Source organism: Grammomys surdaster, unplaced genomic scaffold (assembly GCF_004785775.1).
Source record: "Grammomys surdaster isolate TR1022 unplaced genomic scaffold, NIH_TR_1.0 1100, whole genome shotgun sequence".
NCBI lineage: Eukaryota > Metazoa > Chordata > Mammalia > Rodentia > Muridae > Grammomys > Grammomys surdaster.
The window spans coordinates 512,829-574,517 of record NW_021605519.1 but is presented as its reverse complement, the minus strand read 5'-3'; the positions used below and the strand labels follow the sequence as shown (position 1 = coordinate 574,517).

General features: G+C 44.0%; 3 protein-coding genes and 1 pseudogene across 4 annotated transcripts in view; 1 reads left to right on the top strand and 3 right to left on the bottom strand.

Annotated features, from left to right (window-relative positions):
- Window positions 1-9,331: 9,331 nt before the first annotated feature.
- Parl (presenilin associated rhomboid like) lies at window positions 9,332-34,220 on the bottom strand. The gene is made up of 10 exons (XM_028783411.1): window positions 34,067-34,220; window positions 28,673-28,868; window positions 28,138-28,278; window positions 23,978-24,026; window positions 19,571-19,666; window positions 18,329-18,478; window positions 17,159-17,229; window positions 12,588-12,689; window positions 12,386-12,483; window positions 9,332-9,598 (listed from the first exon to the last, which is right to left on the bottom strand). The coding sequence occupies exons 1-10, from the start codon at window positions 34,183-34,185 to the stop codon at window positions 9,487-9,489; spliced, it is 1,134 nt and encodes a 377-aa protein (XP_028639244.1). The 5' UTR covers window positions 34,186-34,220; the 3' UTR covers window positions 9,332-9,486.
- Window positions 34,221-36,353: 2,133 nt separating this feature from the next.
- LOC114634805 lies at window positions 36,354-37,214 on the top strand (annotated as a pseudogene).
- Window positions 37,215-38,728: 1,514 nt separating this feature from the next.
- On the bottom strand, window positions 38,729-44,184 carry LOC114634791 (cytochrome P450 2J2-like). The gene is made up of 5 exons (XM_028783388.1): window positions 44,020-44,184; window positions 43,030-43,171; window positions 42,156-42,343; window positions 39,033-39,174; window positions 38,729-38,934 (listed from the first exon to the last, which is right to left on the bottom strand). Exons 1-5 carry the CDS (start codon window positions 44,182-44,184, stop codon window positions 38,729-38,731), a joined length of 843 nt encoding a protein of 280 aa, XP_028639221.1.
- A 15,120-nt stretch (window positions 44,185-59,304) lies between these two features.
- Window positions 59,305-61,689, bottom strand: part of Abcc5 (ATP binding cassette subfamily C member 5) — a 104,741-nt gene continuing 102,356 nt past the window's right edge. For both annotated transcript variants that reach the window (XM_028783383.1, XM_028783384.1), the window contains 2 exons: window positions 61,438-61,602; window positions 59,305-60,697 (listed from right to left, as the gene is read on the bottom strand). In XM_028783383.1, coding sequence (XP_028639216.1) covers window positions 60,596-60,697; window positions 61,438-61,602 — 267 coding nt within the window. In that variant the 3' untranslated portion in view covers window positions 59,305-60,595. The remainder of the gene's footprint in view (window positions 60,698-61,437; window positions 61,603-61,689) is intronic.

Below are 61,689 nucleotides of genomic sequence, written 5' to 3'. Positions count from 1 at the left end.
AAGCCAAGCCACTTAAACCACCCAAGAGATGTCACAAAGAAGGTATCATATATTGGGATGCCTGAAATGAATAAGGCATTCCATTCAAGAAAACACAATGAAACTCCATCTCCTCCCCACATCCCCGCCAAATATCATAAATTGCATAAACCTTTGAACTCATTTACTTGATTCACTCACAGTTATTCAGGCAGCATGTCAGTTCTGAAATGTTACTTTGCTTTAGCCGTTCCTCCGTTCTTTGCAATATCTATGACATTTTCACTAGGTTAAGCAAGTGGCAAAGAACTTAGACTTTCCTTTTCACACAGAGACTTTGTTTTACAGGTTCATATCTGCTCATAGAAACTGTTATTTTCCTCATTATTTTAGATTTCAATATGTTTATTGATTTCAATTTTGTAAACTCTGTGAAATGACAGAGGATCTTGTTTTTGCCTTGTGTTTTTACAGAAGACACTAATCCAAATTATGATTGATAAGTATCAAGAAGTATTTGAAGACTATGACAGTACAATATCCAATGATAATCAAAAGAAGTGTCATAACATAAAGTTGTCACTAAATACTGTTGGTAAGTGATCTGTTAAAGAAAAAAAGAAGCCATTGATAGCTTGAGTGGGAAAACCTCAAATGCTAATACTGAAGAATTAAAGGTTTCATCTGCTCCTTTTCAGGAGAAAGTTCCTTCATTTAAGAGAAGATTCAATTAGTCATCAAATGAATGGAAGGGTGATATCATTCTCTGATTTCATAGAATTGTAAATATCACAGCAACATTAGGGCCTATAATGATGTTAGAGTATCAGAAAAATTTTTGAACAGCATTTTAATGAAATTATGTATGCATAATACTATATATACATATGTATACATACAGACAAAAACACATGAAGCATACACACATGCACACATATCTATACAAACACACCCAGCTTTCCCTTTCCTCCCAGCCCTTCCCTCACAGAGGTCCTCCCTTCACTCCCTCCTCCCCCTCTCCTCTAAGAGGGAGGCCCCTGCCTCTCCAAGTCAGTAAAGGGTTAGGCACACCTTCCACCACTAAGGCTAAACACTATGGCCCAGTTAGGGGAAAGAGATTCACAGACAAGCAACAGATTTAGGCACAGCCCCCGCTCCAGTAGTTGGGGAACCTACATGAAGTCCAAGTTGCATATCTCCTGTGTATGTGCAGAGAGTCTGTGTCTCAATCTCCCACACTGTCTCTTCAAGGCTGGGCACTGCCTAGACCATTCCGCCATCCATGAGGGCCCACTAAGAGAATGAGACTCTAGTTCTTATAGATTAATCAAAGGCTTTATATGTTTGATAATGATTAATAACAAGATGCCCATACAAAGAGAGCTGTATCCCAATAAGCTAACCTAATTATAAGTTTATAAGTTGTTCCCCACGAGTGTTCTCCATACCTGTGTGGTTCTCCATCCTCCTACATCTCTGCCCTCTCTAGCTCCTCCTCTTCCTCTTCCTCTTCCTCTGCTAACTCCTCCCACCTTAGCTCCTCCTACATGGAATGGTGAGCCTCCAAAACTTCTTTTATTGTTCAGGATTGTTTTAGCTATCTTGTGTTTTTATCTTTCCATATGAAGTTGAGAATTGTTCTGTCAAGGTCTATAAAAATTGTGTTAAAATTTTGATGGTGATTACACTGAATCTGTAGATTGCTTTTGATAGGATGGACATTTTTACTATGTTAATCCTACCAATCCATGAACATAGGAAATCATTCCAGCTTCTAATATCTTCTTTAATTTCTTCCTTCAGGGACTTGAAGTTCTTGCCATATAAATCTTTCACTTGCTTGGTTAGAGTTGCACCTATTATTGAAAATGTTTTCCATCCTTTTACTCTGAGGTAGTGTCTGTCTTTGTCACTGAGGTGCATTTCCTGTATGCAGCAAAATTCTGGATCCTGTTTATGTATCCAGTCCATTAGCCTATGTCTTTTTATTGGAGATTGAGTCCATTGATGTTAAGACATATTAAGGAAAAATTATTGTTGCTTCCTGTTATTTTTGTTGTTAGAGGTGGAATTATGTTTGTGTAGCTATCTCCTTTTTTGTTTTGTTTTGTGTTCTTTTAGGGTCTGTATGATATCAATCCAGGATCTTCTGGCTTTTATAGTCTGTGGTGAGAAGTCTGGTGTAATTCTTATAGGTCTGCCTTTATATGTTACTTGACCTTTTTCCCTCACTGCTTTTAGTATTTTTTTCTTTGTTTTGTGCATTTGATGTTTTGATTATTTTGTGATGGGAGGAATTTCTTTTCTGGTCTAGTCTATTTGGAGTTCTGTAGGCCTCTTGTATATTCATGGACATTTCTTTCTTTGGGTTAGGAAAGTTTTCCTCTATAATTTTGTTGAAGATATTTACTGGCCCTTTAAGTTGGGAATCTTCACTCTCATCTATACCTATTATCCTTAGGTTTGGTCTTCTCATTGTGTCCTGGATTTCCTGGATGTTTTGTGTTAAGAACTTTTTTCCATTTTGCGATTTCTTTGACAGTTGTGTCAATGTTTTCCATGGTATCTTCTGCACATAAGAGTCTCTCTTCTATCTCTTGTGTTCTGTTGGTGATGCTTGTGTCTATGACTCCTGATCTTTTCTATCTCCAGGGTAGTCTCCCTTTGAGATTTCTTTATTGTTTCTATTTCCATTTTTAGATCCTGGGTGGTTCTGTTCAATTCCTTCACCTGTTTGGTTGTGTTTTCTTACAATTCTTTAAGGGATTTTTGTGTTTCCTCTTTAAGGGCTTCTACCTGTTTACCTGTGTTCTCCTGTACTTCTTTAAGGGAGTTACTTATGTCCTTCTTAAAATCCTCTATCATCATCATGAGAAGTGAGTTTAAATCTGAATCCTGCTTTTCCTGTGTGATGGGGTGTCCAGGGCTTGCTATGGTGAGAGAACTGGGTTCTGATGATGCCAAGTAACTTTGGTTTCTGTTGCTTGTGTTCTTGAGCTTGCCTTTCACCATCTGGTTAACTCTAGTGTTACCTGTGCTCACTGTGGTCTGACTGGAGTCTGTCTTTCTAGTTATCTTGCTTGTGTCAGAACTCCTCAGAGTCCAAATGTCTCTGTGAACCTGTGATCCTAAGCTCCTGGGTGGAAGAACTCCTGGGACTCAGGCTGCCTCTGGGATCCTGAAATCCTGCTGCTCTGAGTGCAGTGGTTCCTCTAGGATGGCTCAGGATAAGGTGTCTCCACAGGAGCAGACGAGCTAGGTGTCTGTCCCAGCCAAAAGGACCAGACACAGGGTAGAAGGGCCATAATAATTTTTTATTTCTATTAGACTGGAAAGATGGTTAAGAGCATCAGCTGCTCTTCCAGAGGTCCTGAGTTCAATTCCCAGCAACCACATGGTGGCTTATAACCATCCTCTTTTGGTGTGTCTGAAGACAGCAACAGTGTAGTCACATGTATAAATAAAAATCTTTTTTAAAATTGATTTTTAAATCAGTTTTTAAATTTAATTTTGTTTTTTAATTTATTCACTTTGCATCCCACTCACTGCCCCCATCCTGGTAACCCCCTCCCACAATCTTTCCTCCATCCTCCCTCCCCTTCTCCTCAATGGGTACTCCCCCAGTATCTCCCCAACCCTGGCATTTCAAGTCTCTGCAAGACTATGTACTTTTCCCATTGATGCCAGACAAGGCAGACCAGCTAGAAGAACATATACCATGTACAGGCAACAGCTTTTGGGATAGCCCCCATTCCAGTTGTTTGGGACCCACATGAAAACCAAGCTTCACATCTGCTACATATGTCTGGGGAGGCCTAGGTCCAACCTATGTATGTTCTTTGGTTCATACTCTGAAAGCCCCAAAGGTACAGGTTAGTTGACTCTGTTGGTCTTTCAGGGCCCTCAATCATTCCTCCTATTCTTCTATAAGAGTTCCCAAGCTTCGTCCATTGTTTGGCTCTGGGTGTCTGTTATGTCTGAGTCAGATGCTGGATGGAGCTTCTCAGAGGACAACTTGCTCCTGTCTTGCAAGCATTAACAGAGTCTCAGAGTGTTAGGTATTGGTACTGGCTCATGAGATGGGTCTCAAGTTGGGCCAGTTATTGGTTGGCCCTTTCCTCAGTCTCTCCTCCATTTCCAGTGCCTGCATTTCTTGTACACAGGATCTAAAACAGTTTTAACTGGACAAACAAAAAACTCTATATTCATTCAATAGACATCTTTTCATTAATGTTGCTGTGCTAAAATGCCTTTACCAAAAGCAACTTATGGAATAAAATGTCTATTTTACCTTACTATTGTATGTTATAGTCCATGACTGCTGGGTAGCTATTAATTCTACCTGGCAAGAATAAGACCACAGCTATGATATTTGAGCCAAATTTGAAGCAAGCTTTAATAAATCCTGGCCAGGACTATGGATACTGGATAGGTATCGGGATTCCCAGATTATGGTGCTTTAAACTACATTAATCAGGGGCTAATAAAGGCAAAACCCACAAGGCTAAGTACTTTCCACTGACATCCAGTCAGGGTTAGCATACACCTGATGTACTTCCTGCCTTCATACCTCCCCACTACTTGTGATTGAACATATATTGGGCTGTTGGGCAACAATGCTTGTTTATAGAATCAAAAATTCTGAGGGAGAGAGCAGGCTTCTTGCTTTCTCGAAATAAAAACACTCTTTACAATTGCTTATGTGAATGGATGTCTCTGTACAGTGCTTTTGGACTTAGAAAAGAAACAGGAATCTGTAGGGGGAGCTAAGGTGGGAAGAGTTAGGAGAAAGAGGAGGAGTAAGGAGGAGAGAAAGAAAAGGAAGAGGAGGAGCTAGGAGGAGAGGAGAGAACTAGAGAGAGGAGATGGAGGCGAATGTTCACGTGTCTGTAGCAGTCAAAGATAGTTGGTATATCTAGGTTGGGTATTGGGTTACACTTCTGATTGTATGGGTATCTTGTTACTGATCATTGTCAAATGTATAAGCCTTTGATTGATCTATAAGAATTAGAGTCTCATTCTCTTACTGGGCCCGCATGGATGGCAGAATGGTCTGGGCAATGTCCAGCCTTGCAGAGACAGTATGGAAGACTGGCAGAGCCATCTCTCACGCTGGCATCTAGTGGTTGGCAGGGCTGGTGTTTCTGGCGGGCAGGTTCTAGCTGCAGCGCTTACGTGGCCTCAGGCTGAGAAACATGGTGGCTGGGCTAGGCAGAGCCACTGCAGCTTAGATAGTCAGCCTGAGCCAGAGGCCGTTTTAAATAATTACAACAGGAATCTAAAAAATATTACTTAAATATATAAAGCTAAAACAAAAACTAACAAAACAGAATAGGACAAACAACCAAACAAGAAAAAGAGCCCAAGTGAAAGCACAAGAAGCAGACAGATGCAGACACATACATTGGGGAAACATGGTCTGACTGAACATTATGAAACAAAGAACCTCCAAATAGTTGAGTTTATTTTTTGTTGATCTACTGCTAGGCACGAGGTCTACTCTTAAGTATAGTTTGTTTCCCCAGTGAGATATCCTTGGAGAAAAACAAATTTTTCATTTGCAAATGGTTACCATTAGAGATAGCTGCTGGGTCAGACATGGGAGATGTGTACACTTCCTTCAGCTCTCGAACCCATTTGTACAGACCCGTGCAGGCCCTGTGCATGCTGCCTCAGCTTCTATGAGTTCACTGTGCACCAGCCTTGCTGTGTCTAGAAGGCCTTGATTCCTTGGTGTCTCCCATTCCCTCTGGCTCTTACATTCTTTGTCTCATCTTCCATAGATTTCCATAAGCCCAGAGGGAAGGGCTTTGATGTAGACATACCTTTTAAGGCTGACTATCCAAGGTCTCTCACGCTCTGCTTATTATCTGGTTATGGGTCTCTCTGTATTTATTCCAATCTGCTGCAGGAAGAAGCTTCTCTGATGAAGGCTGAGCAAGGAACAGATCTATGAGTAGAGTAGTATGCTGTTAAGAGTCGTTTTATATGCCAGGCAGTGGTGGCGCACGCCTTTAATCTCAGCACTTGGGAGGCAGAGGCAGGCGGATTTCTGAGTTCCGAGGCCAGCCTGGTCTACAGAGTGATTTCCAGGAAAGCCAGGGCTATACAGAGAAACTCTATCTCGAAAAAAAAAAAAAAAAAAAAAAAAAAAAAGACGAGTCGTCTTATGGCTGTGTTCCTTTAGAAGAACAGTAGTATACTGTTTTCCCTTATGTTTCTGGCCTATCTCGTCTCAGGTTCTCGACACCCAAGCAGAATTGTATATGAACTCCATCTTGTGGAATGGGCCAAATCAGATATTGGTTGGTTGCTCCCATAAGCTTTGTGCCACTTGTTCACTAGTCTTGCAGTCAGGTTACCAGCAGGGTTTGTAGCTTTGTTGGTGTTTACTCCTTTGGAAGTATAAAGAGCACCTACTAGTACCATGGACACTAGTCCACAGGTGTAAATGTTCTAGGTAGACATTAGTTCAACTTCTACTTAGTTCTGTAAGTGCTGTCTTCAGTAATAGGGCCTTATTGTAATTTTGTGGAGAGCAACCAATAGCAGTGGCAATACCCATGGTTGTTTAGGAATTCCCACAGGACCTGTTTGGCCAAGAACCCAATTAGATGTAGCCCATTACCTCTATTGGAAGCTTCATTTGGTAATGACAGATATGCAGGTAAGGCTCTATCTCTCCCATTATTCAGAAATTTCACTTAGATCACCTTCATATATGATCGTATTTTAGAAAGCTTCTATTGTATTTGATTTCTATACAATCTATCAAATGGCTCTTAGTTCTAGCTCTCCGTCTAAACATTTGCTCCCTTGATGCCTCTTTCTTCCCCCTTTTTGCTTAATCCTTCTGTTCCTGTCCCCCCAACATATATACACACACAAGTACACACACAGACACACACACACACACACATACACACACACATACACACCCCTCATCCATCTGTAGCTTTTATATTTCCCCTTCCTAGGGAAATCCCTTCCTTATCTTAGTCCCTTATTCTCTACTTAGCCTCTGTAATTTTATTGGTTGCAGCTTTTGTATCAATGACTTAACAGCTAACACCTACATAGAAACAAATATCACATCTGTTTGGTCTGAGTTACCTCACATTGATTTTGTTTCATTTACCTGTGAATTTAGTGATTTCATCTTTTAACAGCTGACTAATATTCCACTGTAAGTGTATCATACTTTTTTTATCCATTCATACATTGACAGACATCTAGGTTGTTTCAGGTTCCTGGCTTTTATAAATAGAGCATCAAAATGAACACGGTTGAGAAAGTGTCTTTTGAAGTAGAATGCAGAGTCCTTTGGATAAATGCTCAAGAATGGGGTAGCTGGACCTTGAGGTCAGTTGGTCTCCTCCATCTTTCTGAGGAGCTACCACACTGATTTCTATAGTGGCTGTACAACTTTGAAAATACACCAGCAGTGGTAGGATCACTCTACCTCCAGATTCTGTCATTTGTTTTATTCATCTTGATCATTCTGGTTTGTATAAGGTGAAATCTCTTTTTGTTTTGTTTTGTTTTGTTGAGACAGGGTTTCTCTGTGTAGTCCTGGCTGTCCTGGAACTCACTCTGTAGACCAGGCTAGCCTCGAACTCAGAAATCCACCTGCCTCTGCCTCCCAAGTGCTGGGATTAAAGGTGTGAGCCACCACTGCCCAGCATAACTACCCTTTTCTTTACTGACTAGGAATTTAACATTAAATTGTATTTTAAATATGTAATTTTGCTATTGTAAAGCAAATATAAATGCTACATGCCAAAACAATTCTAAAATAGCTTAATTTTAGAAGCACAGAAAGATTCTGCCTTAAAACATCTCTCAGTGCACTTATCACTGCTGAGCTACAAATGCCTCCCTCAGGTTTATAGATGGAAGAGCTGTCCCCAAGGGTCTTCTGTTTAAATGAAGCCACGCTTTACTGCAAGCATCTAGCTTCTGTAAAATATTAGCTAGGCCTAGAATGTTTTCAGCCTCTGAGACTTACTGCCGAATAAGCTCACCCTTTCTTCTTCTTTCTGGACTCTGGATGGTTGGTTCAACTCAGCTGTTCTGGTTCAAACTCCTCTCCAAGATGACTGATTCAATCTGGCTTCTCTCTCGGCCTCTGACTAAATTGCTCTGCTTGGACTCATATAATTGGCAGTATGTCCTAATTTTCTGGCTCATTCTCTGGCTAGTTCTGTCTTCACCTGTGTCTAGCTTGTTCTCTCTCTTCAACCTGTCTCTGTACAATTGGCCTGGTAAAACTGTCTCCTCTCTCTGCCCTGCCCCTCAGGTAGTTCCCCTTTCCTCTCTCTCTCGTAAGAGTTTGCCATATCCTATCCTCTCAAATCTTTCTTTGGTTCATCATTTTTTTCTGCCATTCACTTAGCCATCACTTTTAAACAAGGATGCTTCCTTTTACAAACTAACTTTACCTTTATTGTTTGGGATTAAAGGTGTGTAGTAAAGGTGTGTCTGCATTCCAGACAAAGAAAGATGTGTGTTAAGGGCTGAGCCACACAACTAGAAACAGGTTTTTCCAGTAAACAACAGAATCCTGAGATTCATAGTGTGATCAAACATCCTGCAACATGCACGTGTATATGCATACAGTAGAGACCAGAAGTAGAAGCCAGGCATTTCCGATTGCTCCCCATCTTATTTTGTGTGGTGGTGTGTCCACACCCAAGGACATTCCCATACATGTGCAGAGGCCAGAGAAGAGCACTTAGCGTCCGTCTGCTCTATCATTTTATGATTATCCCTTTGAGACAGGGTCTCTCTCTCTGAAACTGCAGCTCATCAGCTGGTTCAGCCTTACAGCCAATGAGCCCCAGGGATTCCTATCTCCACACTAGCCACTTCCAGTCCACACTCTGGAGGTGCAGGTGCGTGCCACTAGCACGGGTTTTTATATGGGTGCTGGGCTCCCACCTTATGTCCTCATGCCCTCATGCCAGGCACTCTTCTGACTGAGCCATCTTCCAAGGCATCTCTTCTCCTCTTACCTTAGCTGCAACTTTGACCTAGAAAGTAAATCCTAAAAATAGTTTCTGAGTGCACTGCTGACTGCCAGAAAAGTCATTTAGGTAAATGTTTAAAGTGTCACAGCTGTCACTTAGTGACATAGTCTGCTATGTCAGAGAGAAGGTGCCCTCAACTTTTTCCTGTGGGCCAGTTGAAGAGGGGTGTCAGAACCAATGCTAAGCAGATGCCAGGTCAGGAATAAACCCAAGGCTCCTCCAGAGTACCATCAGCTCTCTAAGGGTCCCTCCTGACTTGAAGAATGTCATATTTAACAAAACAAGCACCAGAGAGCAGCAGAACTCTGAAGGAGCAAACACTGTTTACAAACTAGAGATATAAACATTTATTTCACAACTTTGCCATAATTTGCTAAGGAGACACGTACTGAGGACATTTAAATCACTGGGGCGGCCGATGCTGAGACTTTTCCAAGCATCAAGGATCAGATGCACCACCATACTGGCCAGCTTTGCTTCACTTAGAGCCACCTCCTTTCTTGGGGCCATTAGTCCTTATTTCGTGCCAGATTTTCACTAGGGGCTCCCTGTTCTTCCAAATGAGTTCATGTCCATATGTGATATACCATCTGGAGAAAGACAAATAAGTCCAATGTTCAAACAACGAGACCTCACTTGTGATGTCATGCAAACTTCACACCATTACAGTACCAAGCTGACCCTTCAGCTGCTTTCTTTTCTTTTTTTTTTTTTTTTTTTTTTTTTTTTGGTTTTTCGAGACAGGGTTTCTCTGTGTAGCCCTGGCTGTCCTGGAACTCACTCTGTAGACCAGGCTGGCCTTGAACTCAGAAATCCACCTGCCTCTGCCTCTGCCTCCCAAGTGCTGGGATTAAAGGTGTGCGCCACCACCTCCCGGCAGCTGCTTTTCTTCATTAAAAAGAATGTTTACTTTATGTCAATGGGTGTCTTGCCTACATGTCTGTGTGTCATGTGTGTGCAGTGACAGTGGGAGGCAGAAGAGGGCAACTGGATCTCCAGGAACTGGAGTTAGAGACAGCTGTGAGCTGCTATGCAGGTGCTGGGTGGAAACTTGGGTCCTGGAAGAGCTACCAGTGCTCTTAACTGCTGAGTCATCTCTCCAGTCCCAAGATGACACTTCAAATAAACTGCCAGTCACTCTGTGCAATGAAATAAAAGAGGTAATTTGATATGGAGCTTTGGTGTTTGTGATGAGGAAGGGTAAAAGCAGGCTGGTCCCGATGGGGCATTTGGAACGATGTGGCGGCTTTACAGTTACTTAAATACTTTCTTTGCACTTTATTTGTGTCTGGGGAGGAGGAACAGGTACCATAGTCAGTGTGTGGAGATCTGAGGCCATCAAGTAGGTCCCAGGGATCAAACTAACTTTGTGAGGCTTTGTGGAAAATGTCTTTACCCAAAGACCCACTCAGCGGCCCTACACTGTAACTTTTTCATTCGCTGCAAATTAACCATCACCTTGCCTTGTTAACTTGACTATTTGTGAGACAAAGTCTCACAGTGTAGCCCAAGTTGGCTGGACATTCATGACAATTCTGCTTCCAAAGAGCTGGGAGTAAAGGCATAAATAACCACATCTACCTGACTTGAGAAAAACAAGTATAAAAAAAAATTTGCTCAACATACTAATAGTTTCTGTGTGTCAACCAAGGTCTGATCAAGGTACAGACTTTTTTTTTGTTGTTTACTATAAATAAGAAGAAATGTCAGGTGTGAAACTTGCTAACAAGGACTACAATGGTATATGCCTCCTGCCATTTCCACCTGTCTACAAGCAATGAATGGGCAGTGAGGGTGAGAGGTTTAACACATACATTGCCCAGACCTGACTAGGAATCACCAAATTAAGAGTGGAACCCAAACCTGAGATTCCTGTGCTCTAACTGCTGCACACAAAGCAGCATGCAGGAGCATCCCCTGGTGCTGAGTGGCACTGCCCACTGGAAGCATGACTTCACCACCACAGCAAGGATTTGCAGTTAATTAAAAGAGCTCCTAGAGGTCTAGGGATGATGGAGAATGGCAGCCTAGAAAAGCACCTACTCTTGAAACCTTGATTTTTATACTCATTTCTGTAAACAGCCTTCACGTTCCCAGAGGCAGATACCAGACCTGATTGACCTCATCTCTTCCCAGACACCTAATTTTAATATTAAGGGAATAGGCACGCTGACCATGATTCTAATCCCGGTAGAGGCAGAAAGTGGGGGCAGGAGCAGGTGAATGTCTGTGAGTTTTGAGGCCAGCCTGGTCTACATATTGAAATCTAGGCCAGCCATGTCTCAAAAACAAACAAACAAACAAACAAAAGGTATAAAAGATTTAAGGGGCTAGAGGTGGTTCAGGAGACTAAGAGCACTTGGTGCTCTTTAAGGACATCAGGGTTCCCTTTTTAGCCATAAATAAGGCAGCCCACAGTATGAAACTCCAGTTCCAGGGGGTCTGATGCCCTCCTGTGGCCTCTGTGGACACCGGCAATGAATGTGGTACACAGAATGTGGTAAATGAGTGATACTCATAAAATACACCTTGAAAAGTGTTTTACCTTACATTGGTACCAAAATAGCAATATAATGCTTTAACACTACAAAAAATATACAAATGTACATTTTTAAAAGGGCTTGACTTATAGCAGAATTTTAATTCCTGAATATAGAAAAGTCTGCTCCTGAGAGCTGGTCACAACGATGCACATCTGCAGTCCTAGTACTCGGGAAGCTGCAGCATGACAAGTGCCCTAAGTAGAAAGATAGCTTGGGCCAGATCCTGTTAAGAAATCAGGAAGGAGCTACATGAAAGATGCTATGAGAATACATGGCGAGTACAGATAGACTTAGAACTCACAAAGTACAACACTTTCTAGATCCTAGCGTCTCAGACTGCTTACAATGTGCTGTGTAACTAGAGCTAGAGCACACACATGCTAGTCTTCAGTCGTGGGAAGCATTAACACAGCAGCACTCGCCTCCACCTACAGTGGCACTGCCTCATGCAGAACAGTTTCTATTCTGTTTAAATTCAGACAAAACCCAGTTTCCTGAAGTGCAACAGAGGTGAATCTAGTGTGCTGCAAAAGAGGCTGTGAGTTTGTACTTAAATTTCTGTTCTACTACATCAGAGCCATCCATCATTCCTGAGACTCAGTTCCTAATCATCAAACAGGAACCCAAGGTACCTATCCTGGTACTTGCATGCAACAGACACCCAGTAAGCTTGATGGTCCTACAACAGCATCTATCCAGACATACTGTGTTCTCACACACACACAGTTCAGGGAGAGAAATGGCTGCAGCAGCTCAGTACACCACCAGTCAGATGGGACCAGTGGGACAGTGGGGAGGGCAAACAGTCTGACAATTGATTACACTCACACTTACATTCCAAAGAGAGCTCCCCCAAGATGTGCTGCATGATCAAAAAATTTCCATCCCAGGATCATCCCAGCTGTATCCATGGCAATGATGGCTTTTAAGGCCTAGAAGCCAGGAAGAAAAAATAAAAATGGTACAATTCGAATCCTCTACTTCCAATTTAAGGGCAATAATTCAGTCATCGTATGAACTTCAGCCGAGTACTCACATTGCCCGCTGTGAAGGTGAAAACAGGAAGGAAGATGATAGCGAGCCTCCCCTCAGGGATCTTGGTGCAGACGGCTGCGAGCACAGTCATGATTGCTCCTGACTGCAGGGAAATACACACAGTGATCAGGAAAATCCAAAACGTGACCGAAGGATGCCTAGGCTCTGAGCACCCTGATGCACTCCATATCTGGAGGAGAGCACAAATCTTAAAAACTTTCCACTGTGAATGTGCACAGTATCAGGGAAAGGGACCCAGGTTGTCACAAAATGCTGCAAATACTCCCTGGAAACAGACATTGCTCTTGCTACAAAGAAATAAAATACATCATAATGAGCACCTGAACACTTAGTTAAACATGCTGAGTACTGGCTGCTCTTTCAGAGGACCTGGGTTCAATTCCCAGGACCCACATGGCAACTTCAGCTGTTTGCAACTCCAGTTCCAGGGAATCTGACACCCACACACATGCATACAAGGAGACAAAACACTAATGCACATAAAATAAAAATCAGAATAGTAAAAAAGAAAGAAAGACAGTCTCTAGCAGCTCCCTAACCAGTTAGAATAAGCTATGGAACATTTTTTTCTTCCTATTTAAATTTAAAATAGCTGTGAGATATTTTTTCTGGAATATATCAACAAACCCCTCTCAATGCTAATCACATTTCTAATTCATCTGAATGATGAAAATATACCAAAACCTCAATCATATATGTCCTACTTGATGTTCACTCTCATGATACACATTCATTCAAATATTTGAATTGTAATATAACAGGCATGATACTACATACTAGAGGTGCAGAAACAGTTCCTACTTTCCTAAAGTTTATAACATGGCAGGAAAGACATCTAAGTAAAAACAAGCAATTCTGAGATCAGAAGCAGAGATGTTGTGTGCCAAGGCAGCACAAGAAAACCCAGGCTCAGGGCACAGCTGCAGTGAGCTCAGGTCAGACTCCAGGCAAGCAGAGGAATAGGAGACAGGAAGAGCATCCTGGAGCGCACCACCACAATAGGAGACAAGAAGAGCATCCCGGAGCGCACCACCGCAGAACTAAAGCTGGAAATGAGCTGCACAGCTGGGCAGAGAACCACAGAGAGCGAGCACTTGCAGTGCAGAGCAGGGTGAAACCAGAACCACAGAGAGCAAGCACTTGCAGTGCAGAAAAGGGTGAGACCAGCACACAGCCACTTGCACTACTGTTTTCTAACCAAGTTCACACAGAGACAAAAGTGTCTATTAAAGGAATAAAGGACAAGGGACATTCTACAAAGTGCTTTCCTGCCATTCATCTCAAGTATCAGGTCAGAAAAGATGGCGACTGTGACAGGCTGGAGGAGTCTGCAGTGTAATGTCTCAGCACAGAAAAAAAACAGCATGGTAAAAACCCACTGATGGTCTAGAGCCAACAGTGCCACCAGTGCTGATCTGAGTGTGACAAATTTGGTGTGGTTACTAAAGACATTGCTATGATATACATTACCCTCGCAACAAGCATCACAGTAAAAACCAACAAGCTAGAATAATCAAGAGACAACAGAGCCCAACAGCACATGGCAGAGAGAGGTTAACAAACATGGTATTGTCATAATCTAAAAACATCTTCTCACATATTATATAAAAGAAATTTTTAAAAGAAAAACACAGTATAAAAGTTGGACTGTAGAGGGAAAAGTTATGGATACTGGGTATATAGAATCCTTTTTAGATATAAAATATTCTTTAGGCTTTCTTTAGGTTTTTTGTATTTATGAGTACACTGTAGCTGTCTTCAGACACACCAGAAGAGGGCATCCAATCTCATTACGGATGGTTGTGAGCCACCATGTGGTTGCTGGGATTTGAACTCAGGACCTCTGGAAGAGCAGTCAGTGCTCTTAACCGCTGAGCCATCTCTCCAGCCCCGATATAAAATATTCTTTAGGCTTTCTTTAGGAATGTGGAAAGACCAGTCACCACTACTGGAACTGGCCGACCCGCAAAGAGAAAGGAAAGAATGCAATTTAGTCAGGTGGAACCAAGCTGAGAACCATAGTGACAGGGCAAGGCCGAAGTGACAGGGCAAGGCGGAAGTGACAGGGCAGGACTACATTCTTGAGAATGTACAGAGAGTTTTCATCTGATCCTGACTCATGTAGGTTGGGTTCCTTTGGAATGTTCCACTATTTTTATGTTATACCACCCTAGCAACCCCCTCGCCCCCTCCTCATTTCCTTGGTTTGTGGTTTTTCCCTTTAAAAACACCTCTCAAACTGGCAGTCGGGGTCAATTCAGCTCCTGCGTGGGCATACGAATTGACCGGCAGCTAGTTGTCACGCCCTAATAAATAACCTCGCAATTGCTCCGGTACATGGTGTCTCGAGCAGATTACTGGGTGGTCGCGACTTTCTGAGACTTGAGAGAGGGTCTCCCCTCTGCGGAGGTCTTCAGGACAAGAGTTGAGATGTTCACCACAAAAAAAGGACAGACACCATACACCTGAAATTCTAGTACTGAGGACACTATTTAACACACTCACTCAAGACAAACTGATTAAATCTTGAGGAAAAAACTAAACCCATAATAGCGTCCCTGTTTTGTTCAAAACCACTGGTGGCATGAGAAACAAAGATGATCTATGGGAATGTAGCAGCATTTAAAAGTCCCCCCCCAAAAAAACCAACCAAACAAAAAAAAACAAACAAAGCAAAACAAAACAAAAGCCCAGAACAATTAAATGTAATACTTGAGCTTAAGGGGAACATTTCTGGGACAACTTTTATACTTGAAATATGGATTCTGGCCGGGCGGTGGTGGTGCACGCCTTTAATCCCAGCACTTAGGAGGCAGAGGCAGGCGGATTTCTGAGTTCAAGGCCAGCCTGGTCTACAGAGTGAGTTCCAGGACAGCCAGAGATACACAGAGAAACCCTGTCTCAAAAAAAAAAAAAAAAAAAAGAAGAAATATGGATTATGAAGTAAGAAAAATGGTGCTATGGGATATGTAAAGATATTCGTTTGTGTTTCTAGAAACAATATGTTGCAGTATTTACAAAGAGACACAATATAAGAAAAGCTATTCTTGAGGATGACAAGCTGTAGAAACATTTCCCACTAACTAAAAGCGTGATGACCTGAATCCAGTCCCCAGAATACAAAGTAAAAAAGAGAACTAACTCCAAAGTTGTCCTTGGACTTCCACATGCACACATATTTTGCAGGTCAAAATTCAGATAAAAGCCAGGCAAGGTGGCACATGCCTAAAATCCCAGTACTTGGGAGGTAAAGAAAATAGGATGAAGAGTTCAAGGTAGCTACATCTCGTAAACAACACCCTGACAAAGCACTTGTACCTAGAATATACCAAAAATATGTTAATGAGCAAAATACACTTCAAAGACGGTGCGTGAGGAACAAGCACAACATCATTAATATCACAGGCTATTGAAAAAGCAAAAGTGTCAGCCACTGCAGAGCAGAGACTGGGGCCCTCAGACTCTTACGGCAGGAAATACAGAACACTACTGTACATGTGCTACCAGTCTGTAGGTTCTTAAACACTGTCGTATGTACCATATGGTCTGGTCAGTCATTCAACTCTGAGAAATGAAAGCATATGTCCATACAAAGGGCTGTACACATAATGTCCACAGCACTTGTTGGTTTGTTTCATTGTTTGAGATAGGGTCTCACTAAGTAGATGTAGCCCTCACTAACCTGGAACTCACTATGTAGACCAGGCTGGCCTAGAATCCACATAGATCTACTTCCTCTGCCTCCCTGGTACTGGTATAAAAGGCACATACCACCATGTCTAGCACAATTTGGTTTTGCTTTTTAAAAATAATGGCCAACTCAAGTGTACATCATTTACTGAATGGATAACGATCCATAGAATAGACAAACACTTACAAAAGAAATACTTTTTATTTATTTTGAGATGAAGTCTCACTAAATAGCTCAGCCTAGCCTCAAATTCAGTGTTCTCACTTTATTCTCTGAATTGCTAGGATTACAAGAGCCACCACACCCATATTGGAATAAATGTGGTGCACACAGCAGTATGGATAAATCTCAAGATTTTAAAACAAGCATCTTGCCAGGTGGTGATAGCACAGGCTTTTAATCCTAGCACTTGGGAGGCAGAGGCAGGCAGATCTCTGTGAGTTCCAGGCCAGCCAGGGGTATACAGTCAGACCCTATCTCAAAAGGACAAACAACAACAAAAAAAAAAAAAAAAAAAAAAAAAAAAAAAAAAGAAGGAAAGAACCAGTTCCATCAGGTTATATTCTGCTCTACACACACACACACACACACACACACGCACGCACATACACACAAACACACAGTAGAACAGCTACATGTGCATGCACACCAACAAACATAAAATAAAACAGCCTAAGTCTAAAATTTTCATGTTACAAATATGTAAGTTTCTTGCTGCATTAACTCTATAAGACACAAGGTAACAACAGGGTAACAACAGTACAGGGAATCTGTATTCATTTGAAACTTTTTTATAAGCATACTCAATCACAATGAAATTTAAAATTAAATCAGAAAATATTTACATTAGAAATACTTACTGCACCAAGTGAAGGTCCGTATCTTCCTGTGGCAACTTTACATACATAACTGACAAAATTGGAAATAACACCTATGAAATAAGCCACATTTCAACAATTTAAGTATAAAAAGTTTTTTTTCCCCTTTTAAATGTACTAGGGAGTGAGCCCAGGGCCTTATGTACACCAGGTGAGCCCTCTTCTACTGTACGACATCCCAGCCCTGAGTTTCTGTATTTACGTCTCCACTCCACACAGTTTAATAGTATCTGGTTTACTTCTCTTCTTCAGATAGCATCTTCCTTTGTACCTCAGGTTGGCCTCAAACTTGCTATCTTCCTGCCTCAGTCTCCTGAGTGTTTGTTCAGCTTATAGGCTATGCTCAGCAACAGTGTAAGGTTTCACTGGGATCAATCTAAGGGTACCAGCATGAACCAAACCCTATTAGCCCTTCAGCTAATTTACAGGGCAATATTCTGGATGCTGTGCCCTCTCCAAGACCCTACCCATGCTACTGAGTGACACTGGGTATTCACTTTACCTTCAGATATCATTCTCCTAATTACAACAGCCAGCGCCCACATTTATCAGCTACCTCACAACAATCTGGACTGACTCCAGACATCAGGGGTCCATTAGGTCCTGTTGGCTTTCATGTCATTAGAACTAACTTTTTGGTGCTAGAGATCCAACCCAAAATCTTGTGCACGACAGGTAAGGGCTTCACACCATTCAGCTGTATCTCTAGCCTAATACACATTAGCACTCACTGTAATAGCTAATCTAAAGCTTTCTATCAACTTTACACACTGGGGAAATGAGCCAGATGGCTAAGGTAGCTGGGAACTCTGGAAACCATCAATCTATAAGATGATTTGTCTGAACTAAAAAAAAAACAAGGTCCAGTGAAATTAAAATGTTGTTTAAACAGTACTTTATTCCTGAAACTCTGCTTTACTAATTTAAAACAAAGTATACCCAAGTAATTAGTGGGACTCTATCAGATGAGAAACAGAAGGAACAACTCCATTTGTCTGTGGTGCTCCTCTCTACACACAACCTGATAAACAAGTCCATCCTGAGGATGTGCTGTGTACAGATGTATACAGACTTTCACTATGATCAATTCTCTGTCCCTTCTGCAGAGAAGTGAGTCCTATACTTCCTCAACTCTCAGGGTAAAGCTATTACCTGCAGATAGGTACACTGCCACAAACTGCTCTTGACCCAGAATGTTCACAATGCTGGATGAGAAGCTCCACAGAACATACATATTTGCTGCCATGTGGAATAAGGAAAAATGACTGAACGTCGACAGCAGCATCGGAGAACAAAGAACTTCTACAAGAGAAGAAAATATCTGGTAAACATGCAACATACGGTCATTACACTTTATTCACTTTAAACTTGTCTGGTTACTGTTATTAAATCAAACATAAGAATCTAAAACCGTTGGCTAAAGCTTAAATAAGATGGCTTAACAGAGCATATTTCAAAGGTTAAAAAAACCACCTTAACAAATGTTTCTACTTAGCAAGCAGCCAATTATTTCAATTACAGACACAAAATTATATATAATACTCTCCTGAAAGAATAGGCTTGCAGTGATTATAGATCTTAACTTAAAAAAAAAAGATTTTTTTTTAATTTAATGGGTGCTTTGCTTGCCTGCTTGTATGTCTGAGTTTGCATAGTACCCAAGGAGGCCAAAAAGGGCAATGGATAGCCTGGAACTGAGGTTATAGGCAGTTATGAGCCACCATGTGACACTGGGAATAAACCTGGGTCCTCTGGAAAAGCAGACAGTGTTCTTATTTGCTGAGCCACCTGTCCTGGAATGCTCTGTGCAGACCAGGCTGGCTTCACAAGCACTGAGACTAAAGGTAACACCACCACACCAAGGTCTTAATTTGTTAAAAAAGAATAACATCAGCTGGAATGCTGGAATGCTCTGTGTAGACCAGGCTGGCTTCACAAGCACCGAGACTAAAGGTAACACCACCACACCAAGGTCTTAATTTGTTAAGAAAAGAATAACATCAGCAGGGCGGTGGTGGCGCACGCCTTTAATCCCAGCACTTGGGAGGCAGAGGCAGGCGGATTTCTGAGTTCAAGGCTAGCCTGGTCTACAGAGTGAGTTCCAGGACAGCCAAGGGTACACAGAGAAACCCTCTCTCGAAAAAAACAAAAATAAATAAATAAGTAAGTAAATAAATAAATAAATAAATAATAAAAAATAAAAATAACATCTATTATGTGTAAAGTACCTTTCAGGCATCTGGGGATTGTAACAGAGGAGAGACAAGGTTCTTGTCCTTATAGGCTTCACCTCTGTACTCTGTTCATAATTACCAACAAATAACTTATTTTTGTAGCATTCTAACTATACAAAGAATATTTTTCACACTGTTTGTTCACACAACTCAGACTTACTTGATGCTGGGTTGGATGTAAAGTATCTGATCATGGTGCGATGCAGGGATGGCACTCTCCATAAGCAGAATACAAGGGCATTTGCAGCTATGATGCCTACAAAACAGAATTGAAGGGCACTAAAATAAGAGTCACCAAAGCCAAGTCCACCTGACCTTTTCCTGCCACAGTTACATGAACACCCTACATATTGGTAAGGGGTAGCAGGCTGAGGAAAGCAAATGCTAGTAGTGCTTTTAGAGTATCCAAACTGCCACATGGCAGGAAGTCAGAGGATCTGTGGACAGTTGGAAACACTCTATAAAAGCTAGCATTCTTTTTAAAGGTTATTTATGGTGCATGTAATGGTTTGTATATGCTCAGCCCTATTCGAAAGTGTGGCCTTGTTAGAGTAGGTGTGTCACTGTGGATGTGGGCTGTAAGACCCTCTCCTAGCTGCCTGGAAGCCAGTATTCTGCTAGCAAACTTCAGATGAAGATGTTGAACTCTCAGCTACTCCTGCACCATGCGTGCCTGGATGCTACCATGTTCCACCTTGATGATAATGGACTGAACCTCTGAACCTGTAAGCCAGCCCAATTAAATGTTGTCCTTATGGGTTCTACTGCTATGAACAGACACGATGGTGATGCCCACAATTGGAGTGGGTCTTCCTATTTTAGGATTAGATGGAGCCATAAACTTGGGGACAGGACCACTATATCCAACTGATCTATAACCTTTGATGTATAGTAAAAACCACTATTCTATACTTCTAAATAGTGAATTAAAGATACATGGACTAAACCTTATTTAATCCCAGAACTGACATGGAGAAAAAGTGTTGAACTAAAATGAGAAAATAGAAAAACACTAAGGGACAAACCCATAACAGGAAGGCAAGCCCACCCCAAGTGACGACTCCCTCCTATACAGTTCCTCCTAAAGGTTCCATAACCTCCCTAAACAGCAGCACCACCTGCTTGGGACCAAACACAGAAGCCGATGAGTGATATTTCACACTCAAACAACAGAACCTAGAAAAGCCTATCAGGCTCCCTGGAAAGCCAGAGAGCAGGAAAAATATGGAGCTAGTTTAGGGTCCCCCAAGATATACTGTAAAGTCTGAGCAGAATGAGAAAGTAGCCAAAATGAATAAGCATCAGGGTCAAGTGTAATGGAAAAAATGCTGCTTTAGGCTTCTCCATTACCTCACAAACACCAAGAGTACATAACCCCTTTTTCCTGGGCTCAGAGATGGCTCAGTCAATAAAGTACTTGCTATCCAGTAAAGTACAAGCATGAGGACCTGAGTCAAAGCCTTAGTACCATGTTTAAAAGAAAACAGCATAAGGAAAGTGGTGCACACCGATGATCCCACATGGATACAGGGAGAGAAAAGACAGGACAGTGAGCCCAGTGAGAGACTTGTCTTCAGGTGAAGAACAACTGAGCAAGAGGCTCGACATCAACCTCTCCCCCCACCCCCATATATATACACACACACATGCACACACACTTTTTTCCCTATATTGCTATTTGCAATCTAGAGAGATATTTCTGAATAAGACCAAGAAATAACCTCAGCTTTTGGGAGTCAGAGGCAGGACAATAGATGGAGGTTCCAGGCCAGCCTCCGCTGTATCATAAGACCCTATTTAAAATAACAATGATAAGTTCCAAAGCTAACAAAGAAAAAATGTAAAAGGAGCTTTCTTTCTACTCTACCCTTAAAAAGTGAGTTTTTAAGAATAGCCTGAAACAGAACAGCCACACGGGGATGCCAAATGGAACATCAGCTACAAGGAACAGGAGTCCGTCCCCAACACAGACTATCTTTAGAGATGGAGCACACTGCAGGTTCCTCGCCATCTGCCCCTATCGACACACAGAGCCACAGAAACACAAAGAAACTTCTCTGAACTCAGAAGGTAAATACTTTGCAAACAATCCACTGTCTAGACTTGTTTTATCTGCTATCCTGGTATCGAAGAGACTGCTTTCAGTCAGAAACCTTTAGTGTACTGGTGCTTTTACGCCTCTGCTCCCATATGTGTGAATAACACAAACCAAAGGTCTCAGACAGCTTAAAAACCTCTAGGTCAGAATTTGTCAAGTTCTTTAAAAACATAAAAATGAAACTGAATATCATACATATACCCATCAGAACATTAATAATCCCAGGAGAGAAAGTAAATCTATATAAGCTCTGGGTCTGGTTCCTGGTACTCACATGGTAGCTCGTAACTGCCTGTAACTGTCCTCTTCTGACTGATGTTCAAAAGCTCTCGCACACACGTGGTGTTCACACATACACTCAAGATACACATAAAGTAAATATGTATTTTTCTAATTCTGGGTACAAAGTTAATTGATTCACATTTCAGATGTTGTAAAGCTAGAAACATTATTAAATAAGTATCGGGTGATATCAGACAGTTCAAAAACCATTTCCTCAGTTTTTCCAAAATCTTATAGCTAATCTATTTCTCTGGTGACCATCCCATTTGTGTTATTCAAAGTGCTTTATACCCATGTGTGTGACTAGGTTATAATTACTTTCTCTACTGCTTCATGACAAATGACCCACTTAAGGGGGTAGATGGGACTACTTCATTAGTAAACTGCTTGTACAGCAAAGGACTAAATTTCAGATTACCAAAACCCACATAAAAAACAGATGTGAGAATACACATCTATATTCCTCATGCTGAGAAGGTGTACAGATAAAATAAAAAACATAAAAGAGTATAAGGGCCTTTAGAGTAGAGTTCTGATTGTTAATTAGTGCTTACATTTGCCCTCAAGGCAGTAGGTATTATGAAAAATTAGCAGTGAATTCTGAACAAAAGCACTTTCTAAAGAGAGCAATGTCAATCATAAGCTTGAAGGCTACATCTGGTTCCAATGTGATGGAAAATTAGGCCTTCATATAGAAGAGGTGGTCCAAATTTATATATATATATATATATCCTTTATCTACCAAGGAAGCTAAAGGAAACAGTGCATCTATAAGTCTACCCTGTTTGAGAGAGTAAGTAGCATCTGGCCACTCTCTAGAAATCATGTATACTATTTAGTGAACCATACAGAACTTACAAATTCATTTCCTTGAGTTTTTAAGTCCATAAAATACTATGAAACTGTTACTTTGAGAACTCAGATCTCTACTTCGATAAAAATACAGAAAAGATGCAAGTGTGTGGTGCATAACTTTAGCCTCAGCCCTCAGGAGGCAGGAGCAAACAGATCTCAGCTCTAGGCCAGCCTGAGGTACAAATTCTGTCTCTTTGCCCCTCAAATTGGGGGAGAAAGAAAAAGAACAAAGTAAACTCCCCAGGGCAGCATGGGTTACTTGACTCACATTCACATTAAGGGACCTTCTGAACATAACTGAGTAGGCAGGAATGTAGACCTGGGTTAAAACTCACCTCTATTCTACTAGGAGTTTGACTTTAAAAGGTTCTTTTTCACACATTATACATGTGAATAAAACTCTCAAACAATAAAAAGGGAAAGAAAAGTTCTTTCTCTGGAAGCCAGTCTCCTCCTCTACAAAACAGAGACAAATTCCCTGCACCCAGCCTGGAAAATAGAGACCCTTGTGCACAGAGAGCACTTGAGCAATGTCTCCTTTGGCTTGTTTAGTTTTCTGTATTCCAGGCTGGCTTCAAGCTTGTTACGTACCATTAAACTTCTGATCCAGATGCCTCCACCTCCCAGTGCTAGGATTACAGGTATATGACACTTGGCCAGGTCTGTGCAGTGCTGTAGTTGAACCCAGGGCCATGCTAGGTAAGTACTGTATCAGCCAAACTGTATCTCAGCATTCCTTCATCTTCTTAAGTGAGGTAAATACCAATGACCCATGAACTATTTATTGGGTCAATAATGTGTTCTATGCAAACTAGAAAACTGATCCAGGACATTTTGAAACCATTTATGAGGGCTGGAGAGATGGCTCAGTGGTTAAGAGCACTGACTGCACTTCCAGAGATCCTGAGTTCAAATCCCAGCAACCACATGGTGGCTCACAACCATCTGTAATGGGATCTGATGCCCTCTTCTGGTGTGTCTGAAGACAGCTACAGTGTATTCATATATAATAAATAAATAAATCTTTAAAAAAAAATAAAAAAAAAAAAATAAAGAAACCATTTATGCCACACTACTTTTTTGGCAAGGACTTTGCATTGCTTTGCTATAGCACAGACTGGCCTTAAACTCGTCATGTTCCTATTCCAGATGTGGGTCACCATGACCAGCTCACACTGTTGCACACTATCATGTAGGCATGTAGGTACAAAGATTCCCTGTCTTCTAAGCCACCAGTAAGCATGGTATGAAAGCCATTGCCTGTGACATACTGTACCTTTTGGTTTGATTTCTCTTCCCTTGAATGGCTAAAACGTGTAAGCTAACACAAACCTGTCACAGTCCGCTGGCCATCACTTAGGCTATTCCACCACTTGTTAATCTAAAACAGAAGGAAAATTGCATATGACTCTATGTGAAATAGTTCAGACTCAGGGGGGAAATTTGTCCTCTTTTTAATTAAGGACTGAAACTAAAAAAAAAAAAAAAAAAAAAAAAATTATCTACCAAACAAAATATTTTTCTTTCTTGTATTACATAATCTTCAGAATTCTTTAAAGTAAGTATGGCTACCAAGACATCTAACAAACCAAATTTATTGACCACTATGATGCCTTTTGTCACAGCACTTGTTTCTCAGTTTTAATCTGAGGGACTGGAAACTTCTTTAACAGTGTTAATTTCGTGTTCCCTGGGCACCATGATCCTTTATTACTTTTAGGGAAAGTTTACTGCCCTTGATCAGTAACTAATCACATTCAATTGTCATTATCTCCCTTTGTGTTCACACATAATTTTCAGTTTAACATTACTGCTATTGAAAAAGGCCTGTAACAATTTCCTAAGTATGCATATAAATAAGTAACTACAGGGAAAAGGAGATAAATACTAAAAAGGCCCAAATAACGAACGTAGTAGAGAGAACACCCAGGTAAACATAAAACTGAGAACTGAATGATAGGATGTGTCAAAAGGCATGAAACTACAAAAACTTAATGATTGGAATCAAGAGTATACTGCCTGCTCTCTTCAGACAGCTGGGGCTTCTGTGCTTACTCATGTGGAAACACTTAGGTCTGCATTGGTGTCTCTATTGCTAGAAAGCATGCTTTATTATACTCAGACACTCTCCAGAGAACCACTACTTGGACATTTATTTCTAAACTCCAGATTCTGCTAGAATGAGATAATGAAGGATAGCAAACAGTACTGTCATGAGACCAAGCAACAGTGAAGCACAATTGTCACATTACAAGATGTAACAGGTAACAAGTGGTATCATATTGAGTTTAAAATTCTAAGAACAGGGTGTGGTGGCACAAGGCTTTAATTCCAGCACTGAGAGTAGATGCAAGCAAGTCTCGGAGAGTTTCAGGTCAATCTGGTCTAAACAGGAAGTTGCAGGACAACCTGGTCTACACAGAGGTCTACAAAACAAAATTTAATTTAAAAATAATAATAAAAGATTCTAACAAGGGAGCTGGAGAGATGGCTCAGTGGCTAAGAGCACTTGCTTCACAATTATGAAAACTGGAGTTCAGATCCCAATACCTTTATAACAAGTTCCAAGTGATCCAACACCTAGCTCTAGCCTCTGCCACACATACATGTGAGCATACATTCATATTCTCTTCATGTGTGCTCATGAGCATACCCACAAGATATGTATTTTAATATAAAGATATATATCTTAAAACAACAAAAAAAAAACAGGAAACATTTACAACTAGAGTGCTAGGCATTATGGCGTGCTGAAGTCTCAGTTATTCAAGAAGCTAAGGCAAGAGAAATGCTTGGGCCCCAGAGCTGGTGGTAGATCTGAGCAACATGGCAAAACCTATCTCAAAACACAAAGGAGGTGCTGGAAAGCTGCTTAGTGGTCAGCAGCACCAGCTGCTCTTACAGAGAACCTGGGTTCAACTCCTAGCACTCATGTGGTGGCTCACAACCATCTGTAACTCCAGTTCAAGGGGATCCAGTGACCTATTCTGACTTCTGTGGGGGTCAGGCATGCAAATGATATATACACATACAAGCAGGCAAGGTACTCATACACATAAAATAAAATAATACACATAAAATAAATCTTTAAAAATACAATTCTAATTATACTTTTCACTAAAATTGCCACCTTTTCCTTTCTCTTTTCTTTCTTTTTCTGGGGGGAGTGGGGGGAGTATCACTGTAGAGCCCTGAAACTCATAGATTGCCTGCCTCTGCCACTGCACCTGGAGCCATGTTTGTAATACAGTATTACTCAGTCCAGATCTTACATTTTCAGAATGCACTTTGAAATATTTAGGGATCAGACATGTCTATGGCTTGTTTGCAATAATCTACTAAGGGCAGGGAAAGGATATGAAAAATAAAACTGGCCATATGCTGGGAACGGCTCAGTCTGCACAACCATGGGCTTCATTAGACTGTCTTCTCTACTTCTCGATCTCAAGTTTTCCATGTTTAAAAAGTTTATGTAAAAACTAATCTAGGGCTGCTGATGTACCTGACACACACAGTCCTGAGTTCTGACCAACTCAAGGAATCCAGTGTGTCAGTTCACACCTGTAAGCCCACTCTTGGGAAGTGGAGGCAGGAGGATTAGAAGTTAAAGGTCATCCTTGTCCACACTACAAAGTCAAAGTCTCAAAAACAACTCCAATTATGAAACTGAACCTGACTTTCACATGGAAAGGCATTCAAGACTAACAAGCAATGAAATATTAGTGTACATGAGGTCCACTTTTACAACTGCCACTGAGTTCTCAGCACTGCATGTACAGTGGTACGAATTGGTTTCTAAAAACCTGCTTTCTAACTAATATTAACTAAGAGCTTGCTGTTGCTGAGGCTTTCCTCAAATTCCTGGACTCAGAAATCTCCAGGTAGCAAGGACAAAGGCCCGTGCCACCATGCCAGGCCAGGCCATCATCTTCCATACTGTACTCAATTGCTTCAATTTTCTTTAATGGACATGGATTTTTAAATACCATAACCTACCACTATTACTTAAAAAGAAATCTACTTTTGGATTAAGATTTTATATAAATATCACTTATATCACTTTCAGCATCTTAAAAGACTGAGACATAGCTCAGCACTTTAGTACCCTGCTAGACTTACACTCAAGTTCCCAGAACTTATGTCAAGTGTGGCTCACTAACGCCAACTCCAGAGGGGGCAATGCCCTCCTCAAGCCTCTTTGGGTACCTGCAAATATGTGGCATATACACATAAACAAAAATAAACCCTTTGGGAGTTGGAGCGATGACTCAGCATTTAAAAGCACCAAGTTTCAATTTCACCAACTATGTGGTGGGTCAGAACTATCTGCAACTCCAGTTCCAGGGGAATCCAATACCTTTTACTGGCCTCTGAGGGCACCACATATATATGGTGCACAGATACACATGCAGACAAAACAACCACACACATTGAAAAATAAACTGTATGTTAACCCATGGCCTTGTACTCAGTATGTATTGATATGGTGCAAACACTGTGTGTCTAGAACGTTTTTAAGAACTCAGTTAAGAGAAAAGAAGGCCATCAGTTTTTATACAAAGTAAATGCAACTCTACAAGCTCTGAATTTGCATCTCTTTCTCACATTCTATCCCTGAACAGTTAAAACATAATGCAATGGGAATTTACCAGTTCATAAACCCTGTGTCACTGGGCAGTCTTTTAAAATCCACTTGATGGCTGTGTATAAGGTCTACAAGCATGCACAGACCATATACAACCATAACCATACACAGAGAGAGAGAGAGAGACAGAGACAGAGAGAGAGACAGAGAGAGAGACAGAGAGAGAGAGAGAGAGAGAGAGAGAGAGAGAGAGAGAGAGACAGAGAGAGCGCTTTTAATCCCTGTGACCCTGTTCTAAACTAACTCAGCAAGGTAAAGAACGTGAACAATGGCTCCTATAGCAGGACTAGAAAAGACCCCCCAAACCTTTTTTAACAACTCGCTATGGTAACTCTGACACATGTGGGTAAAAGAACAAAATTCAAATGGTGTCAATATAGCACTGCCAAGCATGCATTGTAAATGCCCATAGTGCTTAAAGGACACAAAAGAATGCAATCAACTTCACATCTATGGATGGAATGCTGCCATTAAGTAAGGACTCTTCCTAAGGCCAGACCTCAGTAAGACACTTGCTGTGTAAGCCAGCTGACCCCCAGAACCCACTGTAAAAATTTGTTCTTCAGCTGGGCATGGCAGCACATGCCTTTATTTACAGCACTTGGGAGGCAGAGGTGGGTGGATCTCTGAGTTCCAGGCCAGGAAGGACTACAGAAGGAGACCCTGTATTTAAAATAAAAAAGTTCTCTGACCTCCACTTGAATGTGATGGTATTCACCCCACCTTCACTTTCTCCAACATACATAATAATAAAATTTTAAAAATAAACAAAAAAGAATTATTCTCCAATTAATCAGATTTTAAAAGTGTGGTTAGCTAAGATAAAGGAAGCAGTGTTTATCCTTACCTCCTTTCTGAGGCTTCCTTCCTTTTGTGGCCGTATGCTATCCAACCAGTCAGCTTTTATGCCATCAAAGTAACTCTGCACCCTGGATTTCAGTGACTCATACTGCCAAATAGCAGCTGACCCAAATGCACAGCCTGTGAACTAGAGAAAATAAATAATCTGAAAGGGAAATACCTTTCCCTGATAATATTTCATCTAGCATGGTAAAACCTCCCGTGTTGCTTTATTAACATTAGTTAAGCACTCAGAGGCCTGTTTCCAGCAACAAATCTCAGAGAAAACAAAAATACCAACTTAGTACCACTTGAAATGCTCTATGAAAAAGGAAGCCCATAAATAACCATCCTCAGGACTTATGCAATGGAGCCAAATTCTGAAAGCAATTGTTCAATTTATTCTTTAATCTGAACTCATGCATCCAGCTTCCAAGTCCCACTGAGCCCCACCCTCTCTTTCCAGTAGAACCTGCTCAGGGTACTACTTGACTGCAGTGTTAGCAGCAAACTAGGAAAATAGCAGTGGTCCGAGCTCTTACCCCAACAGTGAAGAAAAAGGGCTTCAGGAGAGTTCTTATAGGGTAGGGGGAAGGGTAAAAGACTGTTTCCTCCAGGGGTGGGATCAAGGCACTTCTCTTATATGCTTCTCCACTTGACCCTGTATCTGATCTTCGAGGTTCAACCTTCCTCGGTGCTTTTCTAAATCCACAGTTTTGCTGAAGAAACAAGTTAAACCTGTGGAGGGTAAATAAGCATCTGATTAGAAACAGTGCATCTTATAAACACTTGTCCCTAGGAACCTGTACTGGGCCAGAGTCATCATCAAGTCACTTGATTTCCTAACAATCCAACAAGAGCCAAGACTCCTTTCAGCTCCTTCAGTCTTCTCTCTCACTCTTCCATTGGGAACCCCATAATCAGTTCAATAGTTAGCTGTGAGCATCCACCTCTATATAGGTCAGGCTCTGGCAGATCTCTAATGAGACAGCTATATCAAGCTCCTGTCAGCATGCACTTCCTGGCCCCATGGGGAGAGCAACAATATTAACCAACCAGAGCTCCCAGGGTCTAAACCACCAGCCTGGGAGCACTTAGGGACCCATGGCTCCAGCTGTATATGTAGGGGAGGATGGCATTGTTGGGCATAGGTGGGAGAGGAGGTCCTTAGTCCCATGAAGGCTGGACACTCCAGTGTGGGGGAATCCGTGGGTGGGGAGGTGGGAGGGGGGGGAATACGTCCTCATAGAAGCAGGAGGAGAGGAGATGGGATAGGGGGTTCCTGGGTAGGGGGGAAATGGGGAAAGGGAAATCACATCTGAAATGTAAATTATATGAGCCAAGACTCTTAATTTCAAGTAGGCATCCTTAACCCTCCTGGGAAAAATGAAACACAAACTACTACAGTAGTCCAGAGCATGCACTATTGGGCTATTACTTTGTATCAATCAGAAAAAGAATTCCTCAATTCTCCACAGGGGTTCCACTGTCTCAGAAAAAAACTACATAAATAGTAAACTGTTTCTTTTTGTTTCTATTTATTCTGTGTGCACATAAACCAACATTCCAGGCTGTGAAGGTCTCTCCTACCTAGTGGGTCCGTGCAGTCAGCTGCAGTAAGAATAAAATAACCTCACTGATACATGGAAATCAGCCCAAAAGCTCACAATACCTAAGACACATAGACCACATGAAGCTCAAGAAGAAGGAAAACCAAAGTGTGGGTGCTTTGGCCTTTCTTAGAAGGAGTAACAAAATACTCAATCAGAGCTCCCAGAGTCTAAACCTCCAGCCTGGCAACACAAAGGGAGGGACTCATGGCTCCACGTGTATAGGTAGTTGAGGGTAGCCTTGTCAGGCATCAGTGGAAGAGGAGGGCCTTGGTCCCTGAAAGTTTGGATGCCCTAGTGTTGGGGAATTCAAGAGCAGGGAGGCGGGAATGGGTGGATGGTGGGGGCACACCCTCATAGAAGTAGGAGGGGCGATAGGATAAGGGGCTTTGCGGGGGGTGGGGGGAATAGGAGAGGGGATAACATTGAAAGGTAAATAAAATATCCAATAAAAAAAACAGATTAAAAAAATAAAATAACCTTGTTTTGTTTGAATTTTGGCCAGTTTCCAAAAGAAACATTTCAATGTGCTGTCCTTGCAACCCTATTTCCTTTGATAAGTATTGATCATTAGAAAGTGATGGATTCCTCCCACCTCTCCCCTTATTTCACTGTTTTAAGGATGTCTTCAAAAAGGATCTTCTTGTTTGAGTCCTTATAGCTCGGCCTTCTCAAAGCATTTGGCAGCGTGGATCTCAGCCCGGATCCCAGCTCTGAGTCTGAGAGCTCCACTCTTCAGTCTGACCCTGTACTCTGATGCTCCTATTCCCAAACTCCCTAACAGTAGACACGCTAGTAGGCATAAAGGCTCTAATTCCTTCATCTATGAAAACGCGATCCATGTGAGCTCTTGAAGTACACTTTCCCTTTGTTATGTTCTCATTACACCCTAAACAGGAGGCTAAAACAGTGAGCCCAGGCTACACGGGAAGGTCCTGTTTAAAAAAGAAGAAAAAGAGAAAAAGAGAAGGTGAAGGAACTGAGATTTAAGTCAATAAAGCACTGGACTAAATGCAGGCAGCCCTAGGCTCAATCCCAGCTCAGCACAAACCAGGTATGGTAGCACACACCTGTAATCCCAGCAACTCAAGAGAAAGAAGGAAGCAGGACACTACCAAGTTTGAAGTTAGACTGACCTTGGTAAGACCCTGTCTCAAGATAAACAAAAACTGTTTCCTTTCTAATCTAGCCCCTTCCTTCCGGCCTGGATCACATTTAACAACTCGGTTTCAGAAGATTATCCACTTACTCAATCAACGCTAAGGCTGCTGTGAATAGCACTGAACTCCCTTCAATGACATCAGCCTGATAAGCAAACACCATTGAACAGCCAATCCAAATGTTACTAATCCTTTCCCCCTTGCCTGCTTTTCCTTAGTGGCTAGGAAAGAAATACCCTAGTTTTCTAGCCTTGTGTATGGTGATGTCTTGTATCACTGGCTTGCCTCTCCACCACGGTCTCTCCCATCCAGTCCCCAACCTGTCTCAGACAGACAGACACAGACAAGACACAGACAGACACACACACACACACACACACACACACACACACACACACACCTCCCTTTCTGGCTGGAATAGGATGTAATATCTAACACCAGAACAGTTATCTTTAAAGCCAAGAGAAAGGTCAAGGAATCTACACTTAAGTCCTGACATTTGGGGAACAGAACAAACACAGCAGTCACTTCTTTCCCTCAGAACATCCTAGAAAAATAACTCCACTATCCAAACAATCATCAGTCTCAGAGCCAAATGAGTTCCTACACAATATTTCTTTTTTAAAGCTTTATTCTTGTTTTAAATTTAATTACTTATGTGTATAGATGTTTTGTCTGCATATATGTCTGTGCAACTCATATGCCTGATGCCCTGGAGCCCCAAAGAGAGTAATAGATTTCTAGAACTGGAATTACAGGCAATTGTGAACCATCATGTGAGTGCTGGGTATTGAACCTAACTCCTCTAGAAGAGTACTGAGTGCTCTTAACCACTGAGCCATCTCTCCAGCCTCAAAAGCTTTTAATTGTATGTATATGGATGTTTTGCCTATATGTATGCTTGTGCACTACATATGTGCCCAGTGGCAGCAAAGGCCTGAAGAGTGTTTTATCCCCTGGAACTGGAGTTCCAGACAGTTGTAAGCAACCATGTGGAAACTGGACATCAAACCCAGGTCCTCTGCAAGAGGAGTGACTACTCTTGAGTGCTGAGCTAAGAGCTCAGGAAGCCCAGGAAGACTTAAAGTAGCAAACGTAGGTCTAATAAATAAAGTGATAAGCAATCTAAACAGGTAATGTCACTTTAAACCAAACCAGATGACCATTATCAGAATGCATTCATTATACAGAACTGATTTGTAACCCAGTACTATTCATTTCTCTCACTAGAACAAGAATTATGAAGGATATGAATGCAGGAGTCTAAACTTGTCAGCCATTCTTCTGTCACACAGTATCATAAAATCTTACAACTCCTATCAAGGTAGAAACACGTTTTGGCTGGCAGGTGCCTTGAGACTTCGTGTCTGTTTAAGTCTTTGTATCATCACATAAAGTGTTTATAAAATGCAAATGTTGGGCCCTCTTTAGAGCCACTTGGCCTGGCTCATTCTGCATGCATTTTAGAACTACAGCAATTCAGACTAGTGATCACAAAGAAAGTAACTCCCATCCCCTAGTAAGTTCGTACATGAGGAGACAAGAGCAAAGCCAGTTCTTCAGGTTCACCCACATTCCCATCGAATGCATTCTCCCATAACCTCAAGACAAGTCAGTTTCAAAGTTTCCATATAAATCTTTAATACCAGCCGGGCAGTGGTGGCGCACGCCTTTAATCCCAGCACTTGGGAGGCAGAGGCAGCAGATTTCTGAGTTCGAGGCCAGCCTGGTCTACAGAGTGAGTTCCAGGACAGCCAGGGCTACACAGAGAAACCCTGTCTCGAAAAACAAACAAACAAATAAATAAATAAATAAATAAATAAATCTTTAATACCATACGTATTTGGGGGGAGGGTTAGACAAGGTCTCGAATCATCCACCTCCCAAGTGCTAGGATTACTGGCCTGAGTGAGCCACCATGATCGACTGAACTTTTAGACAAGTTTTGTGTGTGCGGCATTGCATGCTATACAAGTACTCTACAAATGAACAATTCCCAGGCTTTTACTAGAGGGTCCTCATAAATGATGTGTCAGTTCTTTTGCTGCCTTTCCCCAAAACTATTACAGCAAATCATCAGGATCACTGAAATCTCTAGTTACCTCTAAGTAACCTCCTCAGTTCCACCTGTTTAAGACATTTTTCTTTCTTTCTTCTTTTCAGTCTTCTGTTGCCCAGGCTGGCCTTGAACTTCTAATCGTGCTTACAAGCAAGTCTGACCACACCAAGCTGTTTTAAGATCAATGCCTGAAGAACCACATTACCCAGTATTCTACACCATATGCAACACTTGGGGATCGGGTTCTTCCACTTTTACCATCTTCCAGATTCTGATATGGGGTGGGACCTGGGAAATGACTCTACAAACAGTCCAGGTGCTATTTATTTATTTATAATTCAGGGTCTTCCCCAGGTTAACTCCAACTCACCATCATCAAGATTCAGACTGAGAGTTGAGATTACAGACCTGTGCCCACCTAAGGTGAATATTAAGATCAGGTGGTGCCTTCACCGTGTTCAATCTATCTCTGGCAACCTTACACGCTGATAAAGACCTCAGGCTCCTTGATGTATCGTACCATCAATTAGGTAGAAATTGCAAAGCTGACATCTTCAGATGAAGTTTCAAAGTCAAAATTAATTCAACTGTTATGGAATTTCTTTTCTATTACACTAAGTGTAAAATCCGGCCGACCTGAAAGGCCACGTGCTTCCTACAGCAGTATAAGGATGGCATCCTTTCCAAAGCTCTCTGATCGCTACGAAGGCAACACTGTGGTGGCACAAGGGCTTTACAATGACCAGTCACAGAGAATGAAATCATACTTAAGATACTCTACCAGGTCTGCAAACTGCTTTACTAAAACCGGGGTCAGTCCTTTCAAGAATATGAACCGGACATGTATTTAACGCTCAGAAGCTAGCTCCCTTTTTCCATCACTTCCCAAGCAATTACTGCCGGGCTCGGCCAGACACCGCTCGCGGTTCCGCACCTAGAAGCCAAAGGGGAAAGGAAGACTAAGGAAAAGGGCGGCGGGGGCAGGCAGCTTTAGGGAAGACCTCGTAAACAATGGAGAGCCGGAGTCCTAGGCGGCTACCTCCTCCCGAGGATGCGCACGACCTCAGCTCAAGGGAGAACCAGGAAGCCGGAAGCGGCGGCCATTACCTGCGTCCGAGCAGCCGCGGGGCCTGGGTCGCAGATAGCTCCCGGTAGCCTCCACCCAAGAGAGGCGCCCAAGCCTGGCCGCAGCGCCAGCCTCGCTGTACCCAACCTCCCACCGCCATCTTCCCAACCTCTGCCCCACCATGGCCCGACCTCACTAACCTCGGCCAGGAAATCACTTCCGGGGCGAAGGAAGAACACAGAGCGCGGAGGAGCGGCCTAGAGCGCCACCTGGAGGCCGAACCAGTTCCGGTCTTCCCTCAGACCAGCGGCAGCGTGGAAACCTCCGGTGAGAGTGGCTGGGGAAAACTTGAGGCTTTGAGTAACGCTGCGTTATCAGACACCCTCAGGTTATCACATTTAACCACAAGACACCGTTTCACAGTGCTTCTTAGTCTCATAAAGGTGAAATGGCCCTGTACACTGGCAACCTCACCTGTCTGATTGTGAAAAGCAGAAAAAGTTTTACTCAATGAGGCCACACTGAGAGGAAGAGATCCAGTGACTCCCCACGTTCATCTTCAGGGTCTAACATAGGATGAGGCTTAAATAGAAGGCAAGAGGTGTGCAGTATAAGGAAACTGTGTCCCCTCACCCGTCACCCTGATCCAGCTTCCTTCTCCAGGTCTGCCCCCATGACAAGCTGCAAATCTTTCTGTAGTTTCTGGGTGCCCCCAGAAACTCAGGGTTTTTTCTTCCAGAATGAAATTTCTGGGGAGGTTCCATTTTCTTAGGGTGAATTATTTCATTTTGATAGCCAAAGACAGGGCCACAAGTGTCTCTGTTCTCACTCCTGCTGGTTACATGGAGCCAGGATAGAAAGACCAGGCACGCACGAGAAAGTTAAGCAAGGGAAGAGAGAAGGGTCTCCTACACCTAAGTCTGGTTAACCTCTAGCCAACTGAAAGTCAAGTGTCCCAGCACAATTAACATTTGCTTTGAGAACAATGTTCCCTTTCTATAGGGATGTTTCAAATAAGAATGTTACAGTAGCAGTGAATCATGTTTAATGCCTAAGCATGGCATGTTTCCTTTCCTAGCTATAAATCTGCAATTTTCTAGAACTCACAAGAAACCTCATTTATAGTAAAAGAGACTTTTTAACTCCCTCTGCAACTTTATGATCCTTGGTTTATATTATTGGATTGGAGTCTATCAGAAGCACCTCCAGGACTACTCTGTCATCTCATTTATTTCAAAAGGGAAAGGGATGATAGGGTGGGGGTGGGGGTCCCTCAGAAACTCTTCTGTTACTGGTGGTAAAGGTCTGAGCTGGGTGTTGCCAGGCTTCAAGAATGAATAAAGGCCTATACAGACTGTAAAACACTTTTTCAAAACAAGTCAGAACACACTGTAGAATTGTGGGTGGCAGCACAGTGAAGATGCTTAAGGGACCCCAGTCATTGTAGCTTCTAGATATGGAATGCAGAGGAGTTTGGTTACTAAGGGATACCAGCTCTGTGTTGCTCTATGTTTTCATTCATAGATTAAATACACAATTGTTTCTTACTGTCCATGTTCCCAAAGTCACTCTAGGCTGAATGGGCCAACATAGAGATGGATGGACTGAGCCAACTAAGACCAGAACCAGTGTGGACCCGCCTGTGTCCATCATGTGTATCTCCACCGCCCCCTTCACTTCTTACTCCTTTATTACTACCCAATGTTATTTGAGCATGCCAACTCTGACCTGCTCCATTCTTGTAGCTTCTCTACCTCATTCCCTAACCCCTTCTGTCTGTTTTGATTTTCCTTCTCATGTTTTTGCCTGATATCACAGAGTCTGCAGAGAGTTTGGCTTGTTTTAGGCTATTTGGTTGCATTGCTTTACCTCCCTTCATTCTATCTTTAGCCATGACTTCACTACCCACTTTGTCCCCACTGTTACCTCCTATTTACTTTCTCTCCTTCATTTTTTCTGTATCAACCTAGTCCACCCACTTGCTTTTTTTTTTCTTCCCATCCATGAAGTGCTATCAGTGTTTCATTATTTTTTTTCTTTTAGGTTTGGTTTGGTTTGGTTTTGAGACAAGGTTTTGCTGTATAGTCCAGGCTGTCCTAGAACTCACTCTGTAGAGCAGGTTGGCCTTAATCTCACAGAGATCCATCTGCATCTGCCTCCCAAGTGCTGGTAGTAAAGGCTTTTAAAAAAAAAAAAAAAACTTGGTTTAAAGGACTACCCTTTCCCGTTCCGGCTTGACCGAACCAGGCTCGTGGGCCAGTGACACCCAGAAATTAAGAGGTTTTTAAAACCCAGGATCTCGCGGACAGCTGCTCCATGGCTGTCAACATGCCACAAAATGAATATATTGAATTGCACCGCAAACGATATGGGTATCGTTTGGACTACCATGAGTAAAAGAGAAAGAAAGAAGGTCGGGAGGCCCATTCAAAGAAGGCAAAAAAAAAAAAATGATTGGCCTGAAGGCTAAGCCCTACCATAAACAGCGCCATGCCGAGAAAATACAAATGAAAAAGACTATTAAGATGCATGAAAAGAGAAACACCAAGCAGAAGGATGATGAGAAAACTCCACAAGGAGCAGTGCCTGCCTGTCTGCTGGACAGAGAGGGGCAGTGGAGAGCAAAAGTACTTTCTAACATGATTAAGCAGAAACGAAAACAAAAGGCGGGAAAATGGGAGGTTCCTGTACCCAAAGTTCGTGCCCAAGGAGAAACGGAAGTATTGAAAGTTATTCAAACAGGAAAAAGAAAAAAGGCATGGAAGAGAATGGTTACTAAAGTTGGCTTTGTTGATGATGGTTTTACAAGAAAACCACCTAAATACGAAAGGTTCATTAGGCCAGTGGGTCTACATTTCAAAAACGCCCATGTCACACACCCTGAGCTGAAGGCTACTTTTTGCCTACCTATACTCGGTGTGAAAAAGAATCCATCATCCCCGTTATATACAACCCTGGGTGTGATCACCAAAGGTGCAGTTATTGAAGTGAATGTGAGTGAGTTGGGCCTTGTGACACAAGGAGGCAAGGTTATTTGGGGAAAGTATGCCCAAGTTACCAACAATCCTGAAAATGATGGGTGCATAAATGCAGTCTTGCTGGTTTGACAGTGACATCATACAAGTCATTCCACTCACTAGGAAGACTACATGCTGTCAGGAAAACACCATCGCTGTGACCTTTGTGAACTACCACGCAGCCTTACCCCATGTGCAGTCATCAAGAAGTATTCATTAAGGTGTAAAGGAAAATAAAACACTGCCCTATTTTACAAAAAAAAAAAAAAAAAAAAAAAAACTTGGCCAGGTGGTGGTGGCGCACACCTTTAATCCCAGCGCTTGGGAGGCAGAGGCAGTGGATTTCTGAGTTCGAGGCCACCCTGGTCTACAGAGTGAGTTCCAGGACAGCCAGGGCTACACAGAAAAACCCTGTCTCGAAAAAAAAAAAAAAATTAAGGTTTTTTTGTTGTTGTTTTTGTTTGGGGGTTTTTGTTTTTTTAATGGAGGCTGGAGAAATGGCTCATGGGTTAAGAGTACTAACTTTATTTCCAGAAGTTCCCAGTTCAAATTCATGTTGGGTAACTCACAACTGCCTGAAATTCCAGCTCTCCAAATGATTCATACCCTCTTCTGGTTCTGAACACACACACACACACACAAACACACTAAACCAGGCATGGTAGTGCATGTTTTTAATCCTAATACTTGGGAAGTAGAGGCAAACAGATCTCTGAGACTTTGAAGCTAGTCTGGTCTACATAATAAAACTGTCACAAAAAATAAAAATAAAAAATAAAAAGTACATAAACTACCACAAAATAGCATCTCAAAACCTTATAAAAACCCACTATTTTGGAAGCTAATTTAAAATTATAATTTAAAAAAGAGCTTGAACACAGGTACCTCACAAAAGACATAAGGTATTAAACGAACATCTCAGTGCTATGTGTGTTTACATCCTTTGAGTTACTGGGTAGGAGCCCTGCCCCGCAAACAGTGTAGCGTATTGCCATTGTTCTTGGCATGTCACCATAACCACATGGTAAGATTCGTTTTGTTTTGTTTTGTTTTGTTTTGTTTTGTTTTGTTTTGTTTTTTTGAGACAGTGTTTCTCTGTGTAGTTCTGGCTGTCCTGGAACTCACTCTGTAGACCAGGATGGCCTGGAACTCAGAAATCCACCTGCCTCTGCCTCCCAAGTGCTGGGATTAAAGGCGTGCGCCACCACCGCCCAGCAAGATTCTGTGATGAAGACAGACTGTGGTTACAGGACAGAGAAATCAAGCTGGGCGTGATCTGGGAACTTCCTTCCTGTAGGTTTTCATAATGCTAAAAAAATGCAATGCTGAAAAAGAAAATGCAATGCCGGCTGCTGGGGAAGAAAAGTCATCACAGTTGTTACTCATGATGAGTGCTGAGTGAGTAATATTGACCTACCCACTGGGCCGATAATGATATGAAGTTTATGAGGAAAGCCAATGACTTTCAGATTAGGTTTGAGGCCTGTTCCACTGGAGGAAGTCCATGCCTTGTACCACAAATATGATCTAATGCCATTGCTGCAAGGTCTTGGGCCCTGATGGGAACCTATTTCTGTCAATGTGCTAAATGGGCATGTTATCAAACTACCTTCTAAATATTAAGTTAATAGCCACAGATTGGGCTGACAGAAGGAAACTTATGTGTTGGGGGCTGCAGTAGCAGGCCTAGGGCTCCCTAGGGCTGAGGCTGCTCAGGCGAAGCACTGCACAAATCTTCTGGGACTGAGGCTGCAGTGTACCACCAAAGACATATTCCAGCCTGAGGCCCTGGCTCCCTTCTGGTAGTTGAAACCGAAAGGTCCTGAGGAGCGTGGCAAACATCAGGAAGAGCTCCATTCGAGCAAGCTGTTCCCCAGGACACACCCGATGCCCTGGAAGCAAAGGAAAAGGTCAAAGGGAAACAGGGGATTGTCTGTCCCAATAATCTTCCCCCATATACCATTCCAGGGCCCAGCATTGTTCCTGATACCTGCAGAGAAGGGCAGGAAGGCCTCATTGGCTACAAAGTTTCCATCCTTGTCTAGGAAGTGGCCAGGGTTGAACTGATGAGGGGTCTCCCAGCACTCAGGGTCGTACAGCACAGAGGCCAGATTGGGCAAGATGATGGTGCCCTGCAGAGAAGATCTGATGTAATTTGAGGAGGCTCAGACTGCTCGGTACCCAGCCTTGGCCTGGGGCTAAAGCAACTCCAGTACATGGGTGAATGTAGCTGGAGTGCCCAAGACCCAGGCAGGTCCTCAATGGCCCTTCCTCCACGCTCACACCCATTAAGAAGCCGAGTTTCATACCTCTAAATTCAAGGCAGCCCACAATGGGGGAAGGGAAGAATGGAGAGAATAGAAAGGGGGAAAGAAAGATCAAGCATTGGAAAGACAGAAAATGTAGAGCCAGAGATGGACACTTGACTGGTTAGTAGTGGGTAGGAGGAGACCATGAACTATGTCCTCACCTTCCCACTAACCATAGCCCTACTCCTAACCCTTATCTACCCTGCCACTCTAACCCCAGTGTCCACTCTGTCTCACAAGTGAATGAGAAAGTCACACTAAGCAAGTAGGACCAGGAAGGGAGAAAGGCTTCAGCCCAAGTAAACTGTTCTCCTTTCTATGTGGACCCAGGGCTAAGGAGAAACACTGTTAGCAGCTAGGGATATAGCTCAGTGGTCCAGCACTTGCCTATCATGCAAGGGCCTAAGTTTAACCCTGCAGTCCTGGCACAGGAAGCGGGGAGAGAGGGTGGGAGGAGGAAAAGGAGGATAGTAAAAAGGCCCAAGCAAAGAAGAATAAAGATTAGTTATGGCCCTGGGTCTTAGGACACTCAGCATCAGGATTCTGGTGTCTGAGACTTCAGGATTCCTACTCTATGAGCTGTTTATCAATTCCATAGAATTGAGCCAAATATCCCATAGCATCCAGGAGACTGAATGCAGGATTCTTGGTTTCAACAAAGAAAGTTTTACGTTTAAAACCAAAAAAAATTCAAAATCTTCTGAAGAGTTTGAAGTCTGCATCCCAAGCAAGAACTGAAGAATGCAGAACAGAAGCCGACCCAAAGGCTTCCAGTAGGTGTGTGCCATTGTTGAGGGTGCTAAACCACCTGGGCTGAAGGGACAGGCCAAGCTGGAGCCACTTGGACCAGTAAGACACTCAGATATAGTCACTTTGTGGCTTTAAATAGAGGTGTTGGAAAGGCACGTGTTTCTGCTAGTGCTTGAGTAAGCTGCACATTTTCCCATTACAATGCAGAGAATTTCCTTGGATCTTGGCCTGAGATTAATAGCCACATGCATTGTGACAGCCCCACCTGCCACTTTTTGTGGTGTTGGGGATAAACCCAGGGCTTCACTTACATGTAGTAAGCGTGTGCTCCACCACTAAGCCACACCTCAGCTAAATCATCAATTCTTGTTCTTTTGAGTGTGAGCCTTAGCCTTTAACAGCTGAGTTCTCTCTCTCTAAGCCAGCTCAACAATTCTTAATAATCCCCTTCAGATAAAGAGACATTTGCAGAGAGGCTACAGCTGCTCATGTATCCCACTCCAAATGACACCTGGTGCCTTGGGAAGCACAGACGGATCTCAGTTCATGGAGCAGATTCAGAACATCCCATATTCATCCATAAAAGCTAAACATGCTTCCCCTCCCCCCAGATTACAGAAGCATCTGTCTCTTGGGGACTTTATTCTAGCTTGTTCTTGGGAAATGGCAGTTTGAATTTCACCAACATGTAGAATACCTGAGCAGAGACAGCTTGAAGAGGATCCATGTGGTGAGTCCATTGCTGTTACTGTCCCTCAGTTGTTAAAATGGTGTTGACTCAACAAAATCTGGACTCACCTGGGAGATGGGCCTTGATCTTGGCTGTGGGGGATTATTTTGATTACCTTAATTGAGGTAGTAAGACCTACCCACAATAGATAAGGATAGCGTCACTTCCTCGGCCTATGTAAGCATAGAGAAAGCAGGCTGGGCACTAACGTGCATTAACGGTTGCTCTCTGCTCCTGACTGGATGAAATGTACCAATTCTCTCTGACTCCTGCTGCCTTGACTTTTCTTTGGTGAAAACCAGTGCAAGGCCAGGCAGTGGTAGCGGTAGCGCAAGCCTTTAATCCCAGCACTTGGGAGGCAGAGGCAGGTGGATTTCTGAGTTCGAGGCCAGCCTGGTCTACATAGTTAGTTCTAGGACAGCCAGGGCTACACAGAGAAACCCTGTCTCAATAAACAAAAAACAAACAACAACAACAAGATCAAGTGCTCTTAACCACTGAGCCGTCTCTCCAGCCCCTAGTTTTGGTTTTCTCATGTAGTCTAGCCTTGACTGTGTTGTGGGATGTACTACTTGCCTAACTTGTATTTGTTGGTTTACTTTTATATATTGGGTATTAAACCTAGGGCCCTCCACATGATAGAACTACATGAAATATGTGTGGACAATAAACACTGAAAAGAAGTTTCTTTTCTTGTCTTTTTTTTTTTTTTTCTTTTTTTGGTTTTTGGTTTTTCGAGGTTTCTCTGTATAGTCCTGGGTGTCCTAGAACTCTCTCTGTAAACTAGGCTGGCCTCGAACTCAGAAATCTGCCTGCCTCTGCCTCCCAAGGGCTGGGATTAAAGGTGTGCGCCACCACTGCCCGGCAGAAAGAAGTTTCTTAAAACGCCTCCAACCGGGCTGGAGAGATGGCTCAGCGGTTAAGAGCGCTGACTGCTCTTCCAAAGGTCCTGAGTTCAAATCCCAGCAACCACATGGTGGCTAACAACCATTTGTAATGAGATTGGATGCCCTCTTCTGGCGTGTCTGAAGACAGCTACAGTGTACTCATAAATAAAATAAATAAATAAATCTTAAAAAAAAAAAGAAATGTATGTGTTTAAAAAAAAAAAAAAACGCCTCCAACCACAGGAAACTTTAACGTTATCCATCAATGGCTGTATTCTGTCATAACCACTGCCTCTAATGCCACAGGTGACTGACTGAATGACTGACAGCTATAGGTTGACAGCTCAGGTTGACAGAATAGGTAGCAAGTGCCTATGCTGGGCAGGAGTTCTTTTGCAGGTGCTGGGGCTGGCATGGGCCTATTTCAGGCCACTTACCTTAGGCACATAATAACCATGCATCCAGGTGGAAGTCACACACTGACGTACAGCACCCACGGCCACCACACTGCTAAGGCGCTGCACCTCGTGGAGGACAGCACGGGTGTAGGGCAGTCGCTCTCGATCCTCATAGCAGACGGCCTGTGCAGTGCCCAGCACCTCATCCAGCTCCTGCTGCACTCTCTCTGCAGATAGTTCAGTGAGGGTCTGGGGAAGATGCCTGTGGCCCAGTCTCCCCACACAACCCCTCCCCACTGCACACTGCTGTCCAGTTTCCTACCTAAAGACCTCTGCTAAAGTTCATACCCCTAGGTCATATCTCCACCCCACCACCAGCTGTTTCACAGGAGAATTTGCTTCTGTGTAAGGCTCACTCCTGGAGGGAAAAGACCCAGATGTGAGTCTCACAGTCTAGGGACTACTGTCTTCATTTGACTTATGAGAAAATGAAGGTTCTACAGAGAAGGTACTTTTGCCCTCACAGAACTGGAACTGATTGCAGCCAGTTTGTTCCTTTGAGAACCTCAGATACTTTTGTTCCTCGCAACTGTGATCTTATCATTAACCCAGGACCTTGCACTTAGTAGGTGCTGAGTCATTGTGAATGAGTGAAGCCATCCCTCCCTGGCTACCAGTTCTGAAAGGTAGAATGATTCCCTAAGGTCATTTAGCAAGTCACAGGCTGGAAGCTGAAATCCCTCCTGTCTGACTCAAATCTGCCACTGATCCCTGAGCCACAGAGATAAGAACGAGCTCTTTCCCATGCCCATAGAACAGAAGGATGGGTGCACGGTACCTGAAACCCCCTTGGGACTTACAGACTGGAGAAGCTAGGCATAGGAGAGGAGAAATATAACTGAGGATTCCATACCCTGGATGGCTCTGTAATGGACCAGGTATATGAGTGCCCAGTGCAGTGTGGTGGCCGTGGTGTCTGTGCCTCCTAGAAACAGGTCAATCACCACTTGGATCAGGTTCTCCTCACTGAATGTAGAGACAGGGTCATCCATGGCCTGGTGAGGGGGAGGGAAAGAACAGCTCTGGCTCTAAAGGTTTCTTGTGGCACAGCCCTGGTATCTTCCTAAGGTCTGATTTGTCCCAAGACTTGTAGGATCAGAGCTTTCTAGAGTGTGAGACCCCCAGGGAAGGGCCCAAGTCCCAGGACTGGATTGGCTTCTTTTTTCTTTTTTTTCTTTTCTTTTTCTTTTTTTTTTGGTTTTTCGAGACAGGGTTTCTCTGTGTAGTCCTGGCTGTCCTGGAACTCACTCCGTAAACCAGGCTGGCCTCGAACTCAGAAATCCGCCTGCCTCTGCCTCCCAAGCGCTGGGATTAAAGGCGTGTGCCACCACCACCCCGGCTGGATTGGCTTGGCTTCAATAGGGGATGGCTATAGAGTTCTACCCCCCTGAAGCTATACCCTCTTCTTTCCATCCTACCATCTGTTGGTATCAGGCTCTGAACCCAGTGACATCACATCTAGGTGACCCCACATCATTGCCAAGGCAACTGCCATACAGTCCCAGAATCCACCTGGCTACCTTCCACCTTTACCTGAGAGAGGCTATGTCACCACTCATATAAATAGGCAGAACCCCCTTACTTCACCTCAATCTCTTCTTCCTGTTCTTCTCTTCCCCCCCCACCCCACCCCCACCTTTGCCCTATCTCCTAAATAAACTCGACTCGGAACCGTTTGGTCTGGTGTAGTCTGTTCAAATGAACATCACCATCTGTAGAGAAACTAGCTCTGGCCTGAAAAGACCCTTTCTTAGCCCATGTTTCAAGATGCCCAAAAGATTGCAGAATGAGGCAAACATGAGAAACAGGGCTCATGGCTAAGAAATGAGTGCTCCAGACTAACCTTGGTGATTTGTGACAGGTAGCAGTTGATGAAATCCTTGGGGGCCTCAGGTGTTCTGAGCTTGTGCCTGATGATTTCATGGCGGATGAAGCCCCTCACAGCCTCGTGGTACTGAAATATCTTCTGGTGGGGTCCTGAGAGGTAGCGGAGGGCCCAGGGAAACATGTCGTACAGCTGTGGAGAGAATGGCGCAATCAGGGCTTGCTCCAGCACCAGTCCTGAGTCATGACAGCTGAACAGGTACCAGTGGCTCCAAAACAGACTGGGCCTCTGATTTAAGAAAGTTGGGGCTGCTTTTTGTGTGGAGAGCCCAAAATTTTAGACAGACGTGTGAGCCTAAGAAATCCAGACTCAGACCCAGCCACACTTCCTGCCTACTTTTTACTCTTCCAGCCAGACTCTGGTGGAGGCTCCTGTCTGAATTGGATGAAGACAGTCCCATGGCCTACACACCACCCAAGAGCCAATTACCCGGCGCCAAAGCGTGCTGACAAAGGCTAGGCCAAGGTTGATGGCTTGGATTAGCTCCAGGAAGATGGGCTCCTCAGAGAGGAAGTGATGGCCAAACACCAGGGCCCCAATAATTCTCGTCGTGGATCGGATGATAGGGACCCGAGGATCGAAGGCTCTCCCTGTGAGGAGAGGGAGGGCTGAGTATGAGTAAGCACAGAAAGCTCTGTCTCAGGAATCATCCAGCCGCAGACACCGCCACTCCTCTACCTAATTCATTCTCGTTCCTCATTCAAGCCCCTGTCTGGTGCTTCCCAACACCTCCTGTGAGCCACATTCTAGGAAAGATGCTGTGAGAAGCACGAGAAGCTGATTAGATACAACATGGTGCAGGCAGATCGCTGCTGGGAAGAACTAGCTGTGCCTAGGGTTGGGGAGAATTTTTATTTTTATTTTTTTATTTTTTATTTATTTATTTATTTATTTATTTTTTTGGTTTTTCGAGACAGGGTTTCTCTGTATAGCCCTGGCTGTCCTGGAACTCACTCTGTAGACCAGGCTGGCCTCGAACTCAGAAATCCACCTGCCTCTGCCTCCCAAGTGCTGGGATTAAAGGCGTGCGCCACCACTGCCCGGCTTCGGCTGAGGACTTCTTTTTTTTGTTTGTTTGTTTTTTCGAGACAGGGTTTCTCTGTGTAGCCCTGGCTGTCCTGGAACTCACTCTGTAGACCAGGCTAGCCTCGAACTCTTGAACTCAGAAATCCGCCTGCCTCTGCCTCCCAAGTGCTGGGATTAAAGGCGTGCGCCACCACCGCCCGGCCGGCTGAGGACTTCTTAACACCAGAATTTCAGGTCTTTTGAGGCCTAAAAGGATGAGTATTAGTTCCTCACAGAAAAAGAAAGGCTTGGGGCCTATGAAAGGCAAGAAGGGAAAGAAACCAGTGCACAAGGCAGGAATGTAAAAGGCCCTAGGTGTTGATTGAGAACGCATCCAGAACTATAGAGTGGGCCTTGAGGCTTTCCACTTACTTAGGCATTTTAATGTCTGTATCCACTCACCTTAAGGAAACTCCTAGTCAAAACCACTGGCACTTTGCCAGGTTTCAGTGACATCACGCACACACGCACACACGCACATACACAGAGGTTTATACTCCTCGGTAGGGATGTGTACGAGTGTGGAGGAGCACAGGGAAGGCAGGCTTGCCCTGGCCCACTTCCTCTCACCCTGCTCCTGGTGAAACACCTTGGCCAGCTCTGCTGCCTCATGCTGCAGCTGCAACTCTAATGCCTGCTTGCCAAGGCCCAGCTCTCGAAGAGTCGTCAGACAGAAGCGCCTCTGTTGGCGCCATGTAAGCCCATTGCTGCAGATAACACCTGAGTGCAAGGACAGAGAGGATGACCACCAGCCCCCACCCCCACCCCTTCGGTAACTCCACCAGGCCTATAGAGCAGACCGCCAAATAACCTTCCCCACCTGCTCTGAACTGCTGCTCTGACCAAGAGAAGAGGGCCATTGTGGGGTGGTGGTCAGTGAGTCTAGGGTCCTTAGGGTGGGCTCAGATACCTGTCTGTCCTTGCACTCCAGTTTGATTCTGCATCAAGTCCCCACAGAAATGGAGGGGGAAGGAGACAAAGGGGCCTAAAAGGAGGACAGGAGGGACAAGGCCCTTTCTGAGCTGGCACAGATGTGGGCCCTCTGAGGTATTCTGGATGACTTATTCTCCAACACCCGGAGAAGCAAGAGCAGTTCCCCACCTAAAGATGAGTACACTGGAAATTGGACTATGAACTGACTCATTCAAGGCTGGGAAGCGGGTGTGTGTGTGTGTGTGTGTGTGTGTGTGTGTGTCAGGGGGGACTGATTTGTGCTTTTAGGCCAGTCTTTTTTAACATCTCCTTTCACGTGGAGGGTTTGAGAATGTTTTCCTGGTACAGCCCTGCCTGTTCAGTTCTTAACAATGCTTGCCCTCTTGAGTACACTGATGTACAGCCACCCACCTCCCCTCCCTCACAGCAAGGGCAGACTCACCTTTTTCTCCAAACAAGTCTCGGAAGAATGGGGTAAGGGGCCTCCCGGAGAACTGCTCTGAGTTGGAGACCAGGGCTTCCTTCACTGCCCGGAAGCCGCTCAGCACCACAATGGGTGTAGAGCCCAACCACAACGTAAACACACTGCCGTGAGTCTGAGCCAGCTGTGGAGACACCAGGTATTCCATAGCTCTACATGAATGGATCCCCAGCTCACGTGTGTGATTACCCTCTGAGTATGAATGCCTACCTTCCTGCATCCAACACTCAGTTTTTGGTATACGTCTTCGGAGTACCTACCAACTCCTTGAATCCAGCCCAGGGTCACAGAGTTCATTTAGAAGAAATCGGGGCTGACCATTCACACCCCAGCAATCCTGGGAATGGGCATGTTCTAGTATTGTGTGATATAAACAGCCACAGTTTCCTTGGATGTGCTTCCCGTGCAGTGCCTGAGTCCCCCATTCTCCCACCCCACTTCCCACCCAGTCTTTATACTCCATTTTGACAAGCATTTGTCAGGTGCAGTAACTGAGGCTCAAAGCTTCCGAACTGGCACATGACAAGATCAGAACCTCCCCGTTCCAACCTATCGCCCTAATTCTTGCTTCACTTTCCAAGGTCCCTAGTCTGGGAGGACAGAGTTCTTTTGGTCTATCCTTTTAGGGAATCACAGTTGAGGCCCTACTCCATACCTGGAACAGCGTATTTGGGTGTAGCTGAAAGTTTAGTTGCCATAAATTCCCAAGGAGGGGGAAAGGAAATGGGCCGGGAGGAAGGTGGCTCCTTTTCCAGAACAAGGTGGCAAGCTTCAAGAACAGGAAGGAGCCAGCCAGGAAAGCCACCCCACTGAAGAGAGAGAACATCCCTGCTGTCCTGTGCCTTCTCCTCTTCCCTTAGCTCCCAGTCACAAATTGGATACCTCACTGCTGTCCATTCTGCCTTTTATACTCTCAGGCTGCTTTGTGATGGCAGGCAAACCAGCAGAGTAAATCCACTCAGTCACACTACTCACACAGGAGCCATGTCACTCAGCAGGGCCGCAGGGCTCTAGTAGGGGACAAGTTGCAACAGCCTCCTACATGAACACCAGCCTTGCTGCTGACCCACATAGTTCCATTTTAGGGAGATTCTTCTCAGCCTCTGCCCAAGTAAATTAAATATGTTATCCAAAAGTTAGTGACAGTATCTCCTCTGGGGACAAATTGTTCCATTGGGTTATGGAGTAAAGCTGGGCTCCTGTGCCTCCTCCACCCAGGTCCACAGCAGCTTCTCCTGAATCTCTCCAGCCTGCTAGTCCCTACTTGTTCTGTTCAACTTGGCTTCTTCACCAGTCCTGGATCCCCATGTCTGTCTGAAGTCATGTCTGGAGCCTTTTATGTTTTAATTATCTTGGGAGTAGAGTTATATGGTCCCCTTGCTTCTGTTTCTGATGTGTGATGAAGATATATACTCTGTTTAGCCAACCCCTCTCAGAACTCTCATACCCAAGCCTGACAGCAGAGCAATGCCACACTCCAGCTGAGGATATGAGAATATCTTAGTTAAGAGACTATTGGCAAAGGGGCATGGATGGGGTAGGGCAACCACAGGTATGAGGTCAGCCACAGCGGGAGACTGCCATCCCAGGCTTCCATTTGAGAAACTGGAAGAATTCTGGAGGTGGATGGTGGTGGCTGTAAAACAGAATAAATGTACTTACTACCACCGAATCACACATTTAAGATTGCTAAATTGTATGGTATTCATTGTGTCTTACTATATTCTAGTCATTTTATATTTTTCTTCAGAATGTCATACATGCATTGTGGGAAATTCAGGTCTCAGTTTGAACTTAGAATTCACTGTCCCGGGGTGCATTCTGGGAGGAGCACATTCCTAAGTCAGAGGACACTTGCTGGATTAACATTCAGAGGAAGAAGGGAGAGGCTGATTAACATTCCTCAGACCACAGGGGAGGGAACCCCCTGCGGTGAGGAAGGCCCAGGGCATGTAGACACATTCCAGGAGAGGGGCCCAGGATGGGAGGCAGTCAGGAAGCTGAGCCTTTAATGTAATAAACTTGGGTAAACAGAGGATACTTATTGTCATAAAAATAATGTGCAAATCTGAGTCACCTAGAGACCGGACCTGGGAAGGTCAGCCTTTCTGGATGCCCTCATAAACTCTGTATAAAAACTGCTCCCAGCTTTGGTTCGGGGTTCTTCTTGCCTGCGTTCGAGAGAACCCCGGTGCACCGGTTATCATTAAGCCTCATGTTATTGCAGTAAATCCCCTGTCTGTGAGTGTTTCTGTGGGAGTGTGTCTCCTGGTTTTGGATCTTTGGGTCCAACACATACTTTTTAAAGCCTATCTATCCCTACTCTCAATTTCCAACTCCTTCTGGTACCCCAAACACAGCACCAAACTACTTCATATCCTTTTTACATTGATTTTTTTTGATTAGCCTACTATGTCCAATTAGTGACGCTCATACGTGTGTGGAGGTGGGACAGCTACTGGAGCACAGGCAACCTGTCAGTTGTCACACTCCCACAAAATGATGCTCCTTCCTCAGCAGCCGTCACCTGGTGACAGTTCCTCAAGGAGAGGTGAGGCTTCATGAACCTGTACCTGCTCTGTGCTGGAGTAGCTTGATCTTGTGCAGGTAACCATGGCTGTGGTGAATTCATGGTACAGGAGCCATACATGTCTAGAAGACACATTTCACAGCACTCTGGCTCTTAAAACCTTTCTGCCCTCTCTTGCTTCTATGAGACAATCCCTGAGCCCTAAGGGTATGGCCCTGATACAGCTGTCCATTTATGGCTGTGCGCTCAGCAGCCACCAGCTCTCAATACTCTGACCAGTTATGAGCCTTTGTGTTAACTGCGGCCCCTGGAGGGTGGGGATGGGAGACTAATTGGTTTGGTTTGGTTTTGAAAAGGGATCTCAAATAGCCCAGACTGCCCTCAGATCTGCTATATCGTGGTAGATGACCCTCATCCACCCAAGTGGTGGAATTAGAAGTGTGTGACACCCTGTCCAGCTTTTACTACTATTTTTTTTTCTTTTTGAGACAGCGTAAGTAGCTTAGACTGGTCTTAAACTCTAAATAGTTGAACCTGGCCTTGAACTCCTGATCTACGTAACTCTACCTCCCAAGTTCTGGGATTACTACAGGCAGTGCTACCATGGCAGACTTTGTACGGCAATTTTTAAAAGTGTCATGAGGGGTACTAATGGAGCACATCAGAGTTTCATCAGAGGCTTTAGTGTAGATGAAGGTGTTCATGCAGCAGCTGAAGGCTCTAGAGAGAGGTGAGAGAGAAAATGGCTCTGTCCTGTGCCTGCATGTTCTACCTGGACACCATCAATCCAACTACATGGAGCAGGCATGTTTCTCAGAGCCTTCTCAACAGGCACAACATTTAAAGGCATTTCTTTATGATGGAAAACCTATCACCCTACTGGGAAACACATCTACCCAACCTTCCCAAGTGTGTTGGCCTTTGACAGGCTTCCTCCCTCCCTTGCCCAAGGGTTACAACATTCTTGCTGCTGGGGAACATGTCTGCCCAACCCTCCCAAGTGTATTGACCTTTGACAGGCTTCCTCCCTCATTTGTCCAAGGGTTACAGCATTCTGGCTACTTAGGGCAGGACTCAGTTTCTAAAACAGAGACACACCCACCACACTGGGCCACCATATTTCAAAGATGGCAGGTGGCAGGACCATGAAAGCCACCAGGGACAAAAGTCTCTATTTCTCAGCCTTGATGACTGAGCCATGGCCACAAGGTTCTTTTTAGGGAACTTCCCATGTAGCATATGGTTGACCTTGGTATAGCTGCCAACAACCTGTTCCAGGCCCTTGGTGGATTCCTTAGAGCTAGCTGTCACTGCTACCCGGGTCATGGGGCTATTTTCTTTTTAGAATTCTGGAACAAGAATGGACAAAACACAGACCGCCTCCCATGCCATTACTACTCTAAAGACTGTGGTAAACCAATCTGCCCTTTCTGAGGCATGCATACATATTTCTAAACTACTTCATGAAGTACTGGGAATTATGTTTCACTTCTGTTTATACTTGGTGAGGTGAAGTCACTTGCAAGACATGGGAAAGGTATAATTCAAACCCAGGTCATCTGTATCTGTGGGGAAAATTTAAAAGCTGTCTCAGTGGTGGGGCCCCGGAGGGGCTTCCACCGCTGTGGCGGGTCCCACATTCAGGGAGGAATCTTATGATTCCAACAGCCTGGAGGCCTTGGCGGCGACAGGCCCCAATAACACGAGGAAGTCCTTGGTTCCAAAAAGATTTATTGTCATGGCGGATGATAGATGGATCTAGGTGTACCCCCCAGAACTCAGGGCAGTCCCGAGTTATATAGGGAGGGAGAAAGGGGGAGGATTGGGGGAGGATCTGGGGGAGGCACGTTTAATTTGCTCTGTCCTCTGGCCTCCATTAGTATGTAAATCCCTAGGGCCTGAGGCCTATAGCCTGGCCTATGTAATTCTATGGAGACCGTGACTGCTTTTCAGGATTCTGGGTTCTGGGGGGCACCAAACTCCTGCTGGTTCTCATGCAGAATCCCATCCAGAATCCGCAGAGTCTCGGGGTTCTAGGCACCTCCTCCACCATGACCCAGGATACCCTTACGCAGTCCCACATGTATCCAATTCAGTGTTCTTTTCATGGTTGCCTCCAGATGGGTCAGGGGAGGCTCTGAACCAACACTGGAAAAGGAGACACCTATAGGTGAAGAGGAGATGTAGAGGACGCCAGAGCTTGCCATGCTTGGGGGGGTCTAATGCAGCCACAGAAGAGTAAGCTGCTGCCTGTCTCCTGTGAGTAGCTGCATCCATAATTCTCCTAGTGCTTGGATGGTAGAGGGTCCATGGGACGGCCACTCCTTCCTCTCCACTTACAGAGTCAATCAACAGCCCTTTGCAGGGCTCTAGGTAACAGTGGACATGGAGGATCACAGCCTGAGCCACAACAGCAAAGTCTCTTCTCTCAACAGAGTGTCTCTCACAGTAGCAGCCCTCAAGCCGAGTCCCCCACCAAGAGGGAAGAGGATGAAGAGATAGGTGAGCATAAGGCAGAGAGGTAGGCAGAGGTCCCTAAACTGACCTCCACACACTCAAAGGGGAGTTATTCTTGTTTGTGTTTCATTTGTACAGTGTGCCCAGTGCTTCTTATGAGTCACAGAAACAAATACAAGTCCTATGGCCAGGATGTGAAATCTCGAGGAGAAGTGATTTCTGGAAAAGGTATGGAGACTAGACTGACGGGTTCCTAACGTAAGGACAAACTCAGAGCCTGTCAGGTCTGTGGACAATGCTGTCAGTGCTTTCTTTCCCTATCAAACACACTCACTAACTCTACAACACTACACTGAGCATCCGGTTGTGTGGTTTAGGAACATGCTGTGAAGCCTGCCAGCCTGGCATGAACTCAGTGCTGAGAATCTACAGGGTGTCTCAGTGGAATTTCAAACTCAGTCTTGAAGAGAGGGGGCCAAAACAACAGAAAGACTTCTGCATCATGCTGTGCTCCAAGGTGTATGAGCTCAGGGATCAAAATAAAATTTCATGTCCAAAAGGTTTGGAGATAAGACACCAGCATCCTCACCAACCACAGTCAGTCCTACCCATAATGCTTTCTGCTGTTGAAGAACCTCAGGCTTGGGGCTGGAGAGATGACTTGGCAATTACAAACTTTTCCAGAGGATCTGAGTTCAGTTTCCAGTACCAATATTACAGCTCACAACTGCCCTTAACTCTGGTTCTGGGGAATCTGACACCCTCTTCTGTTATCAATGGGCACTTACACACATGCAAGAAGTGTTAGCATTCTGCCTAAACTCCACCCCACAGTTACCTGGCAACACCCAGGTAGGCCTGACCCACCATAAAAGGAGATGCTTGCCCCCTCCTCCCTTTCTTGATCTCTTGTTCTCTTGGGCTCTTCCCTTCCCCACTCCCTTCCCTATTCCCTTCTCCCCTCTCTCCATGTGCTCATGGTCAACCTCCCTCCCTCCCTCCCTCCCTCCCTTCCTCCCTCCCTTCCTCCTTCCCTCCCTCCCTCCCTCCCTCCCTCCCTCCTTCCCTCCCTCCCCCCCCCCCCACCGCCTTTCTCTGCCTCTACTACCCTCTTAACCCTGAGCCCTGAGGTGAAATCCTTTCAAATTATATAAAGAATTGTGTTGGAATTTTGATGGGAATTGCACTGAATTACTTTTGGTAAGGATGCCATTTTCCGATCTGATCCATGAGCATGGGAGATCTTTCCATTTTCTGGTATCTTCTTCAATGTCTTAAAGATTTTATAATGCAAGTCATTCACTTGTGTTAGGCTTAATTGTTCTTGTTTAGCTAAAGTTATCCCAATACACACACACACACACACACACACACACACATTTTGAGGTTATTGTGGACAGTGTTGTTTCCTGGATTTCTTTGTCATTCATATATAGGAAAACTATTGATTTTATGTGCTAATTTTGTATCCTGCTACTTTGCTGATATAAAACAAACAAGCAAACAAAACAAACAAAAGTGTTTATGGGTGGTAGAAGTTTACTGGTGGAGATTTTAGTGTCATTTATGTATAATACTATCTACAAAGAAAGATACTTTGACTTCTTCCCTTCCTGTTTGTTTCTCTTTGATCTCCTTCAGTTGTCTTACTGCTCTAGGTATGTCTTCAAGTATTATACTGATCAGGGATGGAGAGAGTGGACATCCTTGTGTTGCTCCTGGTTTCAGTGTAATTGCTTTGAGTTTCTCTTTGCTGGGGTTAATGTTGCCCAAGGGCTTGCTGTAAAGTGCCTTTATCATGTTGAGGTATGTCCCTATAGCCCCAGGCTCTCCAGGCTGCCTCTTCATCTAATGAGATGCTCTTGTGGTTCACGAGCTTTGTGTCTTTCAGTCTATTTATGTGTTGGATTACAATTTTCAGTTTATGTATGTTGAACCATCCTTGTATCTTCAGAATGAAGCCTATTTGATCATGGTGGATGATTTTTTTTTTGGTATGTGTTCTTATATTCAGTTTGCCAGTATTTTATTGAGAATATTTGCATCTATGTTCACAAAGGAATTGGTCTGTATTTTTTTTTCTTTGTTGGCTTTGTACACTATCAGGATAACTGTGGCCTCATAAAATGAATTAGCCAATGCTCCTTCTGCTTCTATTTTGTAGAATACTTTGAAAACTGTTAGCCGGGTGGTGGTGGCACACGCCTTTAATCCCAGCACTTGGAAGGCAGAGGCAGGTGGATTTCTGAGTTCGAGGCTAGCCTGGTCTACAGAGTGAGTTCCAGGACAGCCAGAACTACACAGAGAAACCCTGTCTAGAAAAAAAACCAAAAAAAAAAAAAAAAAGAAAGAAAGAAAGAAAGAGAGAAAAAGAAAACTGTTGGTGTTAATTATTCTTTGAATGTTTGATAGAATTCTGTGCTGAGTCTATCTACACCTGGGTGGTTCTTGGTTGGGAGACTTTTAATTATTGCTTCTAGTTCACTAGGAGTTATTAGTCTGTTCAAATTGCTTATGTGATAATGACTTAACATTGGTATAACGTTGGTAGGTGGTATGTATCAAAAATTTATCCATTTCTTTCAGGTTTTCAAATTTGACGGAATATATATTTTTTTCTTTTTCTTTTCTTTCTTTCTTTTTTTTTTTTCAGAGCTGAGGACTTTTTCAGAGCCTTGCACTTGCTAGGCAAGCACTTTACCACTGAGCTAAATCCCCAACCCTGGAATACATATTTTTTTTTTTTAATTTTATTCTTTTTGTTTGTTTGTTTGTTTTTGGTTTTTCTTTTTTTTAATAAATAATTTATTTATTTTTGAACATGAAATGCTTTTTTATAGCATGTTTTACAAGGGGAGGGGGTAAGAGGGGCCAGGTGGTGGAAAAGTACAAAATCTTCTTGGCCTGTGCCTTGAAACATGTCATGGTCTATACGGTACACTGCCTTGAATTATGATCTACCTGCTGTTCTTCAGAAGATATGGTACACTGCTTGAGTTATGGTCTCCCTGCTATTCTTAAGAAGACATGGTACACTGCTTTGAGTCTATCTGCAGTTGCTAAGCAGGATCTTGCAGTTGCCAAGCTTCAGAGGACATTGTGAAGGTGGGGAAAGGTAGGGGGTGAGGGTAAGGGCGAGGGTCCTGGCTTCTGGCATCTCCCCCTTCTCTGTTTAGTTAGAGAAGGCATCTTATGATCAATCCCAACTATGTGAATTTTGAATTTGGATGTCTAATTATGGGGGGTCTTAGACAAGTTCACAACCCCAAAACACTGATGTGAGACGAGTCACATCGATGGTCGAAGGCTTTAGGCTGTCGACGATGGGCAACGTCAAGGGACTCCGATGTGGGTGAAAGGAGGGTGAGAGCCCTGTCTTAGGCCATGTAGGCTGCACCCACTCCCAGCACCACGCACTCCTTTTCGGCTGCATTGGGTGGGCCCCTGGGAAGTGGACCTACAATAATCCCGTCATTGGGCTAACTCACAGCCATCCTAGTCCCTTGTAAATGTTCAATTTACCAACCATTTGTCAGTTTGGGGTGTAATATTGTCATAAAGGAAGGCTCCCCAATGTTAGCGGCCATATCAAGGGCGGCCTTGGTTTAGGAAAAAGCCAATTTTTGTTGTGGTGATCAAGAGGCCAAGCTCTCTATAGAGAGAAACGGGGGCAAAGCCAGGCATACCAGGAACCCTTCTGGAGGGCGTGGAAGTCTAGTGGTCGACCGTAGGGGGGAGGCAGGGGAGCTGGCAGCTGTGTCAGTCTCCTGCAGAGTCACTTCTGGATCCTCTTCAATTTTCGGCTGATGGTAATGAACTTCAACCGTCTTCTTGATGGCAGCATCAACCTGGTTCCGTGGACGACAGGTCGCGGGCGATGATCTCTGTCTCGCTCAATCTTGATGTCCTGCGCACATCCTCTCAATGAGGGTCCGTCCAGAGGGGTCCGTGCCTCGAGCCCCATGTCTGGGTGCCACTTGACCCGACTGGCAGGCCCTAGTTATTCGTGGGGGCGAGGAGGACTGCAACCTGCTATTCTTCAGAAGATATGGTACACTGCTTGAGTTATGGTCTCCCTGCTATTCTTCAGATGATATGGTACACTGCTTTGAGTCTATCTGCAGTTGCCAAGCAGGATCTTGCAGTTGCCAAGCTTCAGGGAACCTTGTGCAGCTGAGAAAAGGTAGGGGGTGAGGGTAAGGGCGAGGATCCTGGCTTCTGGCCCATCTGGATTAGAACTTCTAATAGCAGGCATCACGGGTGATTCATTTTTGCCTGGGATGCTGCGTGAGTTCAAGCTCCTGGGAGTCCCTGTTTCTCTCGGTTTTCTGGGGTTGAGTACGGAGCTGCCGCCTGCGACCTACTCTATGCTCGGGCCCAGACCGGAAGTCATGTTTTTGGTTTTTCGAAACAGGGTTTCTCTGTATAGCCCTGGCTGTCCTGGAACTCACTCTGTAGACCAGGCTAGCCTCGAACTCTGGAACTCAGAGATCTGCCTGCCTCTGCCTCCCAAGTGCTGGGATTAAAGGCGTGTGCCACCACCGCCTGGCTATTCTTTTTTTTTTTAAGATTTATTTATTTATTTTATTTATAAGTACACTGTCACTGTCTTCGGACACACCAGAATCGGGCATCCAATCTCATTACGGATGGTTGTGAGCCACCATGTGGTTGCTGGGATTTGAACTCAGGACCTCTGGAAGAGCAGTCAGTGCTCTTAACTGCTGAGCCATCTCTCCAGCCCCTGGAATACGTATTTTTAAAGTATGTCTTTATGGTTATCTGGATATCCTCATTGTCTGTTGTTATGTCCCAGTTTTCATCTCTAATTTTATTAGTGTGGATCTTCCCTTTCCATCCTTTAGTTATTTAAATAAAGCTTTATAAATCTTATTTTCCCAAGAGACCAATTCTTCATTTCATTTATTCTTTGTATTGTTTTTGTTTCTACTTTACAGATTTCAGCTAAGCTTGATTATTTCTTGCCACCTACTCTTTTGGAGTGTTATTTTTGTTCTAAAGCCTTCAGGTGTGCTATCGAGTTGCTTATATAAGGTCTCTCCAGGATTTTGTTTTGTTTGCTTGTTTGTTCGTTCATAGGCACTTAGTGCTATACAAATTTGCCTTCTAGAATTGATTTCAGAGTCCCATAGGTTTGGGTGTGCTGTGTTTTCATTTTCATCTAATTCTAAAACTTTTTAATTTCTTAATTTCTGTCTTGACTAATTTTTCACTCAGTGTTGCATTGTTCAGTTTCCATGAGTGTGTGTGCTTTCTGTTGTTGATACTCAGCTTTAATTGTGGTGGTCAGGTAAAAGCATGATGTTATTTGAATTTTCTTGTATCCATTGAGACTTGCTTTGTGTCTGAATATGTGGTCAATTTTGGAGAAAGTTCCATAAACTGCTGAGGTGGTGTATTCTTTTTGTGTGGGTGAAATGTTCTGTAAGTATCTGCTAGGTGCATTTGATTATGTCACCATTTAACTACAGCGCTTCTCTGTTTAGCTATCCCTGGATAACCTGCCTGTTGTAGAGTGGGGTTTTGAAACTGCCCACTATCACTATGTGATAGTATCTAATACTGTATCTGGCTTTTAGTCACTGTTATTCTAAAGGCTCTTATTTTTTGTTATTTGCCTCCTCCAATCCCTGTAGCTTACAATAGTCATTCTTTGTTTTGTATGCTTAGTGTTTGATGATTATGTGTTGTGGGAAATTTTTTGTCTGTCCTGTATGCTTCTTGTACTTTGATAGCTATTTCCTTCTTTAGGTTAGGGACATTTTCTTCTGTGTTTTGTTGGGAATATTTTCTGTGCCTCTGACTTTTCCTCTATTACTATTATTCCTAAATTTGGCAATTCAGTGTCCCTGATTTTCTGGATTTTTTAGGTTCAATATTTTCTTTGACTGCCACATTTATTCCTTCTACCTTGTCCCTCACGCCTGAGAGTCTGCTCAGGCGTCCTGCTGAGGTTTTTGTCCGACATCTCAAAGTTTGCCTTACTAGTTTCCTCTCAGTTTGTGACCATCTCAGAATAGTGATTCCACTTTTACTTTCATGTCTTGAGCCCCTCTTATCATTATCCTTCTGTCTGTGTTCTCACAAACCTCACATTTATTCATGTCCTCTTTAACAACCTTAAACACAGTCTAACAGCTCTTTGAAGTTGTTGTCTTGGGCTTCAGTTTTATTGCATTTCTCATGCACTACTGTAGTAAGGTTGCTAGGTCCTGGTGGAGACAATTATCTCAGGTGTTAATAATTGTGTTTTTCTGCTGGTGTCTAGGCATCTGGGTTTGAGATTATTGTGATTCTAAGCATTGATATCTGGTCTTTGTGGTGTGGTTATTCCATTCCTTGGTTTTTGTTGCCTTCCCTAGATCTTAGGAAAGTATGGTGGCTGTGGCTTGCTTCTGGGTCCCTGCCAGTTCTGGCCACCTAGGGTCCAGGGTAGAGTATGTCTCTAGGTACTAGGGACTGACACAAAAGAATGGGGACGGACTAGATGTGGGGATTGAGAAGGTCCTCAGGGAGGAGAGCTGGGACCATTGCAAGGTTTGGTGGAATCCTCAAAGAGTGAAGGCAAAGATGGAGGACAGGCCCCTGTGAGCAGTCTGCTACAAGACAGGGGAATCTACAAACAAGGACAGGAAAGAGAGTAAAGATCACCTACCAGTGTCTAGCCCAATGTGGCCACTGGGTTCCCAGGGGGTTCTAGCTTTGACAGTTGACCCAAAGGAGCCAGAATGGGTGAGAGGAGGATGGTGATAGGGTCCACAGGAAGAAGGAAAGCTAGGTCCATTGTGAGATGTGGTGGAGTCCCCAGGGAATGAAGACAGAGAGGGGGGATAAGTCCCAGCAAGTGGTCTGCTACAGGCCTGGGGTTGAGATGACGATTTGCAATGCAGGACAGAAAGGCCTACTTGATTCCCAGGCTGGTAAGGCCTGTGGGGCTCCAGGTAAAGTGTACTTCCAGGTAGTGGCACCTGGCACAGGGAATGCATATGTGCTGAGGGTGGTGGGAATGGGAGGCACATAGCAACGAGCAGAGCTGGCTGGGCTGGGAGGAGCAGCAGAGTCTCCATGGAATCTTTTTATGTTTTAAAGATAGAGTCTCTATCTTTAGATATGGGCCTTGGCTAGCCTGGAATTCACTTGATGAGGCTGGCCTCAAACTCACAGAGCTCTACCTGCTTCTGCCTCCCAAGTGCTGGGATCAAAATGTATACCACCACCCCCTGCCAATGGTAATTTATTTTAAAAAGTAATAGGGCTAAGTCTAAAAGATAATTTCTATTAGTTGGTGGCAGAATCAATATTAAAATAACAATTCAAACACATTTTTGACTGAATTCAATACAATACAAAAGCTTTAGGATGCGTGAGTGCCCTTCTGAAAAGACAAGGACACTCAGTTTGGCTAACCTGGGCTAACCTGAATGAAGCAGATGACAAGGCAGTTAGATCGGCTTGGTTGCTACGAGCCCTCAATAGGAACTTGATTTCAAACATACACACCACTCCCACCTTGGCTCACTCACTCTCTCCTCTCTGACCTCTTTTGGTAGTGTGGGTGCTTCATTTGGTAATTATGCAGAGGAGTGCAGGCTGTAGAGACTCAGGCCCATCACACATGATTGGGGTATCTGGGGCCCTTTGGCCCTTTTGCAGATGAGATTTCATCATCAGATATTAGGATCCAGGGCTCCAGTGCTACAAAGCCATTCAAAAGCACCTCACACCCTCCCCAGACAACTATTTTATACAACAAGAGTTTTACAAATCCAAAATAATTTTATTCACTTTTTCAGATTTTTGCTTTCATAAGGAGGTGTTTAGCAAACATGCTAAGGCGACAGAATGTCTAGTTGGTCACGACATGCGACGCTGACCACTCAACTGGTGACAGTGGCAACCACACCCACCCAAGCTACGAGCCCCAGAGCACAAGGGGGTCTGCAGGAGCACACCAAACCACACAGCAATCAGCAACCTGAGGTAGGTCTCTTTACAGTACAAAAAACTTCTACACCAGTGTGAGACACTGATTAGCAAGAGCTGCTGAGGGGTGCAGAATTTGCAGAGGAGACTGAAGTGAGGAAGAACAGACACCACAATCCTGAGCCCTGTTGCTGAACTCTGGAGCTGTGGGCTCAGGCAAATGAAAAAAAAACGCCACCTACAACAGCAGCAGCGGACCCTGGGGCTGGGACCCAACCGGCCGGGAGCTCTGGAGCCCTCTGGTGGCCAGCCTTAGGAACCTGAAGCATGGAACACTGGGGGCTGACTGCATCTTGCTTAGAAATGACAGCAGAAGAAGGAAGGCAGAAAGAAGCTCTCCCCTCTGAGGAACGCTGGGGTTCTCATTCCTGAGAGGGAAAAGGGGGTGGGGCTTTGCCCACTGCTCTAACAGAAACAGCAACGGACACCAAGACAGGAAAGCAGGAGCCCTGAGAATTCACGGTGCTCTGCAAGGCCTGCAGCCCACTGTACTGGGTTCCCACTGGGGAGCCCAAGAGGCAGGCCATGGAGGGCCCACTGCTGCGCGTGTCTTCCTCTGGACACCTAGAGAGCCCAGCACCGTGAAACAACCAGCTAGAGAAGGAAACGCTGCCTTTCCCACAGCTAAGAGCAAATGAGATCTGTAGTGCAGTCAGCTGTACAAAAACGATAGAAATGAATGTGCACTGCTACCACAGTGCTTGCTTTAATAGAAAATAAACCGCTTACATTTTACTGTAAATATAGGCTATGTACAGAATAATATCGAGACATAGCTACACATATAAAGCTTCATTATAGGCCACTGATACATTTATAGTAATGGTTCCCTGAACCTCTTAAGAGTGCAATTAAGAACAAAAACTAAATTTCACTTAAGTGAATAGGGAATAAATACAATAATCAAAATATGACTTTCCTTAAAAGTGAAACACACAGCTAATCCTGAATTGTTGTGTGAGATAAATCTGGGAAAGACGAGGTTTCAGCAGGACAGGATGAGGAGCCCAAACCAGGAAGAAGATGGCAATGTTCTGAGGAACTGACTTCAAGGATGGGAGAAGTCAGCCCTTGACAGCCACCTTGTTCTCTGCAGCAGCAAACATGGCATAGAATCTCGAACTGTCATTGGACAGAAGGACCGATGGGGTGTCAAACTCCACCACCTGCAAAGGAGGAGACACATCAGGGTGTGATTGCAGGATGGTCTATGGACTCAGAGGATCCACTGCTGAGCAATAGTGCCCTGGGGACACAACAGAGCACTGAACTGGCCCACAGGATCCAGGGAGCAAGGGAAAGGTTGGAGAGAATGCATGTATGCTTCCTTCACAAACATCCAACTTCTCTCACCTTTGCAATAAAGAAATCCATCAGTATAGTTCTATAATACAAACTACAGGGGAACTACAGCTCAAGGTGAGGGCAAGTTGATCTGACTCCAGTCAGAAGAGGAAGAAATCAGGATGTCTAATTGGCAGAGAGAAAAAGGAAGCAAGGGACCAACACCACAAGTGTCCAGTGCTATGCTGGACTTTAAGCAGCAGAATTCTACTGCATGCGACTGAATGAGTCACAACAGAGCTGACTCCTGTTGTAGCAGCTGCAGACCTACTGCCTTTTCCTGTATCCTTTGCCTGAGTCAGTGGTTTTCAATCTTCCTCATGCTGTGGCCCTTTAGTCACTGAAGTGCATGTGCCCTCTGGCCTGTGTCACTGCTTATGTACTACAGAAGAGTAAGAGCATATCTGGGGCATAAGGACCTGCCAACACAAGGCAAAACTAAGTTGCTATGGCTGCTTGCTGAATGCCCAGGAACATGAAGATGACAGGCAGCCCTTCCCCAGCCTCATTTCTTCCCACACAAAGACCCATGCCAACGGAGAGCTCCTGAGGAACTTAATACCTGTCCCTGGGCCAGCACCATGATCCTATCAGAGCCCAGAACTGTGTGCAGGCGATGGGCGATGGTCAGCATGGTGCAGTCCGCAAACGCTTCCCGGATGGTCTCTTGGATCAGTAAGTCTGTCTCTGTGTCCATAGCCGCTGTAGCTTCATCTAAAATCAGAATCTGCCAGGGAGCAGAGGGCACACAGATCCAATTACTTCCCCAAGCATTCTTGTTCACTTCAGTTGAGTAAGAAGCATTTCAGTGTTT

What these genes read in the sequence shown, in the direction of transcription:
- Parl (XM_028783411.1), bottom strand. Translation starts at nt 34,185, where the DNA reads ATGGCGGTGGGAGGTTGGGTACAGCGAGGCTGGCGCTGCGGCCAGGCT. An exon ending in CCTTTTTCTTCACTGTTGGG is followed by an intron (nt 28,279 to 28,672) that starts GTAAGAGCTCGG and finishes TATTTTCTCTAG; the next exon opens with TTCACAGGCTGTGCATTTGG. An exon ending in TCACCTTCACAGCGGGCAAT is followed by an intron (nt 12,484 to 12,587) that starts GTGAGTACTCGG and finishes CCTGGCTTCTAG; the next exon opens with GCCTTAAAAGCCATCATTGC.
- LOC114634791 (XM_028783388.1), bottom strand. Translation starts at nt 44,184, where the DNA reads ATGTTTCCCTGGGCCCTCCGCTACCTCTCAGGACCCCACCAGAAGATA. An exon ending in ACCTGTCACAAATCACCAAG is followed by an intron (nt 43,172 to 44,019) that starts GTTAGTCTGGAG and finishes CCCCCTCACCAG; the next exon opens with GCCATGGATGACCCTGTCTC. An exon ending in CTTCCTGCCCTTCTCTGCAG is followed by an intron (nt 38,935 to 39,032) that starts GTATCAGGAACA and finishes CTTTGCTTCCAG; the next exon opens with GGCATCGGGTGTGTCCTGGG.